Source organism: Syngnathoides biaculeatus, chromosome 10, assembly GCF_019802595.1.
Source record: "Syngnathoides biaculeatus isolate LvHL_M chromosome 10, ASM1980259v1, whole genome shotgun sequence".
In the NCBI taxonomy this organism is placed as follows: domain Eukaryota; kingdom Metazoa; phylum Chordata; class Actinopteri; order Syngnathiformes; family Syngnathidae; genus Syngnathoides; species Syngnathoides biaculeatus.
The window spans coordinates 3,191,286-3,253,471 of NC_084649.1; the positions used below are offsets into that span (position 1 = coordinate 3,191,286).

Sequence of the window (62,186 nt, forward strand, 5' to 3'; positions counted from 1 at the left end):
ACCACTTCAAAATAAACCTAAACTAAAAAGTACTCACCCTTTTAAAAGATCAGTTTCTTACTGTAATTTTAGTGTTCACATTGCGCTGTCACGGTAATTTCACTTTCTAACTGATGGTAATTTGAGCCACTTGTTTTTCCAGAAAAAAAAAGTTTTTCGGGTAAATCTCTCAGATTTTCATTCAAGGTAAACTTTGACAGAAAGTCAATATTAGCACGAATGTTATCGTTGCCATCTTCAACAGGTGATGTTATTAAAACGCCCCATCAATATGCAGGAGAATTCATTCAATCTGAGATGGGCAACACCATAGGGCCTTTTACATATCATCCAGATCATTCTAATTATAGGGATTATGCTAATTAGGCATCTGTTGCATAAAGTGAAATCTATCTGTTTGGATGTTGCTTTCTCCCCCCGAAGAGCACATTGCTGCTTTATGCAGGAGCCCGCTAAACCACCAGCAGCAGCCACCCACCTCATACATGTTAATGCCGCTGCTCTCACAGAAGCCATCTGAGGGTGATTCAGAAATAAATGAAAAACCAAGACAACTTTTGATTTGCTAAATAAAACACATGTTGCCCTTTTACCTTGGTTACATTGGAGGCGGTCTCCTATCTTTTGGCGTCGTGCTTTAGAAATTGCAGCCAGTTTAAGATTCAGTGCTGCCCTGCCTTGTTATTTACTTTCCATGGAAGACAAAGATTTTACGTTTTGTGCCTTTATTGGTGTCTCATAAGCTTGTCCAAATCACATCTATAAATCTGTCATGTTGGGCTCAACACTTTAGTTAGCCAGCTAGCGAGAGGCCCGTTACACACAGGTGTATTATGTAGGACTAGATGTTAGTATCCCTGTATTCATGTGTATTTCGGCTAAGATGAGGCTCTGTGGGATGTTCAAATAAGTAATGGCACCCTACGGGTTATCAAGTGGGCTTCCTTCTGTCATCAAGTGTTTCGCTGATAGGTCCATGACACTCTCGAGAAGGTTCAGCAGTGAATCTCAGCATCCCAGGTTCACCCCTTAGGTGCCATCAATTCTCCTGAAGGCCCAATGGACCTTTCCGACTTGTCAATCACTCGTAGAAAAATAGCCAATCAGATAGCCGCATTGTCTTAACCAGTGTCTTAACACGCCCCTGTCACCATATTGTCCCGTAAGCAATGCTAGTTGTCACTTGGAAAAGTTAATGTTACGTAGAAAATGGTCCTCAGATGCGCTTGGGGGACGTGCAATTATGATGAAAGATATCCTGCGAGGTTACAAGGGGCCTGGTTGACCCATTTTCCAAAGCATGAAACACAGTTGACGAAGTGTCTACAATGGATTAAGACAACTAAAGACAATTAAATGTGAACAATATCAACAAACACAAGGCTATATGTTCGAAGGTAAGTAAGGGAGAAGTATCTTCTCTGAGTTTGATTGAATTATTATCCATGCTTTATAAAATGTAGGAGAACAACTTTCACTTTGTTAGTGTATCAGTGACCTGCTGAATGAAGTGTGTAATGATTTATGCTGAAGAGTCGGGTTAGTAATACGTAAATGCGAGATGTCATGCAAGAGAAACGTCTATTTGCCTATTTGTATCATATCAGACTTTCAAGACAGATCACTGGGTTCGATTACGAGCCAAGTCAAACTTTTTCATCCGGTGACTACGGTACTGACTGAGTTAATCACCATTGTTTAAATGTAGAAAATCGAACCTAACTCACTTATAGACTTAAGACTACAATGTATTACTCATGATCTTTCCAAGTAAAAAGTACTCACCCTGCTTTACATGCGAAGTGCGATTCCACAATTTTATCCTGTTGGATTTCAAGATGAAGTTTGTGAGGAGTCAAACTTTTTTTGCATCGATTGCTAACATTTCGCTGAAACTCTGACATTGCGTCCTGCTCTGTCCAAAATCTTAATTCCTTGTACATATCCTTGCGTGAAATAATTGAGACCTCTCTGTAGAACTCTCTTGGACAAGTCTGGCATATTTGGCAAAAAACATACCCCAATATTATCTGGAATATGCGATAGAGAATCAACTTCAAACATGTTCTGTTCAGTTGCTATTTTGGAAGCTTGTGGGACACGGCTAAGGGGCCGGAGCTTAAGATTACCATCGGAAAGGTCCATTGGGGTCTTTCCGCTCTATCCACAGCCACTGGCTGGCCTTTTCGACTGCCTTGGAGAGATCTCTGACTGCCTGCTGATGGGCCTTCCCTCGAATTCCCAACTCTCTGAGGAACCAGGATGTTGAGGAAGCTATAAACCCTCTGCAGCCATAAAGACAAAAATAATTGGCCTGATTGTTTTGCCACTTGCTGACCAAGGACCTCGAACGCTTGGAAATTTTACAAGACTGTCCTGTAAAATTAACCATCTGCAGCCCGATGGAGGGCACAAGCTTGTGCAACCTGTAGGCTGGTCCCAAGCCCAGATAAATGCAGAGGCTTGCGTCAGGAAGGGCATCCGGCGTAAAACTGTGCCAAACATATATGAGCGTTCATCAAACGAATTTCATACCAGATAGGTCGTGGACCGAGTTAACGCCGCCCGCTCCTGGCACTGTTAATCTGCAAGGCGTAGGTAAAAATTCAGATAATGTGAGTCAAAGACAAATAAAACAGAAGAAGAAGAGGAATGCACAGACCCTACAACTGTAGGGACATTGGATGTTTGGACTATGACAGGAAAAGCTCAGGAGTTAGTTGACATTATGATTAGGAGAAAGGTTAATATATTGTGCATCCAAGAGAGCAAGTGGAGAAGGAGTAAGGCTAGAATTAGGAGCAGGGTTTAAATTATTTTACCATGGAGTAGATGGGAAGAGAAATGGAGTAGGGGTTATTTTAAAGGAAGAGCTGGCTAAGAATGTCTTGGAGCTGAAAGGAGTATCAGATCGAGTGGTGAGGCTGAAACTTGAAATTGAGGGTATTATGTATAATGTGATTAGCGACTATGGCCCACAGGTAGGATGTGACCTCGAGTCGAAAGAGAAATTCTGGAAGGAACGAGACGAAGTAGTTCTGAGCATCCCAGACAGAGAGAGAGTTGTGATTGGTGCAGATTTCAATTGACATGTTGGTGAAGGAAACAGTGGCGATGAAGAAGTCATGGGTAAGTACGGCATCCAGGAAAGGAACTTTGAGGGACAAATGGTGGTCGACTTCGCATTAAGGGTGGAAATGGCAGTAGTGAACAGTTATTTATAGAAGAGACAGGAACATAGAGTGACCTACAAGAGTGAAGGTAGAAGCAGGCATGTGGATTATATTTTGTGCAGATGATGTAGTCTGAAGGAGATTACTGATTGTAAGGTTGTGTTAGGGGAAAGTGTAGCTTGACGTCTTAGGATGGTGGTGGGGAGGATGACTCTGGTGGTGGGGAGGAAGATTAAGAAGACAAAGGTAGAGCAGAGAACCATGTGGTGGGAGCTGAGAAAGGAAGAATGTTGTGTGGCCTTCCGGAATCTCAATGGACAGGAGGAGCTCCCGGTAGACTGGACTACTACAACCAAGGTGATCGAGAGACAGATAGGAGAGTACTTGGTGTGTCTTCTGGTAGGAAAGGGGAGAAGGAGACTTGGTGGTGGAACCCCAATATACAGGTCATACACGGAAAGAGATTAGCAAAGAAGAAGTGGGACATGGAGAGGACTGAGGAGAAGCGAAAGGAATACATTGAGATGCGACGTTGGCAAAGGTAGCGAAGGCTAAACAAGAGGCATATGACTACATGTACATGAGGTTGGACACGAAAGAAGGAGAAAAGGATCTCTACAGGTTGGACAGACAGAGGGATAGAGATGTACAGCAACTAAAGGTGATTAAGGATAGCAATGGAAATATGTTGACTGGTGCCAGTAGTATGCTAAGTTGATGCAAAGAATACTTTGAGAAGTTAATGAATGAAGTAAATGACAGAGAAGCAAGAGTAGAAGAGGCAAGTGTGAATTACCAGGAAGTGGCAATGATTAGTAAGGGGGAAGTTAGAAAGGCACTGAACAGAATGAAAAATGGAAAGACAGTTGGTCCTGATGACATACCAATGGAGGTATGGAAGCATTTTGGAGAGGTGGTTGTGGAGTTTTTGAACAACTCATCCAATAGAATACTAGGAGGCGAGAAGATGCCAGAAGAATGGAGGAAAAGTGTACTAGTTCCCATTTTTAAGAACAAAGAAGATGTTCAGAGCTATAGAGGAATAAAGTTGATGAGCCACACAATGAAGTTATGGGATAGAGCAGTGGAGGCTAGACTCAGGACAGAAGTATCTGTGAGCAACAGTATGGTTTAATGCCTAGAAAGAATACCACAGATGCATTATTTGCCTTGAGGATGCTCGTGGAAAAGTACAGAGAAAGTCAGAAGGAGCTACATTGTGTCTTTGTAGACCTAGAGAAAGCCCATGACAGAGTACCAAGAGAGGAACTGTGGTACTGCATGCGCAAGTCTGGTGTGGCGGAGAAATATGTTAGAAAAGTACAGGACATGTGTGATGGCAGTAGAACAGCAGTGAGATGTGCCGTAGGTGTGACAGAAGAATTTAAGGTGGAGGTGGGAATGCATCAGGGATAGGCTGACAGATGAGGTTAGACTGGAATCCCCTTGGACCATAATATTCGCAGATATTGTGATGTGCAGTGAAAGTAGGGAGCAGGCAGAGGAACAATTAGAAATGAATGAGAGGGGTGGAGGGCAGAGAGTGAAGCTCCAGGGAGAAGAGATAGCGAGGGTGGACTATTTCAAGTACACAGGCAGGCGGGCAGTCCAAATAAGAAGCATTGTCAGAATCAATAGGTGTAGAGGTAGGGTCATCAAAGAGGTAGGATCGGTACACAGAGCATCAAAGACAAGGACGTGGAGTTCCAGGAGCATGACATAAAAGTACAGTGATGCGGCAAGGACCAGATTGCCACGCGTGGACATATATCGGTGCTGTCATTAGCAAGACGAGAAGCAGGTAGGCACATCTGCTCATCGGAGCAGGTGCACACCAGGTAGAGGAAAGACACACCCATGACAACATATTGTATGATCATGCAAAATTTCAAGATCTTCTCCTTTATGTCTGTTGTTTTCTGTTTTGAGATGACATGGTACAGTGGTGAGAGCGTTGGCCTAACAGTTCTGAGGATCGAGGTTCAGATCCCAGCCCCACCATTGGAGTTTGCATGTCCTCGCCGTGGTTGCGTGGGTTTTCTTTGGGCACTCCAGTTTCCTCCTACGTCCCAAAAACATGCATTAATTGGACACTCTAAATTGCCCCCAGGTGTGATTGTGACTGTGGCTGTTTGTCTCGATGTGCCGTGCGATTGGCTAGCAACCAGTTCAGGGTGTACCCTGCCTCTTGCCCATTGACAGTTGGGATAGGCTCCAGCACAACCCGCAACCCTTGTGAGGATAAACTACTCAGAAAATCAATTGATGGATGGATGGATATCTGTCCGTGTGCTTCGGGTCATTGTCAAGTTCAAAGACCCAGCCACAACCGATCTTCAATGCTCTGACCAAGGGAAAGAGTTTGGTCCCCAAAATCTCACATCACATGGCCCCGGTCATCCTTTCCTTAATACAGTGGAGTCGTCCTGTTCCATGTGCAGAAAAACACCCCCAAAGCATGATGCTACCACCCCTATGCTTCACAGTAAGAATGGTGTTCTTGGGATGAAACTCATCATTCATCTTCCTCCAAACACGGTGAGAGGAATTATGACCAAAAAGTTCCATTTTGGTCTCATCTGACCACAAAACTTTGTCCCATGACTCCTCTGTATCATCTAAATGGTCATTGACAAACTTAAGACTGGCCTTGACATGTGCTGGTTTAAGCAGGGGAACCTTCCCTGCCATGCATGATTTCAAACCATGACGTCTTCGTGTATTACCAACAGTCACCTTGGAAACGGTGGTCCCAGCTCTTTTCAGGTCAATGACCAAGTCCTGTCCTGTAGTCCTGGGCAGATTCCTCCCCTTTCTAAGGATCATTGCGACCCCACAAGGTGATATCTTGCATGGGGCTCCACTCCAATTGAGATTGACTATCATGTTTAGCTTCTTCCATTTTCCAATGATTGCTCCAACAATGGACTTTTTTTCACCAAGCTGCTCGGCAATCTTTCCGTAGCCCTTTCCTGCCGTGTGGAGTTGTACAATTTGAAGAGTTTGTTTTCAAAATGAGACAAAGGCATTTTTTTTCAGATTTACGAAACTCGCGGCAAAATTATCCAGCTCCGAATGGATAATTTTGGCGCGAGTTTCGTAAATCTGAAAAAAATGCCTATGTCTCGTTTTGAAAACAAACTCTTCATTTTGTCTCTGGTGTCTTTGGACAGCTCTTTGGTCTGGGCCATGTTACAGGTTTGAGTCTTACTGATTGTATGGGGTGGACAGGTGCTTTTATGCAGCTTTTGACCTCACACAGGTGCATCTGATTCAGGATAATACATGGACTGGAGGTGAACTTTTAAAAGATGACTAACAGGTCATTGAGGGTCAGGATTCTCACTGATAGACAGGTGTTCAAATATTTATTTGCAGCTGTATCACACAAATAAATTGTTAAAAAATCTGACATTGTAATTTCTGGATTTTTAGATTATTTCTCTCACAGTGGACATGCACCTACAATGAAAATTTTGGACCCCTCCATGATTTCTAAGTGGGAGAACTTGCAATATAGCAGGGTGTTCAAATACTTATTTTCTTCACTATATATATATATATATAATATATATATATATATATATATATATATATATTATATATATATATATACACACACACACACACATATATATGTGTGTGTGTGTGTCATTTCATGTATAATGTTTGCAAACCTGTGGAGTATTTACCGTTCGGTATATTCAATCACAGTATTGATATTCAAAAACAAATCAGATTCCACACATTTCCTTTGATTGGCCAGTGACCAATCCATAGTTTAGTCCACCTTTTAGTCTGATTGGCTAAATTGCTGCCCAACACAACCTTGAACAGGATGAGAGGTTAGGCTTTAGGGAAATAAATGGATGAACTAATGGATGGTGATTGTTGCAGAAGACTGCAAACAAGATGACTGCCAAACTTGTATTCGACTAGAAGCTGGACATGCATGGGTCAAACAGACCCTTTAATTAGCTCAACATTTTTAGATTTAGAGAATAAACTCGATAAGAGTAACATGCACAAAGAGGCACAATCTGACAAAGATCCAAACCACAAACTTTCATCAGTAACAAGTGGGCCACAAAAAAAGCCCAGAAAAGGATATACTAGTTGCGGTTTCTGAGGAAGCACGGCATGTCGCAAGAGCTGCTGAGACAGTTCTACACAGCGGTCATCCAGTCAGTACTGTGTACCACCATTAGACTTTGGTTTGGGGCTGCTAGAAAAAAGGATGAACTCCGACTGCAACGGACTGTCAGAGATGTTCCTAGAAAAATACTAAGACAAGCCTGAGGACTGTAGAGAGTGAACTCAAACCAACCAAGATTGTCTTTTCGTCCACGGGACAGATGGAGGACACACTGTGAGTGTGCGCTACCTCAGACTGCCAAAGTGGTCGTGCCTGTCTGCTCTTTTTTTATGGCATTCTCAGGTCAAAGGGTTACATGGTTACACAGTGAAAATCCTGACACAGATGGCGACACGAACAGCACATAAACACTAAGGTACTTGTTTCTTCAAGGCTGCAAGAGTGTCCTGATAAACCCACAAGAGAAAAAGCAGGGCATTGTTTAAAGACATGTTTATGGCATTTGGGGGTATCCTCCTGGGGTAGAAGGGCATTATCTCCTCCCAGTGTTGAGGAGTATCTGCTTAAGATCAGAAAGGAAACATGCTGAGGCCAGGATGGAGACATCGCTTCCCAGTGTTCAGGGGCATCAGCTTGAGGTTGGCAGGTGGGCATCGCCTCCCAGGTGTCACTGGGTCACACTTCAAGACACGCACGCAGCTCACAAAGAGAAAAATTCAGACTAAGACTAACAGAAACAAACGCATGATAAAACAATCCTAACAGCAACTATAGTAGGAATGATGTACTTTTATCATGATAACTAACATAGTAATAACTTCTTTATCATTTCCCCCCTGTTTATCAGGATAAAAATAAAACACAACATCAAACATTATCAAAAGCCGTTGCTTGAGTGGGAAGAAAACTACTCAAAAAACCCAGCAGGGAAAAAAAGAGTAGAAACCTTTCCCCAAGCAAGAGCGAAAGTTGAGGAGAAAGACTAAAGTTGTATTTGACTAAATATACGTATATACAAGGTAAACCAGGAAACATCAAACATTCACAACTGCATTGCTTTTCTGTGAAGTCATAAAAAAAGGTTTACATAACAGTAGAATCATCATCATTATCAGAGTCGACGTACACTAGTTGATATTCAGACATGGCTACAGTAACTTGAGTAGCCACTTTCATCTCAATAACATCTATGACTTTTGCAGTACAGACTTTGCAAAGGGGAATAGCACAAACGATACAAAAACAAGACAATAATAAAATACAAATGATAATCGCAGTTATAGCAACAGCTATGCTTTTCCAATTTCCAAACGTATTCTGTAGCCATTGCAAAAAGGCGTTTGGTTCGACACCTTCCATACTCTGAGTTTTCTCCCTATATGGCCTGAGTAGTGTAAGGGTTTCAGTTAATGAACCATTAGACAATGTGTGTAGAGGGATAAAGGTACAACACTCACCAGATTCAATCATATGACAAACCCCTCCTTTTTCCGCCAATATCATGCCTAATGCCTGCCTATTCTGCAAAGCCACAAGTGAAGTGGCATGCAATTGTGACGCTGTATGTGTAAACAATGCTTCTGATTTGTTCAGTGTGCTTATACGGAGGCCCCGTAGCTCAGTGGTTAGAGCACTGGTTTGGTAAACCAGGGGTTGTGGGTTCGTATCCCACTGAGGACTCCACGCCCTCAGAAGGGTTGCGTCAGGAAGGGCATCTGGCATAAAAATTATGACAAACATATATATGCGCTCATCTGAGATGATATGCTGAAAGGGACAAGCTGAAAGAAACACACACAGTGTGCTTATACTCTTTCCAGTCAAACATGTTTTTCATGTGGACTGGGATCGATGTGCCCGTTGCTGGTGATTCTGACGAGTCCAGGTCTGGAAGTCTATAAGGGCGGCCATATAGAATTTCAAATGGGGATGTTTTTCCTTCGGCTGGCACTATCCTCATTGCTGTTGCAACGATTGAAACACAGTCAGGCCAATGTCTTTTTGTTTCCCTCATTGTCTTTATAAGTCTAGCTTTGACAGTTCCGTTTGTTTGTTCAACGAGCCCAGCAGATTTCGGATGATACACGCAATGACACTATAAGTCGATTTTCAGCAGCTGTCCAACTTTTGTCACAGCGTCATTCACAAAATGTGTGCCATTGTCACTTCGAATCACACTTGGAATGCCAAACGTTGGAATAATACAATTACACAGTGCTTTTACACCTGTCTTTGCATCCGCGTGCGCTGTTGGAAACAACTCAAGCCATTTGGAGAACACATCAATTATCACCAATTACATCCCTAATGCTTTGTTTAACTCAATGTAATCCATATGGATTGTGTGAAATGGTTCTGGAGGCAGAGGAAATGTTCCTCTTCGTGGTCTTATATACCCTTGTGCATTATTTTTTAAACAGATACATTATTTGCAAAAATTTTTGAGAAGTGTGTAAACCCATGTGTGTGATAATACTGATGTGTCAATGCCACCATCCCCCCTGTTGACACATGACTCAATCCATGTGTCAATCTTGCTCCCCATCCAAACAATGATTTTGGCAGCTAGGGTTTTCCATTGGCCAATTTACTAACTCTGTCCTTGTCAATTTTCACACCTTTGTCCTCCCAATGTGTGCGTTCAGTGAGTGGTGCTTTTTTCTGACGTGAAATCAAAATGTCATGATTTACTGCGTGTGTTTTTGTTACCTCTTTCACCAGTGCTGTGTCAACCATGGGGAATCCCTGGGCTGCAGCCTTGGCTGCTTGATCAGCTAGTCTGTTACCAATTGTGATTGGGTCATTTCCTGCTAAGTGAGCTTCACATTTACAAATGGCTACTTTGTCCACCAGTTGTACGGCATCCAGTAACTGCTGGAGAAGTGCCTTGTGAGCAACCTCTTTACCTGTTGTGGTAGTAAAGCCCCGATTTGACCATCGTTGACAAAACACATGAACTGAGCCCCAGCCGTATTGGGTGTCAGTCCAGATTGTAACATGTTTCTTGGAAAACATTTTACAAGCCTGGATCAGTGAAGACAATTCTGCTGGCTGTGCCGAACACACAGAGTTAAGTGTTGCCTGAAACAAGACCTTAGTTTGTGTCGTTATTGCAAATCCCACCCTGTTGCAACCATCTTCCCCTGTGCTTGCTGATCCGTCAACAAAAACAACCTCTCCAGTCGGGAAGGGAGTGTCCATTAGGTCAGGTCGGAGTTTGGTGGAAATTTGGATGTGCTTTCCACAGTCGTGTGGAGTGGCCTCTGCTGGTGTGGGTAAAAGTGTCGCTGAATTCAGTCCCCCACATCTTACAATTGTAATGTGTTCCTGTGATAACAATGTCGCGGTGCAATGTAAGTGCCGTGCTGGTGACAAAAATGTCATCTTTGTTTCCAGCAGAAGGACTGAAACTGCGTGTGGCACTTTCAGTGTTAACTGGTGGAACAAGACTACTTCCGCAGACGCCTCAACAGCCAGAGCAGCGACCAGCACTGCCTGAACGCACTATGGAGTGACTCGTGCTACAGAATCCAATTGTTGCGAATAGTATGCAACTGGTCTCATTTTTCCTCCGTGTTTCTGCAGCAACACTGAGGTCATGAACCCGTTTTTTGCAGTCACTGTCTGGTCAAATGGCCCGTCATAATTGATAATGCTCATGGGAACCGGTTTTTATATGTACTTCAGAATAAAGCCTTAGCAGGCATGAGCATTTTGTCTTTTACACTTAGCAACCGACATATTTGACTAGCGTTTGAGTGACCCGGATATGAATAACTCGACCTTGCGCATGCGTAGCGCAGAAGCGGAAACCGGTGCCGTTTGTAAACCACACTGACAAAGTTGGGCGTTTTAATCATTAAAAATAAAGGGGTTCATGTAGGTTCGTTTTATACATTGATGTATTTCGTTGAGAACTTGTTTTACATTCCATACATGGGCGAATTTTATTAAAAGTAAGCCCTGAGATCTGGGAAACGGACTTTCGTTTCCGTGTTTTCTCAGGCTGGGTAACGACACGGTAACGGAACGATCGTTTCCGTGAAATGGTCATGCCTGCTTTGGCTTTACAATAGTGACCATGATGACCGTCTTTGCCGCCGTTAAGACAGTTGCCTTCTCTAAACCACTTTCGCTTTTTGGATGATAATTGGGACACGTCAAATGGAGGTTTTTTGTTACTCCCGTCATGTGGTCCCCCTTTTGCGTCACGAAGCTTTCCTGTAAAGTTAATGTTTACTACAGGATGCTCTGATTTTTTCTTTTTTTGCTCAACACGTTCATAATGTATTTATTTAATTAATTAATTTAAATTTTAGGACTCTGAATTTCTCTGGCTCTATCAAGAAGGGCCTTACAATAAAACCCTTTGGACAATTGTCATTGCACTGGTCTATAACAGTGAACCCGAGAAGGGCACACTGTATATTAACCGGTCACAGCTGTTTCACATTCGGACTGTAATTAGTTTTTATCACTGGCATTTGACAGTTCATTGCCTTGCGTTAGTGAGTTGCATTCACTGCCTGTGGGACTCTCCGCTTCTTCGAATAAGTTAGAGTAACCCTAGTCACAGCGATTCTGTTGAGTTAGTTAGTTTGCTTCAGAGTCATCGAACCCTTGCTGTATGTCTTTTGGATCCCGCAAAGCGTTTCTGTGCCTCTGCCTTATCGGACTGCTACACCATGTATGACCCAGTTTCCAGAATAAACTACATTGAACATTATGCGTCTGCCTCGAAGTCCTGTATTTGGGTCCTCCCCCGCACCGGATGTTCGTGACAGTCCGTTTCAGATAAATGTATATTAATACTAAATGTCATTAATTGGGGACTCTAAATTGCCCTTAAGTGAGATTGTGAGTGCAACTTGTCTGTCTCTATGTGTCCTGCAGTTGGCTGGCAAACAGTTTAGGGATGTACCCTGCCTCCTGCCCGTTGATAGCTGTGCTCCAGCACTCCCACAACCCTCGTGAGGATAAGCAGCTTGGAAAATGAATGAATAATACTATATGTAGTAGGTATACAGTGTTCCCGTTATTCACAGGGGTCATGTTCCTCACAGCCCCGCGAATAACAAAATCTGCAAATAATGGATGCAGTATTTGTACACACTGGTTTCAGCCAGCACGTATTTTACCTACCATATCATACCTACCATATGATGCTCTTACGACATTGTGAGGAAGACATCTGCAAGCAGAAGAAGCTTATATTGACCTACACACTCCCTGTCATTCCTGACGATGTACACACTCACAGTGTCACATCAAAACTAAAATGATCACACCACAGCAAACAGAATAGCATAACTAGCAAATAATAAAACAAATAATAGAATGACTCAATTGACAAAACATGAACTTTAAACGTTAATTGCCTCCTCCCAGTATGCTTTGTGGCACTGCTGGGACTAAGTCTAACGAAGGAGAATAGACGTGGGGTGATACATACGCAGTTTGTGTATACATGAGTTATTTGTTGCAATAAGTGAGTACTTCCACACCCATTGATAGAATGTCAGGGGTGTGTTGGGGGGGGGGTGTTAAGGACCAAATTAGCTTAGTGTAAAACCCACCTCTGTCATGTTCTCAGTTTTGGTTGTGTTGGTTTTCTTGGTTTCCTGTCTTCAATTTCTCATGTGCTCATTTTGTTAGATGTCCACATGTTCTCGTTTACCATCCTCCCTTGTGTGAACAATCAGCTCCCTCCAGCCACTCGTGTCCTGTCCAGGTGTTTGTCGTTGTCTCACCAATTGCTGTGTATTAAACTACGTTTTCTTGCAGTTCTTGTCGGTCCATTATTTTTGTTGCGGGTTGCTAGGACCCGAGTTCAATCCCAGCCCCGACTGTGTGGAGTTTGCATGTTCTCATTGCATCCCAAAAACATGCATTAATTGGAGATTCTAAATTGGCCCTAGGTGTAATTGTGAGTGTACCTGTTGTCTTTCTCTATGTACCCTGTGATTGGCTGGCAACCACTTCAGGGTGTACCCTGCCTCATGCCCGTTGATAGCTGGGATAGGCTCCAGCACTCCCAGAACCCTTGGGAGGATAAGCGGCTAAGAAAATGGATGAATGGATTCCTCTACTCTTCCCTGGTGTCCCTGTTTCCCTGTATTTGTGTCCTCCGTGCCTTGTCTTGCCTTCCTCACCCTTCATTAGCCCTGACAATAACAGAATCAACTGTCCAAGACGAGACTCAATGGGAGGAACACGGTGTCTCTGGTCACGCCACCCAATGCTTTCAGCTTGCCAGCCAAGTCTAAGCTCTTTGAGTAAACTCTGTCATTCCTCTCCTTCCTTTTCACTTGTGTCCCCTACTTGTCGTAATTATTTACCACGCCCAACCATATCAGGAATACATGTTTTGTTGGACTTTTCTGATTTTGAGGATGATTTATATGACCGCCTGCCTAAGCCCGACTCCGACAAAGATTTAGGTTTTTCTGGTTCCTTCCCCCGTGTTACAAGTGCCCGTCAGTTTTTGTCACATATGCCCTTCTCTAACTGGCATGAGTCCCAGCCCAAGTCTTTTCCCACTTTTTCTGAGTCATCAGTTTGGCCATTTATCCATGACCCCTACATGGTGGCAAACGGGGGCACACAAATAGAGCTCAATTTTGTCCTCCAGTTTCATTCCCCCGAAACCAAACCCCGAGTCACTTCATTCTGTACCATTCATTTTCCTTGTTCACCTTTCCGAGTCCCTGTGTGCTCTGCCCATCATGTATCTGTCATGGCCCTGGCGGTCCCTGTCCTGGCCGTACCAGTCCTCAAGACGGCACGCACTTGCCGCAATCAGCGGATGCGCACACCTGCGCCTCATCTCTAGTAATTATGTCCTCGTTATAGAGAACCACACGTATGGTCTGGCCTTTGCCAGATCGTTTCCTAATGCTTCGTTCCCGCACTCTCGCAGTCCTGTTCCTGATCTCCCGTGTACCAATCCCTGCCTGCCCGCTGACCTGCCGTCCACACATAACGTCCTGGTTACCGCTGCTCCCGTTGACCGATTGCCTAATCCCCAACCTTGGACCGAATAAACACTTTTCCCGAACTGCCTCTACACCTCCCGCGTTGTGCATTTGGGTCCAACCCGGTGTTCTGGCCGTGACAGAACAATCTGGCCATAACATGGACTCAGCTGCATTCCGTCAGTCCCTGCAGATTAAAGGCAGACGTATCACCGCACAGGAAGCCACTCTCCAAGTTACCTAATCACTGGTTACAGGAGATCTGTGCTTGATTGGACTCCTGGTTCATGGCCATGTCCTGTGCTACTGACGCAGTCCGCCATCAGCCCCCGTCGCTCCGAACCCAAGTCTGTCTGCGCCCGCTCCCCTGCCGGTCACGGAAGTCCAGCGGTCCATCTGTACTGAACCGAGCGGTTCTTTGGAGACTTGTAACATCAAACCCTTCCTCGCCCAATGTGATCTTCATTTTGAATTGCAACCCTCCGGCTTCGCCAGTGACCGCACCCAGATAGTATTCGTGATATCCCACCTGACAGAGAAAGCAGAGGACTGCGCCACAGCCGAATGGAGCCAGAGTTCCAAAATGTGCCGCTCATGGACCTCCTTTGTGCGTGCAATGACGCAGGTGTTCCAAAAGCTTCTCCGAAACGTGAGGCGGCGGCTTCCTTGATCTCACTCCGGCAGGGCCAATGCCGTGTTACGGATTACGCCATCGAGTTCTGCATCTGAGCCGCGTAGACCCGGTGGAATGAGGGAGCGCTTCACAATGCATTCTTTCAGGGTCTCTCACCCTGAATCCAAAGTCACCTCATCGCAGTGGACCTGCCCACAGACTTGGACTCGCTTATCACACTTGCCCTGAGCATCGACCAGAGGCTCGCAATTCAGGGCCGGGTTGATGCGCTGCAGGGGGAGATCCAACAGAGCTTCGTGCCACGGACCGCTCGCCCACCGATTCAGGCTGATGAGACGGAGCCCATGCAAGTTGAGGGGCTCGGTGGCTCACCGGAGGAACGAGAATGACGCCGGCAAGAGGGTCTCTGCTTCTACTACGGAGGGCTGGGCCACCTCATGGCTCACTGCCCAGTCAACCCGCATGCTCCAGACGCAGGGTATCCACAATGGTAAGTCTGAATTACACAGCGGGAGGCACGACGCGGCCTCTGCTTCAGGTGACGTTGAGCACAGGAGAACGTGTATACACGGCTACAGAATTCATCGACTCCGGGTCTGACGCCAATCTCCTGAACTCGCAAGTGATTGACTTATTGGGCTTAGGGACCTTTAGAACGCAGCGCCTCTGACACGCTTATGCTGCCAATGGCAAGTTTACTCACCGCACTGGGACCTTAGGCATGGCATTCCCAGACGCACACGCTTAAGTTTTCACATTTTCGATTCACGAAGCAGTGACATCATCTTGGGGAGTCCCTGGCTAAGGCAACATAACCTTGTCATTGACTGGCCAGCCGGATAGATCAAGTCGTGGGGTCCGAAATGGAGAGGCATGTGCTTTGCATCCCTTGATAAAGAGGGTTCGCAGGTCGCTTTGGAAACTCCGCGGGACTCTCCGCAAGAACCGGATTTAACCTTGGTCCCTGCCTGCTACTCTGGTCTTAAGGAGGTATTCTCTGAACCAAAGCCCAAGTCACTTCCACCTCACCGCCCATATGACTGCGCTATTAATTTACTCCCCGGTACCTCATCCCCGCGGGGGAGACTCTTCTCTCTCACAGGCCCTGAACATCAAGCTATGAGGGACTACGTGAAGGAATCGCTGGTGGCAGGTCTCATCTGACCTTCATCATCCCCCGCCGGAGTGGGCTTCTTCTTCGTAAAGAAAAAGGACAAATCCCTGCGTCCCTGCATTGACTACGAAATGACATCACCATAAAAAACAGGTACCTCCTTCCCTTTATCGCCACAGCCTTCGAACTGCTGAAAGGAGCGAGGATATTTACTATGCTGGACTTAAAGAACGCGTACCACCTAGTTCGCATTACGAAGGGAGATGAATGGAAAACTGCCTTTAACACTCCCACGGGGCACTATGAGTATTTGGTGATGCCTTTTGGACTGATGAATGCACCAGCGGTGTTCCAGAATTTCAGCAATGACGCTCTGTGCGATATGCTCAATAGGCATGTTTTCGTATATCTTGATGACATTCTGATTTTTTACCCGGACGAAGGTTCCCATTTCAGGCATGTTCGGGCTGTGGCTGCAGCAAATGTTGCGGCATGATTTGTACGTGAAGGCAGAGAAGTGCAAATTCCACTGTCCCTCCATCTTGCTCCTGGGTTTTGTCCTGGCGGAGGGGGAAATCCGCATGGATCCCGGCAAGGTTGAGGCTGTCCTTCAGTGGCCCACTCCCACGAATCGCAAGGAGGTACAGCGATTCATTGGATTTACCAACTTTTATCGCAAATTTATTCGGGATTTTAGCACCGCAGTACCTTCGACTGGGATCCGAGCTGTCAGGGTTCTTTCAGCAAGCTCAAGTCCAGCTTCACGTCAGCTCCGATCCTCATTCTGCTTGACCCTGATAGGCAGTTCATGGTTGAGGTGGATGCATCCGATTCCGGGATAGGGGCGGTCCTCTCTAAGAAGAGTTCCAGGGATGGGATACTACACCCCTGCGTGTTCCTCGGTAAGAGCTTGATGCCGGCGGAACGTAACCATGACCGGGAGTTGCTCGCCGCTAAGACTGCCTTGGCGGAGTGGAGACACTGGTTAGAGGGGACTCAGGTCCCGTTCCTGGTGCTGACAGACCATAAGAACCTAGAATATCTAAAAACCGCCAAGAGCCTGAATGCACGGCAAGCTAGGTGGACCCTCTTTTTCACTCAGTTCCGCTTCATTATGTCCTACACACCGGGGTCCAACAATGGGAAACCCGATGCGCTGTCGCACATATACGAGGGAGATAAGCCGCGACCTGATCACGCCCTGATCTTCTCCTGCTCCGTGTCAACCTTTACATGGGAGGTCGAGGTCCAAGAAAAAGAAGCCCTTAAAGACTTCCCCAGCGCGGCAGGCCCCCCCCCCTCCCCCCGTCGACAGGCTGTTTGTCGTGCCCCCTCTGAGGGGGAAGTTGATTGACTGGGCCCATACGAATCGCACAGTGTGTCACCCAGGAATGACTAAAACGCGGCCGGTGGTTGAACAGCGCTTTTGGTGGCCAAACATAAAAAAAGACGTCTAAGAATATATCAATGCGTTCCCAGGTTGCGCTGCCAAAGAACCAACCCGCTACGGCCCACGGGAGAGCTTCGTCCGCTGCCCGTCCCTCGACGTCCATAGTCCCACATCTTTCTAGATTTTGTGACCGGCCTTCTGATTTCACATGGTCACACCGCCGTGCTTTCAGTGGTGGATCGGTTTTCGAAGATGCTTCACTTCATCCCGCTGCTCAAGATCCCCTCCGCCAAATAAACCGCCAAGCTCCTATTGGACAAAGTGTTCCGGTACCACAGCTTGCCTACCGACGTGGTGTCAGACAGGAGACCCCAATTCATTTCCAAATTTTGGAGGGAATTTTGCTCGCTGATAGGGGCCACGGTGAGTCTATTCTCGGGTTAGCACCCCGAGACCAATGGCCAGACCGAGCGGGTCAATCAGGACATGGAAACCGGCCTCTGATGCCTGTCCTCCCGCGACCCAGCATCGTGGAGTCGGCAGCTCATCTAGGTGGAATACTCCCACAACTCCCTTCCCTCGGAATCCATAGGTATGTCACCCTCCCTCTCTCTTCCCGTCTCTAGACACTGACTTGCCGGTACCGTCAGCATTGGCAGTGATAAGGCACTGTAAGCAGACCTGGGAGCGAGCCAGACGGATGCTCCTGCGTATGGAGGGCACCTATATGGTGAGGGCGCCGACCTATAAGGTTGGACAACATGTCTGGCTATCAGCGAGGGGCCTTCCGCTATGGATGGAATCTCGCAAGCTGGCCCCCAGGTTCATCGGCTCTTTCCCTGTCACTAAGGCGATCAACCCGGTTGCTTTTACTGTCATGGCCCTGCCTTTCCCTGTCCTGGCCGTACCAGTCCCAGAGGTGGCACGCACCTGCCGCAATCAGCAGAGGTGCACACCTGCGCCTCATCTCTAGTAATTACGTCCCAGTTATATAGAACCACACGTACGGTCTGGTCTTTGCCAGATCGTTGTTTAATGCCTTGTTCCCGCACTCTCGCAATCCTGTTCCTGATCCTCTGTGTACGGATCCCTGCCTGCTCGCTGACCTGCCTTCTACGCCTAATGTCCTGGTTACCACTGGTCCTGTTGACTGCCTGCCTGATCTCCAACCTTGGACCGAATAAACACTTTTCCAGAACTGCCTCTCAGCCTCCCGAATTGTGCATTTGGGTCCAAACCCGTGTTCTGGCCATGACAGTATCCACTACTTCCAAACCTCAATGTTTACAGGCTGAGGAGGAAGCTGCAGACCCTATGCAGGCTCCCCGGCAGCTCCGTCAGGCTCCTGTGCCTGCTGCCCGGAAGCTGCGTCAGACCCCGTGGCTGCTTTTGTTCTGGCGGCGTTCAACCAGTGGCCACCACCTGCTTCCATTTTAGTGAGGCTCAACCAGTGGCCGCCCCTGCCTTTTTCCTGGCGGCACTTGACCATTAGCCGGCTACTGCATCTGTTCCGGCGACGCTCAACCTGCGGCTGCCTACCGCTTCTGTTAGGGCAGGGCTCGACCTGCGGCTGCCACCTGTTTCTGTTCCCTGGCTCTTGCTTTGCCATTGGCTTTGTCATTATGGACTTCCGCCTGAATGGCCCTGTCGAAACCCTCGTCCTGGCCAACCTCTGGAACTGCCCGGCCAAAGACATCAATTTGGGTGGCCTCAAAGCCCACCAGACTGACCCTGATGGATGAGTCTGTGCTCTACCCTGGACCCCACTTCTACCTCCCTGGGTTGGTCACTTTTGGTTTTGGAACTGTTCCTTAAAGAGGAGTACTGTCATGTTCTCAGTTTTGATTGGGTTGGGTTTGTTTGTTTCCTGTATTCCATGTCTCATGTTCTTATATTGTTAGTTGTGTCTTCCTGTTCTTTTTTACCATCCTCCCTAGTATTATTCAAGTTCTCTGATTGTAAATACAGTATAATATTATATTTGCATTATTATCGTCACACACATTGTTCAGTTGCTAACCGAACCACTCTTACAAGTAATGTATGGATCTGGATTATGGTGAAATTATGCTACTTGAATTGTCACATAGGACTGAGGTATGAATAGGAGTGCACATCTTGAGGATGCCTTTGTGCAAAATAAATATGAGATGAAGGACGAAAGGAATGCATTAGCTGTGACCTCGTGCTCTGCTTGTGATGGAAAACATTGTGATATGTTTGGATTTCAGTATGATCGAAGTCAAACAAAGTGTTCCCAGAAGGTCATTTGTACATGTTCTGATGAGGTCAATACTGTGATAGAAACTGATAATTAAATTAGTCAGGATTCTAAAAATGTTTGACTTGAAATTGTTGCTAGTCTTCATCCGACTACTATGTATACATATATTGAGATGGAAGGATACAATCACACTGGACACCAAAATAGTATTTTTTTGGGGGGGGTTGTGGTGGTGGATAAAACACCCCCAGGGGGAAAATGTTTCTCACTTATCATTGAACTTTCAACTCATTCAATGATTCAGAGAAGTTATTCTGTGTGTTTTCCTCTGCAGCTGCTCTCATGTCCTTCATCTTTTTCTGTCTAATGCTATTTCTTCAGCGTGTAAGAATACTGCATGACAATAACGTGGGCAGCAATCTTTTAAAAAGTCATCATTTCTTTCACTAGAAAATAAAACTATATCAAACTGCACTCAACTTGCAAAATCCACTTTCAATATATACAGTTGAAACCATAAATTTACCCACATGATATGAAAATACACATTTACCCCCTCACTCTCTGATCTTAAGACAAAACTTTTGCTTATTTTTATTTTAATTAGAATAACCCAAATTATTTCTCTTTGATAAATACAAGAAAATAATAATTTTTTGACACATTTTCATGACTTTCTTCAGAGTCAGAAATTACATACACTAAGTTTTTTGGAATTTAGTATCACTTTAAACTGTAGTACTTGGGTCAAATATTTTGGATCTCGTTGTGAGAGAACCTTCTCACAATACCTGGCAGGGGTTTTGGCCAATTCCTCCTTACAGAACTGATGTGACTTTCTATTTGTGACTGTCCAGGTTTTTAGGTCACCTTGCGACCTTGCACCATGCCTTTTCACATCTGGCCATACATTTTCAATGTGGTTGAGATCAGGGTTTTGTGATGGGCAGTCCAAAACATTGACTTTGCTATCCTTAAGCCACTTTTTAAACCATTTGGCAGTATGCTTTGGGTTGTGTAGCATAAAGCTGTAAGCCATGGTGCTACAAATTCTCATGATCATGTATTGTTCTAAGACTCTACTGAATGAGTTCAAAATTAGATGGCTTTTCTGGCTGCTCCCAAATAAAGCCAGCACAGTGATATTTGGATATGATCACATTAAAATTGGCATGGTGGGCACCATCACCTTCACTGTGCTCCATGATGCTACCTGTGTTCACCTTCCAAGTTTCTCATCAGGTCACCAGCCTCTTGGGGCTCTACTTATTTTGCACCACAAGTTTCTCCATCACAGACAACATGAGTTCTACCCTACTGTAGGTGACCACATCCAGCTGGGGGTTACTGTTCACAGGTTTGGGCTGTCTTAATGCTTTCAATTTATCCACTGTGTTTTCACTGTTAGTCGGCGCTATTTGACAATGAAATGGCTGAGCTACAGAAACTCCTTGATGGTGGCATTATCGAAGGAATCAACAAGGCCATAGTGTCTAGTGTAAGTGTAATTTAACATCATAAAGCACCATTTGGAAATACAGAAATAGCTATAAATACATGTTGGATTACAACAGTATCTTAGAGTATTTCTTGAATTTCATAAAACTGTGAAATAGTCAGACACAAGGGTAAATTAACGGTCAATGCCTGGTACAGTACAAACTGTCATGTACTGTAATAATTAACTCCAATTTTGATCTTTTAACCACTTAAAGTAACTGAGAACAGCTTGCCATTTACAATGCTGACCCGGAAGCAAGTTAGGATGTGTCTTACCCAAGCCACAGGCAGCCCATATTTTTTTCTCAAGTGAAGGAAGTAGACAGCCTTCACATGCCCAGACTAGCGGCATCGAACTGAAGATAAAGGCCTTGTTTATGTTTTGGTAGCAATACTTCGTAATTATTCAAACGTCTCACCTGGTGTGACAATCTTAACTTTGAACAGCAAGATCTGATTCTGATATTCTCTGTTCAATGGTGTGGCTTGAAAGTTGAAGGTCTGATACCATTTGTTTAATATTTGTATCATTTGTTACCGGACTTACACATGCAGTACAACAGTTCCTCTCTTGGTACTCTGTCATAAGCTTTCTCCAGATCCACAAAGACACAATGTAGCTCTTTCTGACCTTCTCTGTCCTTTTTCAACGGGCATCCTTAAGGCAAATAAGGCATTTTTGGTACTCTTTCTGGGCATGAAACCTTAGTGTTGCTCGCAGATACTTACTTTTGTCTTGAGTCGAGCCTCCACTACTCTTTCCCAAAACATCATTGTGTGGCTCATCAACTATATTCCTCTATTATTCCCTCAAATTGCTTCCACACCTCCACAGTTATGTCATCAGGACCAATTGGCTTTCCATTTTCAGTGCATTTCTAACGTCCCCCTTATTAACCATTGCCACTTCCTGGTCCTGCACACTTGCCTCTTCCACTCGTCCTTCACTCTCATTTTCTTCATTCGTCAACTAATCAAAGTATTCTTTCCATTACTTTATCACACTACTGGCACCAGTCAACACATTTCCATCTCTATCCTTAGTCACCCTTACCTGCTCCACAACCTTCTCATCTCTATTCCTCAGTCTGGCCAACATGTAGAGATCCTTTTTTTCTCCTTCTATTGTGTCCAACCTGGTGTACATATCATCATATGCCTCTTGTTTAGCCTTCGCCACCTCTACCTTTGCCCTACATCACATCTCAAGGTATTCCTTTCGCCTCCCGTCAGTCCTCTCAGTGTCCCACTTCTCCTTTGCTAACCTCTTTCCTTGTATGACTTCCTGTATATTGGGGTTCCACCACCAAGTCTCCATCTCCCCTTTCCTACCACAAGATACCCCAAGTACTCTTCTGCCTGTCTCTCTGATCACCTTGGCTGTAGTAGTCCAGTCAACTGGGAGCTCCTCCTGTCCATCGAGAGCCTGTCTCACATCTTTCCGAAAGGCTGCATAACATTCTCCCTTGCTCAGCTTCCGCCACCTGGTTCTCTGCTTTACCTTTGTCTTCTTAATCTTCCTACCCACCACCAGAGTCATTTTACACGCCACCATCCTATGCTGTCGAGCTACATTCTCCCCTACCACTTCCTTACAATGAGAAATCTCCTTCAGATTACATCATCTGCACAAAATCTAATGCACCTGTGTGCTTCTACCTCTGCTCTTGTGGGCCACTCTAACTTCGTGTCTCTTCTGGAAAAAAAATGTTCACTAATGCCATTTCCATCCTTTTTGAAAAGTCCATCACCATCTGTCCCTCAAAGTTCCTTTCCTGGATGCCGTACTTACCCATCACTTCTTCATCGCCCCTGTTTCCTTCACCAACATGTCCATTACAATCTACACCAATCACAACTCTCTCTCCATCTGGGATGCTCAGAACTACTTCGTCTCGTTCTTTCCAGAATTTCGCTTTCAACACTAGGTCACATCCTTTCATTCTTCGCCAGCTCTTCCTTTAAAATAACCCCTACTCCATTTCTCTTCCCATCTACTCCATCGTAAAATAATTTAAACCCTGCTCCTAAACATCTAGCCTTGCTACCTTTCCACCTGCTCTCTTGGATGCATAATATATCAACAACTCCTGAGCTTTTCCTGTCATAGTCCCAACATTCAAAATCCCTACACTCAGTTGTAGGTTCTGTGTAGTCCTCTTCTTCTTCTGCTGACAAATCTGCTTTCCTCCTCTTCTTTGTGTTCGACCCAGAGTAGCTGAATTTCCACGAATGCCCTGCAGGTTAAAGGTGCCGGGGGGCAGGCATTGTTAACACGACCAATCTTGTATGATATTCTTTAGATTTTTCTTTTTTTCCTTTCAGTTTGTTCCATCAGGGGTCGCCGCAGAGTGATGTTTGGCATAGTTTTACGCCGGGTGCCCTTCCTGACGCAACCCTGCATTTATCCGGCTTGGGACCGGCCTACAGATTGCACTGGCTTGTGCCCCCATAGGGGTGGATTGGATGAGTAATGGATGATATATAATAATAATAGGCCTGGCAGAATGTGACAACAAACTCCATGGATGGGCAACGCAGAAGTCAGAGGTTTTTAGTGGTCAGTGGTGCGGTATGGTGGGTGTGGGGTGTGATTCCACCCGACCCCTATGGCCCCTCTCACAGGTGGTGAGCCCATGGGAAGGGGGACCCATGTTACCCTTTCGAGCTGTGCCCGGCTGAGCCCCATGGGTGCAGGCCTGGCCATCAGGCGTTCGCCTTCGAGCCCCACCTCCAGGCCTGGCTCCAGAGGGGGGCCCCGGTGACCCGCGTCCGGGCAAGGGAAACCAAGATCCAATTTATGTAGTAGGGTTTTTGTCGTCGTACTTTGTCTGATCCCTCACCTAGGACCTGTTTGCCATGGGTGACCCTACCAGGGGCATGAAACCCCAGACAACTTTGCTCCTAGGATCATCGGGACACACAAACCCCTCCACCACAATATGATGACACCTCGAGGAGGGGTAAATAAACAGTCTACCCAAAAAAGTATCTCCAGAAAAATGAAAATGTTTTACAGGGTGGATACAGTTATTGGAATCAAAGAATTGGATACTAAATGTAAAATTTTATTCACTTTGCTTCAGGTTAAGTTGTTGTCAGGTTCACCAATCAGACATTCATTAAACAGGACAAAAAAGGAAGCAAAGACACCAGTTCAAGTCTCGCGAGGAGAGAGGAGAGGAACTGTCTCGTACAATTCACCACTGGACTCTCTGATTATCCTCTCCTCGGCACATCTATTTATTTAGTTTTGAGAGACCCCTTATTTACATGGATTTTACAAAAAGGAGACGACAAGCAAAACAGTTTGAAACAAGGTGTAAATGTTTGTTCATGTGTGTGTGCATGTGTGGAAGATTGCTGAATACATGTGTGGTCATTTCTTTAACAGGCAGCAGTTCTAACAGTTCTGATGATGAGATGTTTTGATTCTGTCTATCTCCTGGTAGGAGGCTGCCACGTTATCAAGGGCTGAGCAAAGCATTTCTTTATTGGAAGCAAATGTATGATAATTATGATCACAATTATTCCTACAGTAGTTCAATATAAAAATTTAAAAAGTGCTGTTTCACTTCATTCTGAGTTTTCTATCTCATCCATTTGTAAATACATTGAAATAAAGGCTAAGCTGTTGACCATTTCTTTTCTCTTTTGTCAAGCCCATGTATAAAGGAATTTGCCTCACTGTTCAATACATTCAGAGGGGACTTTTTGCTGCTCTGTGAGTTCAACAATAATATACAAAAATGTCATCTTACATTCCTATCCACGGTTGAAAATGAAGGTACTCTCATTCTGAATGTTGCTGAAGTTGATGTGAAAGAGTGAAATAAAAGCTTTGGCCTTGGAATGTGAAAAGGTAACAATGATGGGAAAAAAAGAGCGTACGAAGAGTTGATGTTACAGAATGCATGTTTGCACTTCTAATTTTCAGTGGAAGCTTTAAGAGGGTGAAATACACGACTATTGTCATTGGTATTAATATATTTTTTCATTCTTTTGAAAAGTTATGCTGATGTGAGTGAGTCACATTGATTCTGAATGATGGGCTGGGTTTATAAACGTTCTTCAGGCCGCTTTTCTCTAAAGTCAGTCACTTATACACATGTGGCAAAGTCTGACTCCCTTCTCAGCTTTAGTTGTTACCTCGAAGGACACAGCAGCAGAGACATCTCTTCATCATGAAGTCCTTCTTTTGTCTGTTCTTCTTCCTGCTTTTGCTGTCCCGTGGGTATTCAGCGGTCATCACAGGGGTAAGTCAAAATAAACACCTTCATCAGCAATGGGAGGAAAAACACAATTAGTGGTTACACTGCTTAATATATGAGAATCAGGCATATTTATGCCAGAGATTTTACAATCTTTAAGGATATTCTTCATTAGGAGAGAACAATAAGAGGAAATCAGGAAAAGATTGAACTATTTAAATGTATCACAAATTTAATTGTTTCAAAAATGCACTTTGTATTCAGGTCTAATACAACCACAAACTTTTCTATGAACTAAATCATTTATAAACGAATTAATCGATTTTGTAAAATTAAATGTTTTATATTTCATATTTTAGGGGCATAATGCTTGATGTAAACTCCTGTAATGTTGAAAATGGTATTTCTGATACTCGATTTATTTAATGTATTTATAAAGGGGATTATAATAAAATATCATTATTTTAATTTTTTCTTGTAAATAAATAGTATGTGGGTGTATATTAAAAAAGCAACAACACCCAAAATTTAATCAATGCTGAAGATGTTGCCTCAAATTTTCTAAGTCGAATCATGTAATATGTTGACACACCTGTCGAGTTGTCTGGTAAATTTGAATAATATTTCTGCTCTTGGCTGGCACCTTATACAATTCAAATATTACTGTGTGTTACTTCTGTCATTTCATCAAGTGGCAGTAATTCTAAGCCTGACTTAAATCAACAAGTGCAGTTCCATGATGTGACAGACAAATAATTATCATTATTGTTATGTTATTGTTACATACACTAACTCTTGCGCACTAAAATGAGAAATCACTAAGATAATTGTCAGCCAACACGGCACAAAGCAGGTAACAAAAAACAGATCAAGTGAAAAGTTTTTAGTTATAGAAGTTAGTATATTAGAGCCATAACATTCTTCAACCTCATGAAATTTCATATTGTACAAATAAATTAGATCAAGAGTTACCAAAAGGGAATCCCATTATAATGTCACATGGACATCCATCCTTCAGTATGTTTGTGTGTGTGTGTGTGTCCAGGCATGTGAGAAGGACTCCCAGTGTGGAGGAGGAATGTGCTGTGCGGTGAGTTTGTGGATTCGTAGCCTGCGTATGTGTACACTGATGGGAGCGGAAGGAGATAACTGTCACCCCTTGAGCCACAACGTGAGACTTTCTCAAGATACTTTCTCGTATCAAGCATGAAATACCTTTTTACCAAATTTTTGGCAGCATTGTGATTTTCCTTGTAACAGGCAATCGCTGTACTAATTTAAAAAAAAAACATTGTCATATGTTTTGCACAAATTACACTTTATAAGAAAAAAGCTCATGTCATATTCTTTGTGCCCAGGTTCCTTTCATTGGGAAAAGACTTCATCACACATGCCCCTGTCTACCCAACTTGTCATGCATCGCTGTAGAAAAGGGACAATCGAGATGCCGTTCATCATTTCAGAGAGATCACAACTATATCTAATGAGTAGTTTAATGCTACTATAAATATTTCCAGCTGTTGTGGTATTCATTCAAATATCTTTTTTAATCAGGAGGTACTGTATATTTATTATAGTAACATGATAGTCCAGTGTTCAGTATGTCTGCTTCAGAGTTTTTAGTGTTGGGGTTCTAATCTCATCATTAGCCATCTTGTATGGACTCTGTACTGTTTGCACAGTGCTTGTGTGGGTTTTATCCAGGTACATCGGCTTCCTCCCACATTCCAAAAACACGCAGGTTAGGTTCATTGAAGATTATTAGATTGTCTGTACCTGTCAATGTGCGTGTGAACCCTTGATTGTCTATATGGGCCTTGCGACTAACAAGCGACCAGTCTGGAATGTACCCCACCTCTCACCCAAAGTCAGCTGGGATCCCGCCCAGTTAATTTCCAACCTTAATATGGGTAAGTGTTATATAAAAAAGTGATGGATAATAAGGTATGGATAGTAGGTTTAAATACAACATCATTCAAGTAAGTTTGTCAGGAGAAATGAAAACATAAACAAAACAGTGACTGGCCTCAATTGCCTTACTGGAGTAAAACTGCCAAACTAGTTGAAAAACTATTTAATCATACGAACAACTCGGGCAAAACTTTATGGTGAGACAACCTCCAGAGGGAAGCAATTTTTACAACTAAAAAAACATAAAGGCCGCCTCTTCTTCTTTTATAATAAATACATGAGTGCAGAATTCAGAAAGGGTTGTTGTTTTATCTTATACATTTGAAAAAGAGTAAACACCCAAAGACCTGAAAACTGTCTTGAGTTCAAGTAAAAGGGTCTGAACAGAAAATTACTAGAAAAAATAAAAGGACACGAGAATACTACTAGAGTACAAATCTTAAAATAATCTGGTTAAATGTAAGCATCAAAAGTAATTTTCTCACATTAAGTGTCATGAAAGTAAAAGTATTTAGATGGGAATAAGAGACACTAGCAACATTTTTTATTCCAATCTACAAAAACAATTCCTGGAGCCTCACATGTGTTAATTTGTACACCAAAATTAAAATTTTTTAAAATGGATTGGATGTTAACGACCTAAATAAATGAATAAATAAATAAAAGGGGTGGCACGGTGGTTCAGCTGGAAAGCGTTGGCCTCACAGTTCTAAGGACCCGAGTTCAATCCCGGCTCTCCCTGTGTGGAGTTTGCATGTTCTCCCCGTTTCTGCGTGGGTTTCTTCCGGGCACTCGGGTTTCCTTCCACATCCGAAAAAGATGCAACATTAATTGGAGACTCTAAACTGCCCCGAGGTGTGATTGTGAGTGCGACTGTTGTCTCTCACCATGTCTCCTGCGATTGGCTAGCGTCCAGTTCTGGGTGTACCCTGTCTCTCGCCCGTTGATAGCTGTGATTGGTTCCAGCACTCCTGTGACCCTTGTGAGGATCAGCGGCTCAGAAAATGGATGGATGAGCCTTGTCTTGCCCAACGTTGGTATTAGTGGGGCATCTTAGCGTAAATTGACACTGCAGGTCAATTCTAGTTTTGTATGTATAGATGTATATATATTTTTTTTCATGTCGCTGTGTAAAAGACAATTCTGACTTGTTTCAAATCTAACCCAGGCCTCTTTTATATGTGAATATGAATCGAGAATGAGTTGCAGTATAGACAAGGCTACAAACGTTGCAATTGTTTCCCAAAGCAGCCATGCAACCAAAACTCTGGTGGATGAAGAAGCAGAAAACAAGAGGTGGCAAAAAGAAGATGCTTTGAATTGATAAGATTCATCTTGTACAAAAACCTTGACATTGTCATAAATGCTTCATGATGAAACCTATGCAAGGAGCCATACCAAAACCAGGGATGCATCCCCCTCACATTTTAGCGTTGGTGCCCCTTTATTTATTAACTGCCCCTTTTTAGGAGTAAAAAATTTCAATCGAAATACAAATACAAAGGAATTAATAATGTAAAATCAAACACTTGCAGGCCTCGACACTAGTTTTTCCACTGACAGCCCTGGACCATGCAGAATGTAGTGTAGTCATGCATAATTCGGATACTCTAGCTTTGTATACATTATAATAAAGATTGTTAGTGTTGTTAGTTAGCTGCAAAATATTTGACTGTGTTTATCTAGTTTATCGCATGTTTTGGGGAAGTGGGAAGAAACTGGAATGCCTGGAGAAAAGCCACCCAGGCACAGGGAGAACATGCAAACTCCACACAAGAGGGGCCTGGATTTGAACCCTGGTCCTCAGAACTGTGAGTCAAAAATACTAACTAGTCACCCACTATGAAGTGGGTGTCATGTAACAGCATTTTTATTTTTAAATTTCATGACTATTACTTGTTATGGTAACTTAGCGACACAGGAACATCTACAACTTTTGCAGTGATTATTTTTCCACATGGACTTTTGATGCAGAACAATAAGCATGAAACAACCAAAAAAAAAGAGTACATACTCTACAGTACATGACAGAATGTATTTAAAGTTTAGGATCTTTTCATACTGAATAAAAAAGCTCACGTGCAATACCTTTGAAGCATCCATATTTGTTTGTGAATATCGTACCTCTATTTACCTCTAGTATCTTATTTTTTTTTCTGACCTGAATGTTGGCAGGTGGTCAGGCAGGTTATAATTGGTGTTGCCACAATGTGAGAGGTGACAATTTTCAACTTGTACTTGGCCATTTTTGTTCTTAATTTACTCGTGGATGATTATAATTTGGTGAGTTTTTTGAGTTTTTTCAGACAACTTTGCTCTTAGGAACACTTGTACACACAAACCCCTGTACCACAATAAGGTGACAGCTTAAAGAGGGGTATTGATTATTATTATCAGTTATTATTATTAATGCAAGGCTAGCTCTATTTTGGGTTCCGCACCAAATGGTCTTTACAAAGACCTAAAATGTTTGATCAAATTTCAGAAGGGTACTTTGCAAAATTAGGGCATGGCCTCAACCCACCCAAAGTACTCCATCTTGACTCGCCACTGCATTAGTTTATTCACCTGTTATTTTAGGACTTGTGCCAATGTAAAACCAAATGTGACTAAAATTCAAGAGTCCAGTTATAAATGATGCACGTTTGTTAACTTTCTGTGGGATCTGATTCAGTCAATCCGAAAGATGGTCCAAGACTTCTGGAGAATCAAGTCATGCTTTTAGGGTATTTCACGAGCGTCTGACTTGTTCAAGCTTGTAAACGATAGTTGATAAGCACTCTAAAATAAGTGGCTATCCCAGTGGTACCAAAGATCCAAAAATAGCTATATGATCCACGCAGGAGATTTAACAATGAATTTCAGAGCAACGTCGAACATTATTTTGCTTACACTACGCAATTTTTTATCGCTTTACAATTCAATACATGTAGTGTATACTCGAAGTGATAATACTCGAAGCTGGGAAACCCCAGGGTTACGCCAAAGAAAATAAATCCGAGTAATGCATCTTCATTGTGTTTTTCTGCTCTTTGTAACGGAGCGACAGCTACATTTGGCCAGTGACGCACTTACGTCATCGTCGGTGTGCGGAAAGAGTGTTTCTAAAACAAGAGAGCAAACCAAACCAAAGCGGGTGTTTGAACAAGAACAAGGTCACTCACAGAGACGCAATCTTAGACCTTCGTCATTGTACCTGCTCTAATGGCGCTTTCAGCGGATAAGGCGGACCTCCAAACGGACAGAGGACCTCTCAGCGGTCCGAGCGTTTCGTCGGACGACACCATCGATATCGACGAGAAAGAGTTGGAAAATATCACAAAGAACCACCGAGGGGACGACAATTCCACGTTGCCGTTACACTCACCTTGGACCTTTTGGTTAGACAGGTAACGAGTTTGTGGCCGTTTTCCGCATTGTCGTAAACTGAGGTCCCAGGAAGAGCGAGGCTGATCTGGGGAATAGATTGTTCAAGCTACAGCTATCAAGCAGGCCTCCGGGAGTAACTGTAGCGGGATGTTATTTGCCTCCCCCTTGTCCCATTACTGTACTCTCCAACACGAAAGTAGACACGCAGACGTCTTCAGTGCAATACAACTCTTCGCTTTCTGCTTAAAACCCTAAAGTACAGGATCAGAGATGATTGACAGTTTTCAACTCAAGTCAATACTTTACTACTGTACCATCGCTCTTTTGACTACAACGTGAATCCAAAGCCATAGCATATATATCGAATTTAGAATTTGGCGTTGTGTAGGATGACATGAAGCTTGCTTTCATTGCCAACTTTATTGAAGACCCTTTCCTAGTGCTGAATTGTGAAGTTCTGGTAACTCCAAGGTTCAACAAGAGCTTTTCAATTTGAACTACTTTGCACAGGAATGTCTTGTGATCACCGTACGGTTCTAAGTCAATGTTTTGGACACTATATGATACGATAAAAGGGGAAAACAGTCAATTCCAGCTCACATTTTAATATATTTGTGACAATATGAAGATACAGTATGTGGGGAAAAAGAATTGTCATCGAAATAAGGTAGCTCCGTATAGCAGGGTGGCCACAAATTTTCTGCATGCGAGCTACTTCCAAAGATATCAAAATGACCTATGAACTATAAAAAATGCAAAATCAATATTTATGAATATAATGAGTTTTCCTTATATGTACCTTCTGTTGTGTACCTTGCAGAACTACATGAACCCACTTCATAAAACACATCTCTGTACAATTTTTGTCATGCTTTCACTTTGATGATGATTTGCACTGAATGGAATCAACCAGGGGGGCACGGTGTATCAGCTGGAAAGCATTGGCCTCACAGTTCTGAGGTCCCGGGTTAAATCCCGGCCCCGCCTGTGTGGAGTTTGCATGTTCTCCCCGTGCCTGTGTGGGTTTTCTCGGAGCACTCTGGTTTCCTCCCACATCCCAAAAACATGCAACATTAATTGGAGACTCTAAATTTTCCCTAGGTGCGATTGTGAGTGCGACGGTTTGTTTCCATGTGCCCTGCAATAGGCTGGCAACCAGTTCAGGGTGTACCCCGCCTCCTGCCCGTTGACAGCTCGGATCAGCTCCTTGTGCGGCTAAGAAAATGAATGAATGGATGTATGGAATCAACCAGCAAAATACAGAATAACCCAGACAGCAGCAGCACCTAGGCCTCCTCTAGAACGTCGTTTGACTCCTGTATGTGATGGTGAATAATTTTCTCACAGAGGTAGAATATTTAATTATGTGAGGGTATTTTTCCTTTTTAAGTTCAATAATTGACCATGAATCCTGGGCATGAGCCAAATGTCATTTTCAACTTGTCATGTCAAAATCTCATCCTCCATATGACATTAGGTGAAAACAATGTTGACATTTTTGTTTTGAATAAATTTGCAGATCTTCCTGAAAAAGGTTAACTCATGAATGAATTTAAAAGGGGTCCATTAAATTAACTGGTATTTTAATTTTTGCACCTTTCTCTTTACCAGCTTGATTTTTGGAGAGTATTAAGTGGATCTACGGTATATCTCCCAGTTTGGTTTTAATCTTTCGGTATGACAATTACTGTCATATTGTGACGTGACAAGGTTTTTATTGACAGCCATCCAAGAAGATAAAACATTGACCTTCCCCCCTCCTACACAGACACACACACACACAAAAGAAAAGGAAAGTCCAACAATGAATACCAACACTAGTACGGTATCAGATAGTGTTGAAGTTTGGTTAGGAGGGTACCATAGTGCACCAAATCACAAGGATACTGTGTGTGACTCCAGCAAACGCATACGGCATACGGTCATAAGGCAATGATTTGTATCTAGCAATAAAAGCAGAAGGTACTGTGAAGCTATAATAAGACCAGCTTGTTGAAGTGTAATTCTTTTATTTTTTTATTAAAAAAAATACTTTTTATACATTTGTTCATATAGAGTCCCTCCAAAAAGTAATGCCCCCGTCCTCTTATATTTTTAGATTATTTCCACTTCAAGTTCAACAAACAAATGTATATATCACACAAATATATATAGTCCAAGGGAACATAAAATGATTTTTAAATTATTTCATTTATTAAGGAAAAAACAGTGATATGTGGCCCTGTGTGGTAAAAGTAATAGAATAGCAAATAAAGTAATAATAATTAAAGAAGCCACAGAAACAGACAATTTACAATTTAAGTCTGACAAAAGATCTAAAAAAAAACTACAACAAAATGATGCGATCCAAAGAAATTCCAGAATCGTCAACACACTGTATTTACAATAAATGTATCTTTATTTATTTAGTCAGCGTGATCAACTCGTGTTGTCATCCCCACGGTAATGAGTGATAAAGCCCAATGATGGTTAAAAAAAAAATGGGATGGGGTGGTATCTGAGTACAAGATTTTATTGTAGTACTGTCGTCTGACTGTTCTAGCAAGCCGACCTCCTATTTACGGGAGTCCCGTTGTGCGTGCCCCCCCCCCCACAACAATACGTCACGATTTCCAACAGGAATGTTTGTTACAATGTATCGCTAGCTTGTTGCCAAGAATGCCAAGTATGTTGAAGTAAACTTTCAGCATTTTCAAAAGATTGTGAGTATAGATCGTTCGTGTTTATTCCTTGACAGGCCAGTGCATTTAACTTGTCTTCAGATCAAGTTTGGCAGATCAATTTATTGATTATTGATTATTGATGGAAATGTTTACTGTTTTATATCATGTTCAACTAATATCAGTTAAAATTGGAAATGATCATTTCTGAGTTTTAAATTTGAGTTTTCTATTTTAGTTATGTATTTATTTTATTTGTAATTTACAGTTATGTTATATTAATCCAGTAAGTTATTTTAAGGCCATCCCTAATCACACCCGCAACTTTATCTGCGAGCATGACTGACCACACATGTACATGTTTCAAATGTGAGTGACTGTGTGTATCAAAATATTAAAGGCAACTGATTGTACTATTAGTATTATTAGATCTATATCTAAGATAGTGAGCAATGTGGTCAAGTGTATCAGTGCAACGCGACATAAGTTTGAGACTTAAACCTTGATAGTAATTACAACAGATCAACTTCTTTAACATGTTTTGCTGTACGGTGTAGAAATTCTAGGATATATTTTTGTGTATATTCTATATCTATAATATGTATAATGTGGGGAAAAGGACAATTTTAATGTCTTTTTACTGAATAGTTCACCTAATTCATTTGTCTTGAGATAAGATGGCATATTTTAATGACAAATGTGATTTTGTTTTATCCAGTGATAGGGGGATGGGGGGAAAAAAATCTGGGTTTGGCCCTTGGGGAGCTTCTGCCCAATTTTTTTTTGGGTCAGGACTTGGAAATTTTACTTTCAATTTTTGTATGAATTTTGTTCACAGATATCGCCAGAATGTACCACAGCCATCCATTTTTTCATTTCCGGGTGAGGGGGGGGGATGCCCCCAGAACCCCGAGTGCTCACATTTGTATTTTCAGGAATTTTCACGAAAGTCCACTTTCATCTCTAGTCTTGTAGTCTGACCCACACATTGAGTTGTCTCTCAGCCGTGTTGTCTTTCCCGTGCAAGAGAAGTTTCTTTTTCCCCCAATAACTTTATTGGCCGTCAGATATTTTCAATACTATGTTAAAGAACAAGTGAGAAAGCAAAAAAAATAAACTTCCTTTTGCATTCACATATACTGGGCACGATGGTGACCGGGAGTCAATGTCTTTTGCAGAGCGGATCAATGACGATCGGCGAATTATAACAAAGCCGATCAGCATGAAGTACTCACGATCGGCTGATACTGATATAACCAATCAAACTGGTATCAAGTCAAGTTTATTTGTGATATTTGTCTATTTACATTTGTTTGATCAACTTAAAATGGAAAAAGTGTACAGAAACTTGAGAAGAGAAGTAATACAAAATGATCAGTGGCCATAAAATGTTTGGGCCGGTTATGTTTGATAACACCTCTTAGGAAATGTGGCCAAAGTGTATAAAAATCTCCTACCCACACTTGTGTGTACTTAGCCATTATTGATTTTGTATTTATGTGGTTAAACCTTGAGCCACGCTGAGCAAGTTCGAATCATGTTGGTCCAATTTAAAACTGCTAAGTAGTCATCAATCAGGGCGGTGACTGAGCGATTTGGGAAAACAGTCTGAGGTTGTTTCCATGTTTTAAAATACATTTTGCGATTTCAATCTTGTATGTTAGTTTGTCTTCAGTATGATTGATGAAACAAGAAATTATTCTTGACCAACATGACATTGGATACAGCCAACAAATAACTCTTTCCTGTTTGCCATTGGAAAATGTTCTGATGAGTTGAATATCCATCCATCCATCTTCTTAGCTGCTTATCCTTACGAGGGTCGCGGGATTGCTGGAGCCTATCCGAGCTGTCATTCGGCAGAGTACCCCCTGAACTGGTTGCCAGCCAATTGCAGGACACAGGGAGCCAGACAACAGCTGCACTTACAATCACACTTGGGGGGGAGGGAAATATAGAGTCTCCTACTGATGCATGTTTTTAGGATGTGTGAGGAAACCAGAGTGACTAGAGAAAACCCACGAAGGGATGAGAAGAACGTGCAAACTCCACACAGGCGGTGCTGGAATTCAAACCCCGCTCCTCTAAACTGTGAGCCTAATACTCTAAACAGTTGTTCCACCGTGCCACCTTGATATGAATAACAAATCTTTATTTTAAGAAATGCATTCCATCAAATTGACTTATTGATTTAACTCCATGCCTTGTAAAAATGTACTACTGTGTCATGATGCTCGTCAATAGCCGTAGGACTGCTGTGACTCTCTAACATGGCGTAAAACTGTCAATTTCATTCTTAAAACCCCTTGTTTTTGGTCATACCAGTGTCCAGAAAAGGTACTTCTGACAGTTACTCTGTTTGACCGGGTCTTCTATTGGCTTTGTCTGTATTTGGCTAAAACCACCAAAAGTGGGATGAGCAAAGGAAATGTATATATGGAGTGCATTGCATACACAAGCTATCTTAAAGTGTCACTGTCATGAAATGCATGATTTTTAGTATGTTATTAATGACAAGAGCAACCGACATGGACCCATGCCTTTTTCACCACAAAACATGATTTTGAGGTATACAGCTTTTTGTAACTCCCGCCATGAAAATCCTCTCGAGGGATTTGTTTTAGAGAAGAAGCAGGAAGTTACTTTATTAGGAGCACAGTACATGGCAGGACAGCCCTCAAGTGGACTCGTTTGTTTCTGTTTGTTAGTTTTCCTCCGGAAGACAGCTCGTTTTTCCTTCGTGTTAGCCAACATGCCGGCTCGTTGCATTGCTGGACATTGCTTGAACTTTTGGGAGGATGGGTTTACCCTTCATAAGTTTGCAAGAGACCCGGTTCATCGTGAAAAATGGATTGCATGGGTGCAAATGACGAGACCTTCATAGGTTCCAAATGACAGGTAGGTGTGGATACAGCTACTAAAAACAAAAAAGCAATAGGGGGGGGGAATCCATAAATCAGGGTTGCTAAATGTGTCGATGTCCACATCGGAAGGCTTCCATGCAGCATCCGCCGAAAGACGGCCTCCGTAGGCCTTGTGGCTCGCTTCCGGCCTTGTCGACAAAGCCGGTTAAGGGTGAGGCCTGCCGCCAACCTTGTCGGCCAGGGTGGCTCGTCGCCTCGGTGGCTCATGTCCGCCGCGGAATTGGGCGTTTATCACCGCCGCGTGCAGGTGGATAGGGCGGGGAGATGATTTGGCCGTGATCGCATGTCATCTAAATACGGCTCGGAACAATAGGGTAATATTGCCCTGGAAACTTCACTCGGTTGTGAGATGTTTTCTTCGAAAAGAGCTTTGTGTCTGAAGGGACTTGTCCTACAATAGGGGCCACAGCGTGTTTTCAATGGCAAATGTCTGGGGTGACGTCACGGACAGTAAATGCAGTCAATATGGCGACCATTTGGAATGTCGAATGAGACTTTTGCAACTTTGCGCATGGATGACGAGCTCTCAGCTCATATTTATTTTTTTGTGTGGACATTGAAGTGAATAATCTTATGTATTTTTCATTTCAATATCTAGTTTCAAATGTTTATAGGAATGATACTCGACTTTTAATTTGCTTAGCATAATTAAAAGCATTAAAAAAAAGAAAAAAAGAATTCCATGCACTGATGAAGAAGGCAGCTAGTTAGCTACAAGAATTAATGTGAATGAATTACAAGACGTTTTGACCATCAACATTTCATACTTAGATTGCGGTAATATGCTTCAGTTACTCGCTCAGCGGCATTGGGTCTTATCGTCCCCACGCGCCGTTCCCAGCAGCTATGAAACTCCGTGAGGCTGTCTGCTTATTGGACAGCGGCTCTTCTGAGTCTGCACTCCCACACCCTGTGACAATTTTAAGTGTTTTATGAAACATGGGAAAAACTAAACCTCTAACACCGTTAACAACAGAACGAGAGTGCTCAACTTTTATCAGGAAGAGATTTGATGCGGGTGATATTGATTTGTCAGTGTGCCTCATGGGCAATATTTCCTTCACCACATCCTGATTCAATAAGTCACTGGTGAGGTGGCGAACGAGCAGAGAGAACACTTCACTATGACTTTATATGTACATATGAATTGTGCAACAAACAAACTGAACTGAAATAGTGTAATATATACATATGTAGACACACACAGTGCTGTGAAAAAGTATTTGCCCCCTCTGGATTTCAGTTTTTTTGTTTTTCTTTCCCACATATCTATCACATTCAAAGGTTTCAAATCATCTGATAAATTAAAATATCCCTCAGAGACAACCCAAGAAAATCCAAAATGGTGTTTTCGAATGACAATTCAATTTATTAGGGCACAAAAAAATCCAAACCTTTTTGACCCTCTGTGAAAAAGTAATTGATCCCTGAACCTAATGACGGGCTTTGCCAACCCTGGCAGCAATAACTGAAATCAAGTGTTTGCGATAATTGTGATTAGTCTTTAATATCACCCTGGAGTAATTTTGTCCCACTCTTCTTTACAGAATAGTTTCAATTCCGCCATGTTGGAGGGTTTTCTAGCATGAACTGCCCGTTTAAGGTCACACCCAAGCATCTCAGTTGGATTTAAATCCTGACTTTGATTTTGGTATTCCCAAATTTTATTTATTATTTTTTTTTAGCCATGCAGAGGTGGTGCTGGTGTTTATTGGATCGTTATCTTGCTGCATGATTCAAGAGTGCTTAAGTTTGAGGGCACAAACCGATGGCCGGTTGTCCTTCAGGATTTCTGGTACACAACAGATTTCATTATTCCATCAATCACTGCAAGTTGTCCTGGTCCTGAGGCAGCAAAGAAACCCCAGACCATGAGAGTGCCACCACCATGCTTCACTTTTGGCATAATGCCTTTTTTAACAAATGCTGTCATTTTTCCGTCAGACATAACAGGCTGCACACCTTCCAAAAAGTTCAGCTTTTTACTTCTCAGTCCACAGAATCTTTCTTCAAAAGTCTTGAAGATCATCAAGATGATTTTTGGAAAATGTGGGTTGACCCTTTGCCTTTGTATTCTTTGCTGACAACCAGGGTTTTAACATGGGAACCCTCCCATGAATGCTATTTTTGGACAGTGTCTTTCTTATGGTGGAGACAGGAACACTGACCTTAACTGAATCCAGTGAAGCCTGTAGGTCTTTAAATGTTGTTCGGGGTTCTTTTGTGACCTCACTGCATTGTGAGTCATGATCGCACTCTTGAAATAATATTAGTTGGTCGTCCACTCCTGGGCAGGTTTGCAACTGTTCCCAGTTTTCTCCATTTGTGGATAGTGGCTCTGACAGTGGTTCGCTGGAGCACCAAGCCTTAGAAATTGCTTTGTAATCTTTTCTAGACTGATGAATCGCAGACACTTTTTTTTTTTCTCATTTCTTCTTGAATTTCGTAGGATCATGGCATGATGCATCGGTTCTTGACATCTTGCAGCCTACTTGAGTTTCTCTGACAGATTCTATTTAAATGATTTCTTAATTCAACAAGTATGGTGATCATCAAGTTTGGGTGTGGCTTGTTAAATTGAACTTTACCAAATTAGTGGTTAGTCACAGTAACTTCTTGATTTAATAGGTTTTGATTTACTTTTCACAGAGGGTCAGAATTTTTTTTTTTTTTTGTGCCTTAAGTTGTCATATATTTACATACACAATTATTGTACTGTCTATGTGCTTATCAAACACCTCGGCCGCACCTTGCATGGCCCTGGCCACCTCCACGTGTACATTTTCAATCTAGGGAAACAGTGTTGTTGGAAAACTCACGGTATTCCAGGAAGACTCCCAGTATGGAGATCCACCCACTACCGAACTGAAAGACCTCTCCTTCTCTTGCTGTTAGTCATTATCAACCAGCATGAGTAGTTTGTTTTCCCAGAGCTTTTTGTAAACACATCTTCAAATCCTGTATTACGGTGCTCTTTTATCTCTGTCCAGCCAATGTTTGCATTTGTTTACTTCCTAAACACTTATTGATCTAGAAATAATCATCGTATGTTCATAACTTGGAATTCACGATAACATTTTTTTAGACTACTGTTCACAGTATTTTCCCCAAAACTATCACAAATGAAATATTTCTGTTTTATTCATCGGAAATCATGAAAAACAAGGTCTGCCCACAAACTACAAGACTGTGTGGTTGGTCCCTGAAGACAAGTCTTTCGTCTGTCAAATCAATATTTTAATGTTCGCGGTAGTCTGCCACTGGCTGAATAACATGTTACTTAAGTTATGCTTTATAAACGATGAGCTTTCCCGTGTTTGTGTCAATTGGGGATTAACACACAACAACTCGATATGAGTGGAGAGCGTTTCATCCATGCGCAAAGTTGCGGAAGTCTCACTCGATATCCAAGTGGTCGCCATATTGGCTGCATTTACTGTCCGTAATGTCACCCTGGACATTTGCCATTGAAAACACGCTGTGGCTCCTATTGTAGGACACGCCCCTTCAGACACGAAGCTCTTTTCGAAAAAAAAACATCTTACAACCGAGTGAAGTGTCCGGGGCAATATTACCCGATTGTTTTGAGCTTTATTGCCTGCAACATCATCAGCAGACGTCACACTGGGACATTCGCCATTGAAAACACGTGATGACACCTGCTATGGGAGAGGAACAACAGAGATTTTCAGATTTTTCCGACACCCCTTATGTTACAGAAGCTCTTTTCAAAGAAGAGAACCTCTCACAATCGAGTGAAGTGACCAGGGCAAAATTACCATATTGTTTGAGCCACATTTCAATGGAGGACTTCTAACTAAAAACAGACTCGCCGACAGTGTGTATGACAGTATGTAGCGTACTCAGCCGCGAGCAATGACAGCGCCGTAAAGTGGGCCAGCTCGGCGACACGATGAGCTCCCGTGGCCCGGCGTCACAATAAGCCACCCCCGGCCCAGCGCCCCGCTGAGCCACCCTTTGGCCCGGCCCTGCTTGAGTCACCCCGGCCCAGTGCCGTGATCGTCAGACGCGGCGCCGACGCGCACATCGACACATTTAGCACCCCTGACTTATGTACGAGGATCTTTTGTTACGTTCTGAGAGCATTACGCCCCCCCCCCACTATTATTATTTTTTTACAACTCGCTGGCATTTTGGCTAAGACGAAGGTTCAAAGAACTACCTTCCTGCAGGTAAAACTGGTATAAACACTTGAGGCCATCTGAGTGAGCTCCTGCTAATAAAGTAACTTCCTGCTTCTTCTCTAAAACAAATCCCTCAAGGATTTTCATGGTGGGAGTTACAAAAAGCCATTTATGTCAAAATCATGTTATGCGGTGAAAAAAACGGATAGATCCATTTCGGCTGCCTTTTTTTTTCATTAAAAACATACTAAAAATCATGCTTTTCCTGTCAGTGGCCCTTTAAGTCCTTAGCTTGATAGCATGTGGGCTAGTGAACAAAATAAACAGTTAAGTTTCCTGTGTGTGTTAATTGCAGATTCACAACTTGGAGCGAAATGATGTACCACCGTTGGAGCAAGCTCTTTTCTTTCTTAACTCTTTAGTTCACAGGCTAGCTTGCTTGTTAACTCACCAGCTAGCAAACATAGTGAATCGTTCATTTTCCCATGTGTGTCTTAAATGAGACCTAAAGACACTGTTCTTTGGCTCCTTAACGCACTAGCTTGTTAGCTTGAGTTGGTCAGCTCATGGGTTGGCAAAATAGTAATCAGTGAACTTTACCTTTAAGTGTCTTTTGTGTGAATCTATGCGCTGCATGAGGAGCAAGGCTCTCAAATATTGGACAGAGCCAAAAGCGATCAGAGTATACTGGTCCACCGGCATTTATTCACTGAGTCCACTCGCAGCTTTCTCCGACTGCCGTGGAGAAAGTTAAAGAGAGACCGTAAATAGGAGGCCAGCTTGCGAGAACGTGCCTTTATGTGTGTGCGATCAATGTATTGGCCACACCTGAATCAAGCGACAAGATGGATGATAAGCTGATGTTTTTTTTTTTTTTTTTTTGGCACTCGATCGACCAAAACTGCCTCTCGATCGTGATCAACACATTGAGCACCCCTGATATAAAGCATTAGAATAAATGGATACTGCCTACCAACATTGATTCCTTTGCTTTCAAAATTAAGATCAAGTCAGAAACATAGGTCTTAATGGGAACACTGGTATAAAAAAAAAGACTCAGCTAAAGAACAATATATAATCATGGGATTCCTTCTTTTTTTTTTCTGCGGTTTGTGATACTTATATTTGGTGGCTGAAGTTGGAGGCGAGCAAGCTGTTGGACCTCCGCTTTGCAAAGTGGATGGGGTGTGGGCTGTCGTACGATCGTGGGGATGGAAACGTAACACCTCTCACCCGATCGTTTGCAAAGCATTGTTCAGACACCCGAGGTGCGTTAGAAGTGACGATGATCAATGTGTCACAGTTCACATTATGTGACACTTGCTCCACTATTTTTTTTTTTCCTCTGGCAGTTAATGTACATCCCTTATGGAACCCAGTTACAGCTGGTACATCTACCCTTTTGCAGACATTTCCATATCAGTGAAGCATTTCGGTCACGTTGGGTAGTCCACCAATCAGTGGATTTCTTGTGACATATCACATGCGTTACACGACCAATAGGGTACTTAACGTGGAAGTAAAGTTAGCATAATGCAAGTTGCCTGTGTATAGCCAAAACAGTTTTAAAAACAACAGCTCATTATTTGATATCAAGACAAAGCTATGGTAATTTCAATTCACTTTTAATACTGCAATATCAGGAATATTGGGAGATCACTGTCGTAGCTTTTATGAACGGTCTGAAAATTTCCCTTTTTGGGAATCACAGTAGACTTGCAGATAAAGCGAACACACTTCAAATATGATGCTGTGGGAAATAAAAGTCTGTCTCTTCTCATTTTGAATGGAAAACTTGGTCCAGCTTCACCACTTTATCATTTTTTTCAAATCTTAATTTTTTTGTTGAAAGGAACTGGTAAATTGGGATACCATCTAGCTTCCATGAATTTTGCAGCTACTGGCGGTGTTGAAAATGCATATGTCCTGACCTGTGTTAGAAAAGATGTTAGCTTGCTTATCCTCTAACAGTCAAATGACAAACAGGGTGGATGATGATGATGATTTTTATTATTATTTTTAGGGCATCCTATCTACCCACACTACTTATTCCGTCAACCGGTAGATTACAATTGACGTCGTAGACACCCGTCCCAGACTATATATTTGCCCACCCCCATGTTTGGCTGTGCTTGTTTTGAACACAGTTATGGATCTCAGATTATAATAAACATTGACCGTAAATGCAAGTTACCCTTTAATTGTCACCAGTGATTACAGCAGCATAACTGACGAAAAGAAAGTTTAAAAATATCTTTGCTTGTTCAGTTGTTTAATTTTTGCTTAATTCCTTTCACCAGGTCATTACCAGGCACAACTGCTGCAGAATGTGAATCTAATCTGAAGAAGATCTACACAGTGCAAAGTGTTCAGGTAAGCTTTCGTGTCATCTGACAGTTTCAACATGAAAATAGTCATATTGTCGGATGTTATATATTATATATAGGTATATTAATACTGCTTCCATTATTCGTGGAATTCTGTCATTCACGCAGGTGTAAAGGATGTTTCCCAGGTGAATACTAGGGAAACACTGTATAGGGAAGGGGCAAGTTTTAACCATTACATTCAAACATGTTTTTGTTGTACATTTCATTTATAGCCGCTAGCAACAAAAAAACTAAACAAAACAATTTTTCTGCTGGATGGTTAAATGTGGTGCAAGGTTCACAGCGCTGGAAAAAAGTAGCGACTTGTCTGGCAAATATGGTATGATAAAACAATGTTTTTGATTACTTGATGTAAAAGAGTCTAATTATTTTTGAACAACTGTGTACAATTTTTCCCCAAAAGCTTTGTATCATAAGATATTGGTATGGACATAGGCTAAGAAGAACAGTGAAAATGCTTGTTGAACTAGTAAAAGGCACTGCATATGGTTGTATAACTTTGACAATGGCGTATATGTCCATTTCTAATAATATATAGCTTTCTGAGCATTATTTTGGTTTGAGTGGTTCATGAAAGAAAGAGTACAGTGAAAAAAACAAGTATTTGAACACCCAGCTGTACTGAAAGTTCTCCCACGTAGAAATCATGGAGGGGTCTGAATTTTCATTGTAGGTACATGTCCACCGTGAGAGAGATAATCTAAAAAGAAAAATCCAGGAATCACAATGTGATTTTTTTTTTTTTTTAACGATTTATTAACCCTAACCCTATAAATAAGTATTTGAACACCTGTTTATAAGTTAGAATTCTGACCCTCAAAGACCTGCTAGTCCGCCTTTAAAGGTCCTCCTCAACTCCATGTATTATCCTGAATCAGATGCACCTGTGTGAGGTCGTTAGCTGCAGAAATACACCTGTCCTATCCCATACAATCAGTAAGAGTCAAACTTGTAACATGGGCAAGACCAAAGAGCTTTTCCAAAGACACCAGAGACAAAATTGTACAACTCCACACAGCTGGAAAGGGCTACGGAGAAATTGCCAAGCAGCTTGGTGAAAAATGGTCCACTGTTCAATCATTAGAAAACGGAAGAAGCTAAACATGACTGTCAATCTCAATCGGAGTGGAGCCCCATGCAAGATATCACCTCGTGTGGTCTCCATGATCCTTAGAAAGGTGAGGAATCATGCCAGGACTACACAATAGGACTTTGTTAATGACCTGAAAAGAGCTGAGACCACCGTTTCAAAGGTGACTGTTGTAATACACCAAGATGTCATGGTTTGAAATCATGCATGACACGGAATGTTCCCTTGATTAAACCAGCACGTGTCAAGGCCCGTCTTAAGTTTGTAAATGATCATTTGGATGATACAGAGGAGTCATGGGAGAAAGTTTTGTGGTCAGATGAGACCAAAATTGAACTTTTTAGTCATAATTCCACGAACCGTGTTTGGAGGAAGACGAATGATGAGTTCCACAACAACACCATCGCTTCTGTGAAGCATGGTAATGGTAGCATCATGCTTTGGGGGTGTTTTCCTGCATATGGGACAGGACAACTCCACCGTATTAAGGAGAGGATGACCGACCATGTATTGTGAGATTTTGGGGAACAACCTCTTTCTCTAAGTCAGAGCATTGAAGATGGGTTATGGCTGAGTCTTTCAACATGACAATGACCCAAAGCACACAGCCGGGAAAACCATGGAGTGGCTCCGTATGAAGCATATCAAGGTTCTGGCGTGGCCTAGCCAGTCTCCAGAACTAAACCCAATAGAAAATCTTTGGCGGGATCTGAAACTCTGTGTTTCTTAGCGACAGCCCAGAAACCTGTCTCATCTAGAGAAGATATGTGTGGAGGAATGGGCCAAAATCCCTCCTGCAGTGTGTGCAAACCTGGTGAACAACTACAGGAAACTTTTCTCTACACTGCTAAACTCTGTAATTGCAAACAAAGGCTACTGTACCAAATATTAACATTGGTTTTCTCAGGTGTTCAAATACTTATTTGCAGCTGTCGCACACATATAAATCGTTAAAAAAATCATACATTGTGATTTCTGGATTTTCTTTTTAGATTAGCTCTCTCACAGTGGATATGCACCTACGATGAACATTTCAGACCCCTCCATGATTTCTAAGTGGGAGAACTTACAATATAGCAGGGTGTTCATATACTTGTTTTCTTCACTGTATATAAATTGTAGTGCAGTAATTTATTATCTACCTGAGAGATATTGGACCCTACTTTTTTGGAACACAATTAATCCCCCCCTTGATTTAAATTAAACCATGTAAAATACAGTTATTCAGTCCCTCATTTGAAAAATGTATGGGTGGGGTCAGTCATGCTTGCAGATAAAGTTGCGGGTGTGATTAGAGATGGCCTTAAAGTAACTTACTGGCTTAATATAACTGTAAATTAAAAACAAATACATAACTAAAATAGAAAACTAAAATTTCAAACTCAGAAATGATCATTTTCAATTTCAACTGATATTAGTAGAACATGATATAAAACAGTATTTAAACATTTTCATCAATGAAAATTATTGTTCTGACAAACTATCTGAATAAAAGTTAAATGCACTGGCCTGTAAAAAAGAATAAACATGAACGGTCCTGCAATGCTTTGAACATGCTGAAAGTTTAGTTCAACATAATCGGCGTTCATGGCAGCAAGATAGCGATATATTGTAACAAACATTCTTGTCGCCAATCGTGATGTGCTGTTTGGGGGGGAGCACGCGTCACGGGACTGCCCTAAATAGGAGCCCGTCTTGCTAGAATGCGCCTTTATGTCTGCGTATTGGCCACTTCTGAATCAAGCGACGACGTGGATGATAGTCTAACGTCTTTTTTCTGGGGGGGAGCACGCTGTCACTGCCTCGCGATCAACGCAATGAGCACCCCTGGTGTAACTGTATTTCCTTTGACATGGTTCATGATGTTGATGACTTTTGACGTAAATGCGCTCGCAGTGCGTGAAGCAGCTCTGAACATGCACTTCCGTACATGCTCAGTACGTTTAACTTGCATTTCCTGTTTCCGGGTAAATACTCCTTGTTTTGGAGCAGCCTTGTTTAGTTAACATTGATGAAATAAACGCGTAAATTAATGTCAAGACTACACAAAATAAACGACGTCTTTCAATATCTATTTTTTCTACTCGTAACAAATTTTACGCTCATGATTTTTCGTGCTCGACTGAGTAGATTTGCGAGCACGGAAGCACGCGGTCGCGCGCGTCAAATGTGAGTGACTGGTTATTGATAAAGTCAATAAATACATCTGGCAGATATAATTGCAATTTATCCAGGGCAGTCTGGCCTGAGGTTTAAACAAACGCGACCACAGTCCCCTGGTTTGAGAGGCGAGTGCACGAACCAGTAGGCTAATAGCCTAAGCCACTGGTTCAGTAATTTCGAAGAGTGACGATAGGCACTGCACGAGCCGACATCCGTTAGACTTGCTCTCTCTAATGTCCAAGCTATCGCCAAACTATAATCACTCTCAACTCTGGCCCCTGTAAAAATGATCAAATCTTTGTCCAGACTCAGAGCTGCGTGTAACTGCATCAAAAACTAACAAAAAAAACCAGTTGGAATGGAGTCCACACGAAGAGCTTGTTTTGCTGTCAAACCTCAAATGCAAATCTGAAGCACTTCCCAAATTGGTCATGTGGTACAGCCAGGCAGTGAGGCTTCAACCACGTTCTCCCCTAAATGAAGCAAGCCTTAATCCGTAATTTGTAGAAGTGTCCCCGTCATTACTTGAGACGCTTTGAATATACTGCACATCTTGTAACATCACAACTGCACACAAAGGATCAGTAATTGGTGGCTGCTGCTAATTTGACCTGCCTGAAATTTTGAGCATTGTCATTGCGATTTAGGTGTGCGCAATCGTCACACTGCAGGGTCTGATACAATGTTGATGAACCTGTAATATACACTGAGTCAACTGTAAAGTTAAAAATGATCAGCAGAGGTCCTGGTTGAATATGCTAATAAGGTTAGCACCCATGTTAGGGGAGGTAACACTTCAAGTACCACACGCGTAGCCAGGAGTTGTATACCATAATTGACCCCTCCGTGCAGGGCACTTAACCACGCCTCCTGAAGTGACGTCACGCCACGTGCGCTGACGTAAGACAAACAGTAAAAATGGCAAATACAATACAATACATTCTTAACTGAGACAGACTCCGTGCTTCGGATTCCATTCAAATCAACGATATATTATAGATTCTAAATACAATACATTCTTAACTGAGAGAGACGCCATGCTTCTGATTTTATTCAATCATTCACACGGAGCAATGTTATGGTAGAGAAGAACGTCTCATTCATTTATACGAGACGTGTATTAAAAATCAAATTTAGGGCATATCTTCGTGCAAACACAGTCTGGTTAACTTTCGGCCGTGAGCCAGCAAGAAACCAATACGTTTGTGCAGTCCGATCATCGCTAAATATCGCTCAACAAAGAATAAGTGTGTCAATCGTTCACACGTAGCAATGTTATGCTAGCGAAGAACGTCTCATTCATTTATACGAGACGTGTATTTAAAATCAAATTTAGGGCATATCTTCGTGCAAACACAGTCTGGTTAAGCTTCGGCCACGAGCCAGCAAGAAATCGATATGTTTGTGCAGTCCGATCATCGCTAAATATCGCTCAACAAAGAATAAGTGTGTCAATCGTTCACACGCAGCAGTGTTATGCTAGCGAAGAACTTCGAATTCATTTATACGAGACATGTATTGAAAATCAAATATAGGGCATACCTTCGTGCAAACATATCTGTTCCGGTTGATATTAGATGAATTTAGTTGATGATGCTGTCTTCCACAAAGTTTGATCCATCGAAGGCATTTTTCGTACTGGGTCTTCGGTTTTGGAAAGGGTACGAATCGAACTCCACCAACTAGCCTTTCAGGATACCTGTCGTCACTATTACAAAGTCCGTGACTACACCTCTTAACCATATTTTTTGTTAAATAACTCAAATACGCGATAAAACGCGAACAAAACCTATACTGGACCATGCAATGTTGTCTGAGAAAATGGCGGGAGCAAAAACGGGCTTTGGTTTATGCAGATCTCTGGCCTCTGATTGGTTAGTGACGCGGATTGCGCAATATCCACGGAGGGGTCAATTTCTGGCCTACAAGCCGTGACTTTTTTTCACATGCTTTCAACCCTGCAGTTTATGCGGTGATGATAATTTGTGCATTTTTTTTCCTAACGGCCGCAAGGGGCCCTGTTAGTGCTGCGCTAGCATTAGCAATGTGCTAACATGTTGCTGCTGTGTTACTGCCACGTCTCAGTGAAATTTACCGGGAAGTTTTATTTTAACTGGCCATGTTAGCGTTAGCACGGCGCTAGCGTTATTCATTTCTGTGTACTGTGTTTCTTTGTAAATATCTCGTGTTTCAATGTGGGGACTTGCGGCTTTTACACAGCTGCAGCGTATGTATGTGCCAAATGGTATTTCCTTTACAAATGTACTCTGTGAGTCTTGTATCCAGGTGCGCTCTGTAGGCCGGGAATTACGGTACTTATCTCCTTGTATGATAAAGATTAAAGAGAGCAGAAAGAATGTACACCTGCTATATTTCCAATTATGCTCTTCATAATGAAACCAGGCAGGCATGTAACAGCTGCGTGAGTGAGATGCGATCAGACACTGTGTAAATGGGAGTGTATGTTGTTTTTTTAATACAGTACATGGTAATTGTGGATTACAGTGGAAACTAAAGAACAGGGGGATTTTTTTTTTCTTTTTTTTGAGGGTATATGAACTCGTACTGCTATACACTTTTTTTTTTTTTTTTTTTTTTTTAGCGCTTGAAATGCCCAGCCTCTTCTTGAGCCATCACCTTATTGTGGTGGAGGGGGTTCTGTGTACTAATTATCCTAGGAGCCAAATTGTCTGGGCCTTGATGCTGCTGGTCGGGTCATTCATGGCTGTAAGGTACTGTAAGTGCTTGTCGAGGCAGCAATTACCAAACCCTTTGGTGGACAGCAACGTCAAAGGATGATGTAAAGCAGAAGAACGACTCCTATTGGGCCTCTTTTTTGCCTGTGCGACTACTGTAGTTATGCAGTTATGGTGGTCGCTGAGGCAGAAACTGATGTGGGAGGAGTTTGGTGAGGCCAAAGAGAACATTTTTCAAATGACTTTAAGGAAATTCTGGTCCACCATCTGCTGTCTCAGGATGGGAAGTAGTGCAACATCATTAAAAGTAAGGATAGAGTACTGTTGACTCAAATCTTGAGATGTTGTGAGTTGGTGGGCAGAAAACCTTGAAGAACTTAATTCCACTGAAACACCTTCCCATGCGGAAGCAGAGTCTGGGTTCTCTGAAAATCTCCTCTGTGGCACTGCCCCAGGGGTGGATGAAATTCGCCAGGAGCTCCTAAGGGCTCTGGATGATGTTATCTGGGGCTTCGCTCCCCTGGTAGGGTCACGCATGGCAAAAAGGTCCTAGGTGAGGGGCCAGACAAAGCACGACTCTAAAACTCCTATGATGAGCGAAAATGTTGGATCTTGGTTTCCCTTGCCCCCCTCTGGAGCGAGGTGGGGCTCAAAGGCGAGCGCCTGGTGGCCTGGTCTGCAACCATAGGGCTCGGTCGGGCACAGCCCGAAAGGGGAACATGGATGCCCCTTAGCATGAGCTCACCACCTGTGAGAGGGGCCGTAGGGGGCGGGTGCAATGTGAGCTGCGCGGTGGATAAAGGCGATCCGATCCCTGGCTACAGAAACTAGCTCTAGGGACATGGAAAGTCACCTCGCTAGAAGGGAAGGAGCCCGAGTTGGTGCGTGAGGTTGAAAACGTCCGACGAGCTATAGTCGGACTCGCCCCTACGCACCGCTTGGGCTCTGGTACCACTCTTCTTGAGAGGGGTTGGACTCTCTTCCACTCTGGAGTTGCCCACGGTGAGAGATGCCAAGCAGGTGTGGGTATATTTATTGCCCCCCAGCTCGGGGCCTGTACGTTGTGGTTTACCCCGGTAGATGAGAGTGTAGCCTCCCTTCACCTGCAGGTAGGGGGACGGGTCCTGACTGTTGTTTGACAAGAACAGTTCAGAGTATCCACCCTTTATGGAGTCCTTAGAGGGAGTGCTGGAGAGCGCCCCCTCTGGGCACTCAATCATTCTGCGAGGGGACTTCAATACCCACGTGGGGAATGACAGTGAGATCTGGAAGGGCGTGATTGGGATTGGGGATTGGGAATTTTCGTGTAGACATTGAAGTGAATAACGTTATATGTATTTTTCATATCAATATCTATTTTACAATGTTTATAGGGATGACACTTGACCTTTAAGTTTTAACATTTTGATTCTGTTGGCATCTGATTTGTGCTCCCTGAGCATTATTTTTGTGCTATTCATAGTTTCTCTCCTTGTTATTTAATGTAAAATTGGGCAGCTGAGAGGTTGTTTTAATCGCTGTAGATTTTGTAGTTCGTGTTAGAGCTACACAAAATAACAACTGATTTCCATGAAATTTTGGACAGTCAAAAAAACACCGTCAGTGTATTGCAAATTTAGATAAGAATCCAGATAGAATGATTTATATCTACTGCTTGGATGAGTACTGCCTGTGAATTGCTTCACAAATGTTTAACTCGTTAGTGGAGTCCCTTTTTAACCATCAATGTTAGTATATTGCTTGCTACTATGGCAACCCAAAATCTATCTTTGCAGGTGAAACATAGGCATGTTCTCCTAATTTATAATTAAAGTATCCTAAATTTACAGAGTTTTAATCAGTGCCTAAAAATGCATTTAAAAAGTTTTTGGGGGGTCATTTACATGGCAGCAATGTTTTGAAGACTACAAATTCCAACATTTTATATTGTTTCTCAAAGTGGAAGCTTTGAAAATGTAACTTTTCCATTTAAATCTGAAAGCGATAGGATATGCATGTAGTATTTCTGGCCATGTACGATTACATCACCACTAACAATAATTATGTGACACCTGTATACTGTAACATAACCATGCCCTTTGTCTTTATAGCACATCAACACCCAAGTATACTTTGCACGCTTAATGAAAAATATACAATTGTCATAAATTTCACACATGCACAATATGCTCTGCTGAAAGAGTTTATAAGTTAGTTTCTTTTTGTTCACAGCGCTTCTGGAGCGTGTACAATAACATTCCACCAGTCACAGCCCTTCCTTTGAGATGGAGCTATCACCTAATGCGTGGAGAACGGCGACCACTATGGTATGTCTTTGGAACTGTAATGTATTTTTCTTGCCATTTTACTTATCTTTACAGCAGCGTAGTTCGAGTTTATACTCATGTCACTAATTAATGGGAGCAGGTATTAAGGGTGTAACCAGCAATTATAATTGAAGCCTGAGGTTTACGTTTCATATTTTGTCTCACTCTCTCTGTCCCCATCACTCTCCTGTTTTAGGTCAGTCAGGATCACTGAAATGATTTCATTTTGTTAAATACCACAATAATGAGAGAATTTCTTAGATAATTTTATATTATTTTCTTCAAGGTCATAAGTTTACATACATTCCGTTAGTATCGAGTAGCATTTCTTTAGAACTGCATGACTTTGTCAAACGTTTAGGGTAACCTCCCACAAGCTTCTGGCAGTACTTGGCCAGAATCCTGGCCCATTCATCCTAATAGAAATCGTGTCACTAAGTCAGGTGTGTCGGTTGCCTTGCCCGCACATGCCTTTTCAGATCTGCCCGCAAACTTTCACTCGGATTCAGATCAGTGTTTTGTGATGGCCACTCTAAGACATTTAATTTTTTATTCTCAGGCCACTTTTTAAATTTTTCACAGTATGCTGAAGGTCATTGTCTATTTGGAAGGCCCATTTGTGCCGAGGTTTTAGCTTCCTTGCTGATACCTTGAGATCTTGCCTTAATATCTCCATGTAATAGTCCTTCTTCATGATTCTGTCTGTTTTATGAAGAGCAATTCTTGCTGCAGAAAAACAGCCCACAACATGATGCTCCAACCTCATGCTCCACCAGATGCAATGTTGGTCATTATGGCCAAACGGCTCCAATTTAGTTTAAGAGCACATCAGGACATGTCTCCAAAATTCAAGCTCTTTGTCTTTATGTTTCATTAGGTGTAATGGCTTTATTCTCGGTGAGTGGCCTTTTAGCCCATATCGATGCAGGACACGTTTCACTGTGAATAATGACATTTTCTTTCCAGCTTCACCCAGTATCATTACAAGGTCTTTAGCTTTTGTTCTGAGGTTAAGTCTCACATTTCGGGCCAAAACTCATTCATCTCTGGGCCACAGAGCCTGTCTCCTTCCCGTGGTGGTGGTGGTGGTGGTGGGTGGGTGCGGGGGGAGGGGGCGTGATGGAGATATTTATACTGTATAATTATTTGAGCAGATGAAGTGGCACCTTCAAGTATCTGGAAATGGCACCCAAGGATGAGCCAGACTTGTGGGGCTCCACGATTTTTTTTCTCTGATTTCCTGGCCAATTTCTTTTGGCTTTTCTATGATTTCAATCAAAGATGCAGTTTTTGAGGTGTAGCCTTAAATAGATCCACAGGTGTGGCGTCAATGAATTTACGTTGGCACTTAACCTATAAGGAGCTTCCGAAGCCATGACATCATCTGGGATTCCCCAAATTCTGGAAAGACAGTATTTTTTACAAATGTAAATTTGTGACCTTGTAATGTAAATAAATAAACGAATAAATACATTTCAAATTCTCAAATAAATTATCTCTCTTATTGTGGCATTTAACAAAATTAGATAATTTGGGTGATTCTGACTGAGCTGAAGCAGGTTTGTTCTAATTTGACTTTAGCTAGACAAAAAATGAAATGTCTTTTTGCACAGTGTATGTAAACTTCTCACTTTGACTGTACATGTGGCACAAAACAGTACAAAGTCAAAACTACAGTAGATAATATGACAAAGTTCATGCCCTGGATCTCATGACATGCAGATGTTGCGAAGTAACAAAATGCAGTAAATATATTGACAAAGCTCATATACTAGATCTCATTAGATGCACATGTTGCTCTGTTTTGCCGACGAGGTTGAATAGGCCAATGTTCTACAATGAACTTTATTTTTCAATTCAAAAGAAAATTTATGACTTTTTTTCTGAATGTTTGTCTTTTCCTCCAACAGGGAAGAGGAGAGCAATGCAAAAGGAGGTGTATGGAAAATGAAAGTACCAAAAGAAAGCACTGTAGGTGTAAAATTTGCTTTTTTTTTTTTTTTTTTAAGTTTCATCCATTCATCCATTTTCCAAGCCACTTATCCTCCAAGGGCCCCGGGAGTGCTGGAGCCGATCCTCGTCATCTTCAGGCATCTCTTATATCATATTGTTCATGTTCATATCTTCGTGAGATACGAACTCACGACCCCCGGTTTACCAAACCAATGCTCTAACCACTGAGCTATGGGGCCTCATAGCTAAATATAACGCCAAGCCAGGGAAGCGAATCTGGCTAAATACAATGGTCTGTTGTCAACCTGTCATAAATTACTTATCGCCTCCACAACAGTGACTAAACTCCATTTTGAGAACTATCCTTGTTACAGATTGAGGATAAGATGCGAGACAGATGGCGTGGAAGCCAGTTGCTAAGCTATCATAGCAAGTAATTGCAAAATGTCAAAATAAGTGACCGGCTGGTACAGTACACTTCTCAATTAGATCTGGCTTAAATCTTATTATAGCAGAAATGAGGGTGGAAAAAAAACTTTGCTTTATGTAAGCTCAGCTATGGATAGGTTTCTGATGATGTCACCACAGTCCCAGGAGTCCCTTGTCCACCATTTTGAGTGTCTGAAGCAAGTTAGGGTCTATGTCAACAAAGCAAGCAAGCCCCTTTCGTCCGGTAATATGGGCCACACATGTCTAGTTTGGGGGTGTATTAGCCACAGTAAATCTGGGGAAAACAAAGAGGTAGTATTTTGATATTCCAAAGGTCGTTGTCAACCAGGGAAGTAAAACTAAGCCACTGTCAACAGAAAGACGGAACCTATAGTTGTCAAGGATCAACCGAGTAGGATTTGTTCCTGATCCAACAAAGACAGACTAAAAAGTTTGCTCTGATAATTTCGTAACACGTAACATTTTCAATTAAATACTTGAGGGAACAAGGAATTAATAAATTGTGTTCTACACAAAGGTATGACAGAATTCTTTATTCTAAAGCCTTTAAGAGAAAAAAAATTTACTTACATTTTTAACTGTAGAGAGTGGTGACCAGTAAACCTCTCTTTTATATCTGTCTTGCTATCCCGTAATTCTACTGAAGCCTCGACTGCAAAAAGAAGGACAGCCACATGTGGACACACTTCTCCAAGACGGCCAAACAAGTACAATGACCGGAGAGAACGCAGCGATCTTTTTGGGATATGATCCAGGGACGTAATAGTGGATCGGTAGACCTCTGAGAATGTCTTACTCGACCCACCATTACACACTGATTACCGATCACCCGTTGCCGTACATCTTGAAGCCACCCACTTACAAAGTCATTGTAGGCTTGTAGATACTTGTAAACCTTTAGTTCATCAAGGGTATATGCGCTCACAGAATTCACGACATAATTAACGATATCGGGTATGTAACGTCAGGGGAGTCTTCCACATCGTCAATCGAGAAATTCACATGAATCTTTCCCGCCGATGTCCTTCAATTTGTCAAAGTATCTGCCTGTGCTTAAAGCGTGTTTTTGTCCACTGTGTTTGCATTTGCTTTAAACAATGTCATAACTTTTACAGCAAACAGAAAAATTAACAAAAGAAAAAACTTCACGCTTCACCATTCACCTATGTTCTCTGAACTCTAAGACACACAATATGGCATCTGTCGCAAGGCATGATGGGTAATCGGAAACCTATCCATTGATCATCCTTCTGTGTCCACTTGCGTCCAGCTCAGCTCTTGCCATCCGGTGTAACTTCTCTGCATTCCGGTACACAAAATTGCTGACAGTAGCATCTGCCACCCGGGCTTCGGGCTTCATGCTTACTGTTAACTCTAACTGATTAGTGAAAAGTATCTAAGTGTTGAGAAACACTATATAAGTTTAATGTAATTGCTATTATCTAATTAAAAAGGCTTTAATAATCGTATAACAGATGCAAAGGGAATGATGTTTACATATATATACTCAAGTAATTTCCATTTATTTTACTTGTGTGCTTGTTTTTATGTGCTTGACTGACTCAAAATTAGCTGTTACCTTGAAGAAAGCGCTGCTAGTGAAAGCTATCCCAATGAGAACATCACGACTTACCTTTAAAATCACTCACGAGTATTCTCATTGCGCCGTCTGTTGTCACCCTGGCAAAAAAATCACTCATCTTACTAATACATCGTGCCTTTGTGAATCACAAAAGAGCAAATCACACAATTCCTCAGTACACCAGTTCAATGAATGAACCACTCAGTTCACTTTAGCCCCTCCTCTGCTTGCATGGCAGTGGGTGACGCTGGCTGCTCATTAGTTATTTGGTGAAGTAAGTGACAACTGGTGAGTCGCAAATTAGTTCCACCCCCACCTGCATGCTGGAAGCTCATTGGTCATTAGCTGAATATTCAGAAGTGAGTGACAGAACATTTCAAGAGTTTCATATCAGCTCCCAGGCGACTCGCTCGCCTCACGCTTGCTGTTGGGCGGCAAGCAAAAAGATCAGCAAATAATTTCATACACTGATTCAGTTCGTTCACAAAAACATTTGTTTAAAGGAATTGTTCGCGAACGTAACAGCACTAGGCTTTCAGCCTCACACGATTTTGCAAGAGTAAGAGGAGAAATAAAATCATCCAAGGGCACTGTGGTCCATTGCACTGGTGTGCCAGCATATGGTGTACCCTTTGGTGGGCACGATTAATGGTGGGCTGAATTTCAATAGAGGCAAAGGAGGGTAGATTCCCCCAGCGGCATGGTGGCCAATCATTACGGCTAGGATCAGAGCCTGCCTTGGCTGCCAAAAGATTGCTTCTCTGTGGCCCCATGAGATTGTGTGCAATGTGCATCGCTTGGAACGTCAATCAAATGACAGCTGAAAGTTCGAAAGGGCAGGGCATCCGGTGACAACGCCCAGAGCATCTGGAGGCTGAAAGAACATCTCAATTCTTGTCTTTGGTGTGTCAAATTTGCATGATATGATTTCGGTCAGTTTACGAGCCCTTTACTCCTACCATGAAGACATTCTTTTTTCTCGTCTATAAAATTGTATAGAGTTTTTAATCTTTACATCATTTTATGAATTTTTGAGTGTTTTGCTATTCTATGAGATGCTTTTTTTTGCCTGCAATTAAACATTCCAAATTAAAGCCTTACCAGGATGTTATTCTGGAATTATATTTGGAATTTAAATTTGACATTCTCAAAAATATGAGTGTTAATATACCATAGTTAAATAAAAGTTGGGTTTTAACTACAGTATTATAGTATAGTATTTTTATTTTTTTTTAATTATTAGCTGAGTGGTTTTTTGCCCTTGAAAATGTTGTCATGGGTAAAGGTTGTGACTATTCATAACTAAAATCTGGTTTAAAAAAAAATGGATGAAGTTCCCACTTTTTTTATTCTGAAAGTAAAAATATTCTCTGCTCTTTTTGTGTCAGTCTGCAGTTTGGAAAGAATTGTTACTTGCTACAATAGGGGAGCAGTTTGCTGATTACTGCGCTTCAGGTAACCTGGCGTACTTATTCGAGTTACAATGCTACATTTATTCGTATTTTGTGACTGCACCATTGACTTTCTTGTCTTTTTTTTTTCCTCAAATCTAGATGATGAGGTTGTTGGTGTCAGCGTAAGTGTTCGAGATCGGGAGGATGTCGTACAAGTTTGGAACAAAGATGCTTCTCTTTCTAATGAAGCAAATATCTTGGGCAAAATCAATGAGCTTCTCCCGTACATATCTTTTAAAGCAGTTTTTTATAAATGTAAGTATGCTTTTTATTTAATTTCATTTTATTATTATTATGATTTTTAAAAAAATGTTTATGATGTTTCTAATTTAGAATTGGAGTGTTGGCCTCACATTTCGGAAGACCGGAGTTCAAATCCTGACCCCACCTTTGTGGAGTTTGCATGTTCACCCCGCGCCTGCGTGGGTTTTCTCTGGGCACTCCGGTTTCCTCGCACAGCCCAAAAACATACATTAATTGGAGACTAAATTGCCAATAGTTGTAATTATGAGTGTGACTGTTGTCTGTCTGCATATGCCTTGCAATTGGCTGGCAACCAGTTGAGGGTTGTACCCTGCCTCTTGCACGATGACAGCGAAGATAGGCTCCAGCACTCCCGCGACCCTCGTGAGGAGATAAGCGGCTCAGAAAATGGATGAATAAATGTTTATAGTATATAACTACAGAAATGTTTTGTTTGTGTGCGTGTGGTTTTTTTTTTTTTTCATACTATAGATACTATGTCTCCACACTGTGTAATGACATCCACCCATCCATCTATTTTCTGAGCTGCATGTCCTCACGAGGGTCGCAGGAGTGCTGGAGCCTATCCCAGCCGTTATTGGGCAGCAGGCAGGGTACACCCTGAAGTAGTAGCTAGGCAATTGCAGGGCACTTCACAACTTTGAGCAATTGAGTGTCCAATTAATGTTGCATGTTTTTGGGATGTGGGAGGAAACCGGAGTACCCGGAGAAAACCCACGCTGGTACACGGAGAACATGCAAACTCCACATAGGCGGGCTGGTATTTGAACCCCGGTCCTCAGAACTGTGAGGCCAATGCTCTTCAGCTGTTTCACCATGACACATGTATAAAAACAATTTTTGTGTGTGCATTTTATTTATTGATGTGCTAAAAAGACATTTACTGTGTTTGTAAAGCTAAAAATTAAAGTGTTGCATTTTAATGTAATTTTATTTACCTTGAATATTTTTTTTCCATTTTATTATACAGCTCACATGGAACATCATGCTTTTGAAGGAGGACGCTCAAGGCATTAGATAATGCACTTTTTTAATTTTTTTATTTTGACTGTACTTGCCTTGACTTAATGACACTGTCCACAAGAGAATTAAGGGTATTATCAATATATTTTATGACTAGCAAATGACTGATGTCTTTTCTTTTTACCGTTCAAAGAATGTACATCTTAAAGAGGGAATCCAGTGGTTTGCATTAACAATGCATCCAATAGGTCATGTAATATGTACTCTATGTTGACAATATGATGTGGAATCCTTTCTCATTTAACAGTGTTTTGAGAAGATTTTTGACAATTACGAATTTTCAGGGGACACTGCCATTTTCGCGAGTCACATGACCTATGTGGCCGTATGTGACGTGTTACATGCTGTTCCAAACGCTCGCTTACATGGGACACCATTATGCCCAGCACTTAATCGGATTTATCCTCATCTGATGAAGAAATAGCAGTATCGCTTGATCAGGAAGACGGAGGAATACTTCCATATAGAGCGGCGTAGCTGTGAGCTTGGTCCCCGCCGAGCCCCGGAGCTCGCTCGGCCAGGGAGATCACTTTGCCAAGCGGTGGAGCCATGAGCTCGCTCCCCCTCCGCCGGTCATCTGTAAATAATGTTGAATATTTGGATGGTTCTTCGGGCGGAATGACGTGGAGTCTGACTAGGTCGCTCACGGCTCCACCACTCGGCGGAGCTCAGCTCACGGATCTGCTGCTCAGCGGCATTATTCACAGCCACAGGTTCCAATCTGTAGGGAAGTATTCCTCCGTTTTCCCGATCAACCGAGCGGGTCGCGGCTGTGTATGAAAGTATTCCTCCGTCTTCCCGATCAACCGAGCGGTGGAGAGGCGGTCACGGCTGATCCGCTCATGGATGCGTACGAAAGTATTCCTCCGTCTTCTCGATCAACCGATGCTGCTATTTCTTCATCAGATGAAGAGAAATCAGCGCTGAGCAGAATGGTGTCCCATGTAATCGAGCGTTTGGAATGGCACGTCACATACGCCCACGTAGGTCATGTGACTCGCGAAATTGTCGATCTTCTCAAAACACTATAAAATGAGAGAGGATTAAACATCACATTGTCAAGATAGAGTACATATTAGATGACCTATTGGATACATTGTTAATGCAAACCACTGGATTTCCCCTTTAACATTCAGCATTGTTGGATTCATAGTCTTTTTTTGTCATGTCACTGTCCCACATAGATAACAGCTCACACAGTTGATTCCTTGTATCAACGTAGCTGCTATGTTATCTTTTACTTTCAACAAATATTAGCTTTTATTCAGTCATTCAATGTTTAAATTGAATAAGATTGTTAGGTACCAAAGCAGTTTTGGTAGTTTGTATCAAAAAGGATGAAAGTGTATCTGAAATTTCAAGGAGTGGCATGAATGTCCCAATGAGTTCTTTGCATTTTCATAAGTTGTATTTGAAATGAAAATCAGGGTAGCACTTTGAGAATCAGTCCTCTGTGTCCCTCATTTATAAAGCCATAGGCAGCAGTAAAATGGATACTGCTGTCAAATGTCAATGAATTTACACCACAGCATGTTTGACAATTTTAATGCTAAGTAGTAAAATAGAACTCCACTTTCCCAAATAAAGTCACAGATCATTTGATCAACAATGTGAACAAAAATTGCACATTCTCTAACATTGATTTGTACTTGTCTGTAATTGTTTGCAGTACCAATAAATCATTGTTTTTCTCTTTGACTCGAATACTTGAGATCATAAAACGAAGTTGCTGGGGCTTGTATCAAGAAGTAGTATTTGTATCGATTTACTGTGTCTTTCAAATAATGCAACTCTGTTCAAAAGACTGACTTTCCACATTTACGGCAAATCCTACCCCTAAGCCTTAGTCCTTTGTTGTAAAGGCCAGGATGAGGGGGGAAATGGTACTTGGAAATCAGACCACATCATCATCACCCTTTACCCCTGCTGGCAATGTTGTTGGCAAACGTAATAATTGTTTACATTTGCAAGAGGGAGTCTTGTGTCACGAGTGATTCTGTTACATCTATATAAAGTTGAAGCCAGAGGTTTGCATACACTGCAAAAACAAGTTTCATTTTTTCTCACACAGTCTGAAGTCAAATAAGAATCACTAAGATTAATCTCGTTAAATTCCACAATAATGAAAGAGAGAATTTCTTCAAGAATTGTGTATTCTTTGACGTCAAAAGTTTGCATACATCAAACGATCTATGTCTTGAGGATTAGGTCATGGCTTTGGAAGCTCCTGATAACTGACATGAGTTAATGGACGGCACTCTTAGGGATGTATTTAACGTCACGCATGAAACACTTTGCTTCCGTGTTTGAAATCATGAGAAAATCTAAAGAAACTGTCAGGAGGTCAGAGAATGAATTGTGAAGCTCAAGTCTGGCTCATCCTTGGGTGCAATTTCCAAATGCTTGAACGTGCAATCTTTATCACTTCAGACAATTATACGCAAGTATAAACATCATGGGAATCTCCAGCCATTACACCGCTCATGAAGGAGGCAGGCTCTGTGTCCTAGAGATCGTGTTTTGGTCAGAAATGTGTGACTCAACCCCATAACAATAGGTAAATCCCTTGTGAAGATGCTGGGTGAAATTGGTAAGAAAGTGTCATTATCAAAATTGAAACGAGTCCTGATGACGTGGGCTGAAAGGCCACTCCCCGAGAATGAGGCCATTACTCCTGAAGAAAAATAAAAGACATTACAGTTATCAAAAAGACACTAAGACAAAGAACTGGAGACATGTTCTGTGTTCTGATGAAACTAACGTGGAGCCATTTGCCCATAATGACCAATGTTACATCTTGCAGAAAAAAGGCAGAAGCTTGTTGACCTGAGAACACAGTACACTGTGAAGCATGGAGGTAGCGGCATCATGTTTGGTGACCTCAGTCTTTCATCTCTGCTTTTTGCAGATGTGAATCTATTAGCTTCATCAATCTATTATCTCCAGCTCTCACTGGAGGGGTTTGCAGCTGAGTGTGAAGTGGATGGCATGGGGCCTTAACACCTCCAAATCATAGACCATAGTCCTCAGTTGTAAAATGATGACATGCTCTCTCGAGGTCGGGGATGAGATCCTGCTCCAAGTGGAAGAGTTAAAATATCTTGGGCTCTTGTTTACAAGTGAAGGAAAATGGAGGAGATCGACAGGCAGATCGGTGCAGCATCTGCAGTGATGTGGACTTTGTATCGGTCTATTGTGGTCAATCGAAAAGCGAGGCTCTCAATTTACCAGTTGATTTACGTTCCTACCCTCCCCTATGGTCACAAACTGTTTATCATGACCAAAAGAACAAGATCCCGGACACAAGCGCCTGAAGTGAGCTTCCTCTACAGGGTGCCCAGGCTCTCTCTTAGGTATCGGGTGAGTAGCTCTGTCATCCGGAAGGGGCTCAGATTATAGCCAGTGCTCCTCCACATTGAGGGGAGCCCGATGAGGTGGCTGGGGCATCTGATTTGTCGGTGGAACGAGGGAGCATTCCTTGACGTGTTCTTTCAGGGGCTCTTACCCAGGATTCAAATCCACCTCGTCGCAGTGGAACTGCCCACCAATCTAGACTCACTCATTGCCCTTGCCCTGTGCCTTTGAATTATTGCCCGTGACCTCACCCCCGCATGGGAGACCGTTTTCTCTTACAGGCCCGGAACACCAAGCCATGAGGGACTCTGTGGAGGGGGGTGAGTGGAAAACTGCCTTCACCATGCCCCGATTCTCCGGGAATCCTACTTTGTCTTGATCTTCATGTGGGAGCTCGAGACTCAAGTGAAGGAAGCAGTGAAGGACACTCCCAGCCCGGCCAGATGCCCCGACAACAGACTGTTTGTCATGCCCCCACTGAGGAGGAAGGTGATTGACTGGGCCCACACATATCGGATGGTGTGTCATCCGGGCACAGCCAAGACCCAGTCAGTGGTGGACCAGCATTTTTGGTGGCCTTACGTCAGAAAGGACATGCTGCACAAGAATTCGTGAATGTATGCCTGGTTTGTGCGGCCAACAAAGTCTCTCGTCAACGGCCCGTTGGGGAGCTACATTCGTTGTCCGTTCCCCAGCGATTTTGTGGCTGGTCTCCCGTGCTCGCGGGGTCACACCGCCATCCTCTCGGTGGTGGACTGGTTCTTCATTCTGTTGCCGAAGATTCCCTGCGCCAAACAGACGATCGAGCTCCTCTTGGATAAGGTTTTCCGTTACCACGACTTGCCCACCGACTTGGTGTCGGATAGGGGCCCTCAATTTATCTCCCACTTCTGGAGGGAGTTCTGCTCCCTTTTTTTTCTCACGGCAAGTCTGACCTCAGGGCAGCATCCGCAGTCCATCTGCCAAACCGAACGGTTCAAACAGGACTTGGAGACCGGACTTCGATGCCTGGCCTCTCGTGACCACAGCACCTGCTGGTTGAAGTATGCTCACAACTGTCTTCCCTTGGCATCGACAGGTATGGCCCATTCCATGTTGTCCATGGCTACCCCCCTTCCCCCTTCCCTCTTCCTGTC

General features: G+C 42.6%; 2 protein-coding genes across 3 annotated transcripts; both read left to right on the forward strand.

The window, feature by feature from the left end:
* Window positions 1-24,362: 24,362 nt before the first annotated feature.
* Window positions 24,363-26,800, forward strand: prok2 (prokineticin 2). The gene is made up of 3 exons (XM_061832205.1): window positions 24,363-25,361; window positions 26,362-26,487; window positions 26,675-26,800. Exons 1-3 carry the CDS (start codon window positions 25,290-25,292, stop codon window positions 26,798-26,800), a joined length of 324 nt encoding a protein of 107 aa, XP_061688189.1. The 5' UTR covers window positions 24,363-25,289.
* A 2,604-nt stretch (window positions 26,801-29,404) lies between these two features.
* Window positions 29,405-59,394, forward strand: eif4e3 (eukaryotic translation initiation factor 4E family member 3). 2 transcript variants are annotated; one of them, XM_061833228.1, is made up of 7 exons: window positions 29,405-29,510; window positions 42,626-42,698; window positions 50,876-50,970; window positions 52,881-52,941; window positions 56,344-56,410; window positions 56,509-56,664; window positions 57,644-59,394. In XM_061833228.1, exons 1-7 carry the CDS (start codon window positions 29,497-29,499, stop codon window positions 57,688-57,690), a joined length of 513 nt encoding a protein of 170 aa, XP_061689212.1. In that variant the 5' UTR covers window positions 29,405-29,496; the 3' UTR covers window positions 57,691-59,394. The 2 variants fall into 2 exon arrangements, with proteins under 2 accessions (XP_061689212.1, XP_061689211.1); XM_061833227.1 differs by lacking the exon at window positions 29,405-29,510 and adding an exon at window positions 30,257-30,616.
* Window positions 59,395-62,186: the final 2,792 nt, after the last annotated feature.

Excerpts from the sequence above, each read along its gene's own strand:
- prok2 (XM_061832205.1), top strand. The coding sequence starts at position 25,290 with ATGAAGTCCTTCTTTTGTCTGTTCTTCTTCCTGCTTTTGCTGTCCCGT. Across the intron at positions 25,362-26,361 it reads ATTCAGCGGTCATCACAGGG|GCATGTGAGAAGGACTCCCA; the intron begins GTAAGTCAAAAT and ends GTGTGTGTCCAG. Across the intron at positions 26,488-26,674 it reads GTCACCCCTTGAGCCACAAC|GTTCCTTTCATTGGGAAAAG; the intron begins GTGAGACTTTCT and ends CTTTGTGCCCAG.
- eif4e3 (XM_061833227.1), top strand. The coding sequence starts at position 30,432 with ATGGCGCTTTCAGCGGATAAGGCGGACCTCCAAACGGACAGAGGACCT. Across the intron at positions 52,942-56,343 it reads AAGTACCAAAAGAAAGCACT|TCTGCAGTTTGGAAAGAATT; the intron begins GTAGGTGTAAAA and ends TTTTTGTGTCAG. Across the intron at positions 56,411-56,508 it reads TGCTGATTACTGCGCTTCAG|ATGATGAGGTTGTTGGTGTC; the intron begins GTAACCTGGCGT and ends CCTCAAATCTAG.